We start from the raw sequence: 72,089 nt of genomic DNA, 5'->3' as shown, positions 1-72,089 counted from the left end.
AGCACACTTAGACTCCCATTTTCCCGCACGTGCGGCCCAACTACGCACGTGCGGCCCTAGGCCCCCGCACGTGCGGCCCTGGCCCAGCAGCCCAGAATCTCCGAATTTGACTCCCGGGCACTCCGAATCCAACCGCGCACCCTCCGGAACAAGTGATAGTCAACATCGAACATAACCAGAATAAGAACTTCCATTTCAAGAATTATTTCCGAACGTTTCAAATTCAACAAGAACAAAAGAGAATGAAGTCAATAAGGCGGAAAAGAAGGAGAGAAAGAAACCCTGTCATCACAATACTCATTTTCGATTGGCCCAGTTCCAACTATTGAAAAACCTGTGTGTAGCATTGATGATGCTATGATTTTAGCTCCATTAAGTAAGAGACCAGCTGGGAAGCCAAAGAAAAACAAAATTGCTTTTACTGGAGAGTTTAAAAGGGTGATGAAGTGTAGTCGATGTGAGAGTATTAGTCGTCATAATAAGAGAATATGCAAGGAACCTTTGTTAAATAGTTGAGAATAATACATTTTATTGATTGAATAATACATTTGATGATGAAATTAATCTAGAGAAATTTGCTAGTAGCAGAGAAATTTACTTTGTGTATTTTGTTTTTTGAAATGTACTTTTTGGATAGTGTGTATATAATACCAATCAAATTCATCTAATGAAATTTTCCAATAGCAGAGAAAATTACTTTTTGTATTGTGTTTTTAGAAACATACTTTGGAAGTGCCTTTATAATACTAGTGAAATTTCATCAAGTGAAATTTGCTAATAGCAGAGAAAATTACTATGTGCATTGTGCTTGTTGAAACATACTATAGGCAGTGTGTTTATAATACTAGTGAAATTCATCCAAAGAAATTTGCCACTAGCAGAGAGAATTACTCTGTGCATTGTATTTTGTGAGGTCAAATTCATCCAGACAAATTTGTCAATAGCAGAGAAAATCACTGTGTGCATTGTGTTTTTTGAATTTGATGATTGTTTTGTACCAACACAGTGCATTACAAATTACATGATTATATAGGCACCCTCTTGGCACGATACGAGTTAAATTTCTCTATGAAATTCTGGTAACTTCATACTAGAGAAATTTCTTCAAACAATTTTCTTTGTGTGGATTGTGTTGACAATTACCACTTAGCATGCATTATAAAAATATATATATTTAACCATTGATAACTATGAAATTTACATTAGTCAAAAAAAGATATATACATATATGCCAAACATCATCTTTCCTTCAATGTATGAAAACTAAAATTGAAGGGTTATTCCTAATTACATTGTGTGCATTGTCTCACTACAACAAAATGCATTTTTGGCGACCATTTTTGGCGACTAAAAAAAATTTAGTCACCAAAAGTTGTGGAATTGGTGACCAAAAATAATATTAGTCGGTAAAAGTCAAATATTTAGCTACTAATTTTATTTAGTAGGAGAATATTGATTATTGGCGACTAAAAAAAATTTAGTCGCTAAAAAATCACAATTGGTGACTAAAAAATTTTTTAGTAGCCGTATAGCTAGTTTTGGCAACTAAAATTGTTTAGTAGCCAAATGTTTAAAAAAAAAATTATATTTGGCAACCAAAAGTTTGGTCGTCAAAAGTATATTTTCAGCGACAAAAGAATAATTTAGTAGCCATATAGTTAATTTTAGCTACTAAAATTGTTTAGTAGCCAAATGAAAAGAAAAAAATTATTTTTCATTTTTGGCGACCAAACTTTGGTCGCCAAAAGTGTATTTTCAGCGACAAAATAATTTTTTAGTTGCCATAAAACTAAAATATTTGGGGGGAGATTTCAAATTTTGGAGGGATTAAAAAAAGAATTAGCGACTGAAATATTTTGTCGCCAATTGTTATTAATTATTCTACTACTCTGCCAGTCCTCTCCCATTTCACTCTCTCATCATCCCTCTTCTCTCTCTCTCTTTCTCAGTCCTGTCTCTCATCATCCCTCTTCTCTCTCTCTTTCTCTCAGGCGACCCTCCTACCGGCCACCGTCCACCACTGTCGCTCACGAGCACCCACCTCCTCACCGGCGACTACAACCCACCTCCCCACCAGCGACGGACAACAGTAGCTACTTTGATTTGTCTCTCCTCTAGCGCACACCAGGTATTTCCGGCCTCTTCCTCTCTCTCTCTCTCTCTCTATATATATATAATCTTCACCCAATTTCTAGGGTTTTATATTTTCTTTTTTGTTTCTTTAATTTCGAATAATGATTATCAATTCTAAGAATCATTATTCAATCCTGATAGAGTGGTCGTGTATGTGATGTTGATTCATAAAATTTCGAATAATTTGATCAATTTGCAGTTTAATTTGATGTTTTGATTGTGTTCTGAATATGAAATGATATTCAGAGTTCTGGTTTATTGGTTAATTGAACTTTAATTGATATGATTTGGAGGGTTTAAGGGCAAAATTAGGTTATTGATATATCAACTCTAAATTCAAATTGAAAGTTAATTTGTGAATTTGACTGACTGTTTAGGGGAAAAATTAGGTTATTGATATATCAACTCTGAATTCAAATTGAAAGTCAATGAGTGAATTTGATGAGTTGGTTGCTTTCAGATTTATTATTTCAGTAAGTTGGTTTTTCAATGTTCCGCGTCATTGCAGTAAACTTGTCCTTTTATTGTCAGTTTGTCATTATTATATTTCAGCAATTGGATATGTGTGAGTTATTGCCGTTGGTAACAAAATTACACATCCCTTGTTTGGGGTTTTATGGGGTTGGGTTTACACACCAGAACAGTTGATAAAAATGCAGTAGGTGGTTAAAGGATCACAATTTACTTAGAAAAAAGTTTACTGATGTGAGGCTCTCCCTAGATGAGAAAGGATATATAATGTAACGCCCTCATTATAGTACACAAAACCCAACCCTCTAGACATGCAATGAGATAAGAGAAATCAACACATTTCCATTCATCAGAGTAGTTCTTACAACAATATTACATGTTAGCAACAAAAGTAAATGCCCTAAGGGCTTATAACTTTCCAAGTCAACACTTGATTACAAAAAAAAATACTAACTCTATACAAGGAAAGCCCAAGGCTTGGTACACGTGTTTAATACAAACAAAAGAATCAGAAAGAGTCTTCAACTCTCATCTCCATCCAAGCTATGACCTTGGAGGTGGCATGCTACCTGTACCTGAAAATGATGTCCCATATAGGGTGAGCCAACGCCCAGTAGAGATATGCTAAACACAGTATGAGCAATAACTAAGACTTTAGCAATTGATAAATGTTTAACTCACACCAATCAATTCACACTCCACTTTCGTTACAAGACCACTGCATTCATGTCTCATTTCATTTTCCATTTCTTATCCAATTCACAATTCAACTACGGCTCAGAACCTAGCCCACAGCCTAGATGAGACAGTAACTCATGTCAAATATTTCCCATTTCCCATTAGATATGCATATGAGCAATACCAACAAATCAACAGATAAGCATATGAATTATATCAACAATTCAACAGATAAGCATATGAGCTATATCAACACTTCAATAGATAAGCATATAAGCTGTATCAACACTTCAATAGATAAGCATATGAGCTGTATCTACACTTCAATAGATAAGCATATGAGCTGTATCAAATTCCGGTTTAGAGGTCCAGCCCCTTTCTTCCAATAAACCGTTCGGTTTAGAGGTCCAGCCCCTTTCTTCCAATAAACCGTTTGGTTTAGAGGTCCAACCCCTTTCTTCCAATAAACCATTCACACAAAACAACATATATATATATACACATTGGTAGTATACATAATCAATCAATACATAAAGTTAATGTATTCATTCAACAGTCACACTCTATGACACGTCCATTCGATTAGTTTTAGTTTGCCTAATCCTCATGCATTGTCTACAACAATCGAAACTACTCTCCACCGATAGCCCAAGCAATTATTTCTAAACAGATAATAAAAGCTCCAACAGATAAAATTATGAACATTTTCACAAATGAGCGATGAATAAATCCAACTCCACTAGTCCATCTAATAATGAGCCAATTTCATTATATTCACTTCAATTTCACAAATCCATAACTTTCCCAAATTTACTTATATCAATTAATCAATACACAAATTAGGGCTTTCTCCCCCAACTCTCAATATTAACCATAAGTTTAAATATCAGTAACCAACACTCAAATCATCATTTTGAGACCCAAAACACATGTTTAAGAATCAAAATAACAAACCCTTGTTTATACCATTGTGAAACCCTAAGTTCCAAAATCCACCAACTTCAACACTTTATCAAAACTACCAATAATCTATGTTGAAGACCATAATAGTGAGTAGGAATCCCTACCTCAAATTCGGGGCTCAAGGGAAGAAGATGACGGAACTCAATGTGCTCCAAAACTTGAAATTTTTGGATCAAAGGAATGCCCTCGACGATCAACCCAACTTTTGTGAAGACCAAAGGTGAGGAAAACACCCTAGCTAGATCAATACTTAGAGAGAAGTTATGGTTTTAGAGAGAGGAGCTCTCAAATGGCTTTTTGGAAAAGTAAGAGAGAGAAACGGGTGTGAAAAAGTGATTCAAAAAGTGATTTCACGGACTGATATAATCGACTCCCCGCTCGAGCGTGGAAACCCCCGCTCGAGCCTCAGACACAGACTCACGCTCGAGCGCGGAAAGAGCCGCTCGGGCGTAGATTGCACACTTCCAGAAGTTTTGCAGACTAGGTCCCCGCTCGAGCGTCAAACTCCCCGCTCGAGCGGACGAACAAAATCAAAGGTTCACGCTCGAGCATCAAAACTCCCGCTCGAGCGCACGAAGACCTGCAGAGGAAGATACTGGGAGATAGGAATCCACGCTCAAGCGTCAAAACGCTAGCTTGAGCGGATAAGCAACAATGAAGGGCCCGCTCGAGCGTCAAAATCCCCGCTCGAGAGTGAAGGCCAAATTCTGGGCATCAACTCTAGGTTTCTAAGTTCAACCAACCTGTTTCAAACCTGCCCAACACAACCCAAGACTCAAATACGAAGAGTAAAGGCCTGCAATGAGAATAGGACAACAACAAATCTACGGAACCAAGTCCGGATTATAGTTAAACAACAACAAGGAAAATCGGGATCGCTATATATAACTTCATGTAATAGTTTACAAAATTCTCTTTATAGAACTCTCTCACCATAAGTTTTCCCATTATCAACTTTTTCTGTCCCTACTTTCTCTCTATGTTTTATTTTCTTAGTTTGGTTTTATCATTGTAAGATCAGATGAAATTTTCAATAATTGCAACCTTAGTTAGCAGTGAACTGCCAAAGCTGTCATTTAACTTAAAATATACTAGTAGAGAAGGGATTGGGTCTAGGGTTCAATTTTTACTATTTGGTATTTACTACTAAGAAATTTATGCCAAAGTCGGTAGTGGATTAATTGATAGAGCGTCGGGAAGAATTTTCATCTGCCTTACTCTCTGTTGTTTTTTATTTTTATTTTATATCAATTTCATATTATCATTTCATCAAAAACTAGTTGTCAAAAGAGTATGACACAAATAATGATATAGGAAATGATATAGATGATCTTATGCCAGCAAGTAAAAAAATGCATAATGAAGTAATTCAAAATTAAATGTATGAATTAGATTCCTTCTAGTTGTAGTTCACATCGCCTTAGATATAAATTTACACCATCACTTAATTTTTAAGGGTTTTTTTTTATTATTATTTGATTTGATCGCATTAGTTATAAATTTACACCATCACTTCATTTTTAAGGGGTTTTTTTTATTATTATTTGATTTGATTTGTAGGTTTTCTTAGGGCTAGTTGATCACGAGAAGGAATCAATTTAGTCTAGAGCAGGGAACACACCAATATAAGGTCATGTGAGATTAGAAAACAGTATGTTGTTCATATATATGCTTGAGCTTGACTTAGAAAATACTCAATGTATAGCCAAGAAATAAATTAAATGACCTAGTAGATACAAAGATGATATATAAACCTGTGGGCTTGAGGATGTCCAATGGCAACAACAATGCATGTGAACAAAATTTTATATACATGTCTATACTATTTAGATGCCTTTTACAAGAAATTTAAGTAGTGTGTGATCTCATAACTTTGAATCATGTGGGGGAAGAGTAATGATGAATAAATAAAAAAATTTACCCATTTTTTTTTAATATAATAACTTAGTTAAGTTTTGAGCCTATCACTTTAAAATAAACAGCAATTGAGATGTCTTAAATTCTGAAAATGATGATGATACATTATTTGGTACAAAATTTTGTATAAAAATTCAAGTAGAATAACATTTTCCTTTGGGTAAGAGAAATGATTTACAAATAAAAAATTCATACAAGAAAGTTTTATATAACGTCTTTTGTGGGTTTTAATCCTATTACTTCATAACAAAGAGCCGTTGCAATGTTTTTAATTACACAAATTACATTGTCATATCATTTCTTGACTGTCCTACACTACACAACCTCAATAAAAACCATGCACTAGAAGTGATACACAGAAATTTATTTAAAAAAATTATGTGATACAGACATCAAATTTAGCTCTTATTTCTGAATAGTTTCTATACTTGAATTATAGAGACGTATGAGACGCAGAAGTTGCTTGATTATTTTATCTTGGGTTGGACCATATTCTTCTTATATCTATTTTATCTTTTGATTATTTTTTACTCATTATGTACCTTAGAAGCATTCAGAAGTGCTTGCACTCAGCATTTTTTAATATTTTCTATTTGAGAAGAAGGAAGTTTTGATTTTTGTGCAGGAGAATAGTGATGGAACTTCTAGGGATAATTCTAGAGTGGTGGATGGTGAAACCAAGGACTCCTATACCAAACCAGAAATATCTAGTAAAAAATCAGGCATTGATCATTGTAGCAATGAGGAAAGTAATCCTATAAAAACTGATGCAATGAGTAAGTTTCTGCTTCGCGATCTGTAAATTTTCATGTATTTGAATAATTGGCTTTGCCCCACCCCATGCCACCAGCACCACGATGAACACATGTACCGTACACCCACAGAGTTGAGGCTGGGTGGGGGTGGGGGGGATTTACTGTCATATCTGACCACTTGTATTTCATTGCTATAAGCGTAGCCCCAGATGTTATCAATATGAGGATTGCTGTTTTGTGTATCTGTTTTAGACTCCTTCTCCTTATATCTATGGCATACACTTGACTATACTAGTTTCATATCCTTGTGTTGCTATTAAACCTTAAAATCCAATTATTCAAAGTTTTGGGATGCATTTGTAATGCTGCTTGGTTCATGATTTATGGAATGCCAATAGAGAGTAGCACATATGGCTTTGTGGTATGTTTTTTTTTTTTGAACTGATGTTTCAGTTATTATGGGTTCTTGAAGGACTAATATGTATATATTAATCTATGTTGTATGTACTCAGATTGAACATCAAATAAAGCAACTAGATTCAAGTGTTTGAATTTCCAGTAATAATTAGGATTACTTTTATAGCAACATCAATTTATTAGCAACATCAAATAGAGCAACTAGATTCATATGTTGTATGTACTCAGATTAAACATCAAAAATTTTGTTTCATATATATTCGAGTATGCAAAACTAATGATTAATTTGAAAAGATTACTTAAGTTCGAGTTTTATATGTTTTTTTTTTAATTTTAAATTGGCCAATATTTAGTCAATACTAATGATTAGTTTTTTTTTTTTTTTTTTTTTTTTTTTTTTTTTTTTTTTTTTTTTTTGCAGATGGTTTTTGACGTACAAATGTGGATATTATTTTTTTTGACAAGTACGGAAGGGTATTGTTTTTATATCTCCGTCCGTATATATAGTGGTTCATACAAATTAGTTTTTTGGCGTGGTAAATATCCAAAATTTGGCCTGATAGAAATTAGTATTGAATGTGGTACAAATTAGTTTTTGGGGCGGTATAGAATAAATTTTTGGTGTGGTATAGATTTCCTTTTGGATATTAAATTTGGTTAATCCTCTATTATGTATGGAATTAAATTATTAGGGTTAGATTATACTTGGTTCGTATGAAATTTGTATTACATTTAGAATTGAACGTTGAATACAAATTTTTTGAATGGTTGGAGGTGAAATGTGTGCACGTTGTTGAATGGTTGATAATATATTCAGTATTGATGGATTATATTGTTTATACAGGGTACAAGTTGCACTAATAATGGATACAGGTGGTTCAGAAATTAAAAAAAAAATTAATATAGTATTTGGTGACTAAATATGTTGGTAGCCAAAAATGTAAGCAAATGTTTTGGTGACCAATAATTTATTAGCAAAAAATAACCAAATGGCTTTTTGTGACCAAACCACATAGTAGCTAAAACAAATTAGAATGAGGGAAGTTTAATTGCCGACTAAATATTTCAGTCACTAAAAACATGACATCCTTTGGCAACTAAAGTGTTTGGTCGCTAAATGTACGTATTCTATTAGCGACTAAAATTTTAGTCTCTAATAGTTTAATTTAGTTTCATGTGAGATCTTTCGGCGACTAATATTTTAGTCGCCAAAAGACACCTTTGCCGACTAACCAAAGTTTAGTAGCCAAAAGTTCAATTTTGGTGACCAATAATTTAGTCACCAAAAGATCACCTTTCCCGACTACCCAAAGTTTAGTAGCCAAATGTTTAACTTTCGGCGACCAAAAATAGTTTAGTCGCCAATACTATTGCCGACACGGTATAGGCGATGAACTTGGTGACAAAAAAATTTAGTCGCTGTTTAGATTCGGCGACCAAAAATGGGACTTTTGGTGACCAATATTTTGGTCGCCAAAACTGTCGTTTCCTATAGTGTCTTCCTTTAACTAGTGTGCTTTCACTATTATACTTTTGGTTCTTCTTTTGGTGGTATTTGAATTGGTTCTGTCCATGGCTGGCCAACTTCGATCCCAAATCTCTCTATGATTTCTACCCTCATCAACCTTACGTCTTGTATCAACAATGTCCAGCTGATAGGTTCATGGTTGATATATTGTCTCATTATGTAGCATACAAAGAGGCCACTATCCACATTGCATACAAATTATAGGCATAGTTAGTGTTAAGAAACATTCAAATTAGATTGTCTTATTTATAGATATTGTATGAAACTTACGAATCACTATCTTGTTGTGGAGCATTGTTGACATATTGAAAGTCATAATTTATGTTTTGTGAGTCTATCAATTTAAAAAGGATTGTGATTGTGCCTCTCTTTCAAGGCAAGCTTTCAAAAAATTCTCCACATAATCTTACTGCAAAAAAAATAATTTTTAAATAACAGAGAAATTTACACACAAATTAATGGGATTCTATGAAAATTATCATCACATAAATATTATCATGGATCAGAGAAATTTGCCCTCGTTACCAATTGTTTTGCATCTTTGACGTATTTATCTTGTACATCATCCTTCCTTGGCCTTAGTGGGTTATAGTACCTCCATAAATTGTCTTGTTTGTCCAAAACGAGCTAGGTCTAGTGATTTCTATCTGTTGACTTCTCATTGCCCCTGATATTTATTGGGAAATGGAGGAACTTGTAGTTTCTCCATGCGGTTTCAAGATGCATGTCAAATAATGAGACTCGAAAAGTTTGATTTTTCGCCATCTTGATGAAGTTCTGCGGTCAAAGAAATTCAAAAAATGGTTATGAGAAAGTTCAAATGACAGGAATTTCAAAAATATATACACAGAGAAATTTTAAATGCAGACAACTAGCTAGAGAAAATTAGACCAGTGACACAACTGGCTTCAAGAAGTATCTTAACAAGAGAAAGTAATAAGTAAATTTCAAAGAAAATCAAATGAAAGAGTAGTAACATACCAAGCTCATACATGTGGAAAAAAAAAATGAAGTTGCTTTTTGTCCTTTTCTCCTTTGATCAGCAAATAGGATATCTCCATAACCATCAATGACTTGAAAAATATCATTTATAATTGTAACATTGGTTTATAAAGGCTGATGGAACATTGCAGAGAAATTTGATGAAAGACTTACATTGTTGACAATTTCTTTTTTCTTTATTAGATTTCCGATATCTTCAAAAGTAATTAGATTCAACTCACTTGTCCAGATTAAGCCCTACAAGATGACAAGGAAGGGATTTAATAGTTGTTAATGCAATTTAAGTTAGTAAATTGTTGTTTGTCATCTTCTATTTTATTTGTTGTACTTACTCTAGTCCAGACACATTTGATATGTGCTGCAAGACATCTTTGACATGTTCTTTTACCAATTTTGCAACCGGTAGAATTTGTGGAAATACCCAAGATTTTCTGACACTTGTTGGTTGAGACAAGACATAGTCATCGGCATCAAGTACTTCTTTGTCTTTGGTGGTATGCTCTATCGGCTTTGCAACTTGCTTTGAACCTCTAGTCATCTTCACAACTTTGGGATATTGAAAGTCTGGATCTTGCTTTTCTTTCCTTTCTTTTGCCTTTAAATTCTTTAGCATTAATGTAGGATCTTTTTTCACTGTAGACAGTGAAAATATCAGTAAAAGTTAAATTTCTTTGAAGTAACAGAACATATTTCAATATGTAAATTGATTTGATTTAATATTTTCCAGTTACCATAGACTTTTGTCTTTTGTTTTGATCGTTGTTTGTGTGCCACTTGTTCTTGTTGGGTTATTGGTTGTTGTTTCACTTTTATTCCAACTATACACAATGAAAATCAAACAAGCCCCAAAAATCAACACGGTTAGAGAGGTTACAAAATCTAGAGAAATTACACACGTATAGAATCAAATAGACAGAGAAAATCAAATAGGCAACAGAAATCAAACTGGCCAAACTAATTTGGTTAGAGAAATTTAACTTCCAAAGAAAATTACCATTGACAGAGAAAATTATAATAAAATTTTCTCTAAGTTATGTGTTTCAAGATTTTCACTGACCTTGGGGTTGAACTTGTGTTGGTGTTCGGTAAGGTTGTGTTGGTAGTTAGACGGCTAGTTCTTGAATTTGTTCATGTAATCTAGCATTTTTAGTTTCAAGTTCTGAGATTGAACATCTCAACTGTTGAATTATTTTTTTATCATCTTCCTTTTGAATCTCCAACATCCTTAGTTTTATTTAGTTTGTGCTGTCTCTTTCTTGAGGTTCCGAGTTATTTGATGTCAAGGTTCTTATTGCAATGTCCTTTTCTTGAAGTAATTCATTCCAATTTTTCTCTTCTTCTATTTTGGATTTAGAAAGTGCCTTTAGTCTTCGATGTAGATTGGCAATTTGAGCATCATTTGATTCCTCAGATTCTTGAGGCTGATGCATTGTTGAGCCACAAATGCTATCATGATGTTGGTCCATCGACTCATTATGTTCTTCTTTATCCCTTTCCTTACTGTTTTCGTCTTCCTCTTTCAATTCAGTGCCTTCATCTTCTTCTTCATTGCCTTCTTTTTCTATCTGTTCATTTTCTTCTTTGTCTTCTACTTCTTCATTTTCTTCTCTAGCTTCCTCTTCTACACTGCTTGCTTGATTTTCTTCTCCATTGCTTGCTTCTTGTTCTTCTGTGTTGCCTTCTTCTTCTTCATTCTGTCCTTCTTCTTCAGATGACTCTTCCAATATCTCCTTGAATTTGGCCAATGCCTTTTTTGATTCTTTCTTTTTCTTTTTACCAAGACAAAACTTCTCTGATGGGTTTTTAACTAGCTTCTTGTTATCTATCTGTAACAGAAGACTCTTTTATTAGAGAAATATTTAAAATTCACTGAGAGAAAAATTCAAATAAGCCAAATAAAATTCATCCAAATCATACTAATGGGAAACAAACTTCAGAGAAAATTGTATGGGCTAGAGAAAATTACACACAAGGAGACATAATTTTATGGGTCAAAGAAAATTATGAAACAAGCAACATAATTTAGATATTAGAAAAATCAAATAGGGCATATATGTTAATGTTAGTATAATTGTGGTCAGAGAAATTTGGATTCCAGAGAAAATTCATTACAAGGGCAAGAATAAACAATGTTAATCAAAGAAGCAACATAAATTCAAAATTCAAAGAAAATTGATCTCAATCAATTAAGGCACATAAGTTATGAGCCAGATAAAATCACACACAAGGAGAAATAATTTTATGAGCTAGAGAAAATTATGAAACAAGCAACATAATTTAGATATCAGATAAAATCAAGGAATATAAATTAATGTTACTATAATTGTGGTCAGAAAAATTTGGATTCCAGAGAGAATTCGTTACAAGGGTAGAAATAAACCAGTGATAATCAAAGAAGCAACATAAATTGAAATTTCAGAGAAAATTGATCTTAATCAGTCAAGACATAGAAATTATTCCGTATAAGATATTGCATCGTAGAGAAAATTGATCAAATCAAGTAAGGCACAAGGAGGGAAACAAACCAGTGGTCAGAGAAATTTTGAAATTTCACTGAGATTTTAGTGGCGATAGAAATTTAACATGTCGAGGTACAGGAGGGTGGACTGGTGTCTTTTGGAGTTGTTTGGTCAAGCTTTGCAGGTTCCACTTGGCACATCTTGGGAATTCAGTTGTGTTACAGTCTTCTTAGTCAATGATATTTGCATGTTCACATAGCCAATACTGTGATGAAAATTGAAGTAACTAAATTTTGCTAAACACACAAATTTGTAAGTATCATAACTGTAAATTTGAATGGAAATTCTACTTACCAGCAATGCAATGACATACCCCGTAACTTGTTCTGCAGTTTTGTGCAATGTTGTGATAAAATCGATCAATGTTGTTGTGATTGCTTCTGGCCAATCATATTGCTTCATTGATTCAAGAGGTTCCACGTACTTGATAAAAACCCACCCTATTGAATTCCTACTTGTGGAAAAAAATAAGGTGAGACACAAATACAAGGTAACAATGATTGCTACATCTTTGAAGTCAGTTGGTTGCTTGCTTTTTATAGCGACCCCGGTCTTTCTCCATTTGATTATTGAATCCGGACTTAGGTTCCGTATATTCTGCCAATGTATAATTGTTGTTGTCGTCTTTTGTTTTCTCATTTGGAGTTATAGGATGAGTTGGGCAGGTTTGTTTCAGGTTGGTTGGATTTGTAAACCAAGTGTTGCTGTCCAGTTTTTGGGTTGTTCGCTCGAGCCAGGGATTGGTCGCTCAAGCGAGGTTTGTATTTTGTGTATTCTGGCTCGATCCAGCTTTTCTTCGCTCGAGCGAGCGACTGCGTCTGGGTTAGACCTGAGAGCAGTGGTTTTTGGCTCGAGCGAGATTTTCTTCGCTAGAGCGAGCTAGTTCGTTCTTCGCTCGAGCGAGAGTTCCTTCGCTCGAGCGTGTGTCTGGTTACAGACCTGAGGGTTTGAGTTCTTCGATCGAGCGAGGTTTCCTTCGCTAGAGCGAGCTTCTGGGTTGTTGGCTCGAGCAAGGATTTCTTGGCTCGAGCGTAGCTTTTCTGTGTCTGGTCGCTCGAGCGACCAAGTCTTCGCTCGAGCGAGCCTGTCAGGTTTAAATAGGCAGCAGCGTGTTTCAGATCTGTTTTTCATACACTTTCATATTCTAATAACCCTAGTTACGAGTTTTCTCTCCCTCTACACACCTTCTCTCTTAGATTTGATCCACTTAGGGTGTGTTTCTACCCTAGATCCTTCATTAAAAAGAGTGTGTGAGTCGAGGGCTTCCATTTAATCTGAATAGTTGGCGACTTGGAGCACTTTGGTGTTTGGGTATCATCTTTGTCTTCTCCATTTGGGTTGTTTTCTTCGAGGTAGGGATTTCCTACTCCATTTTATAAGTTTTGTTCTAATTTTTGGTATTTTGATATGTTGGGGTTACTTTGATAATTTTGGGAAAAACCCTAGTTGTAATAATTAATTAATTTGTATAATTAATTTAAGGGAATTGAGGAATTTGGTTAAATTCATGAAATTGGGAAATTATTGATTGAATGGTGTAGTTGGATAATTTAAATCACTCGCCTATTGAATTGTTGTTATAGTTATTTCCAAGTCTATAAATAACTGTTTTGGGCTATCGGTGGAGGATAGTCGTGATTGTTGTAGACAATGCATGTGGATTAGGTATAACTGAAATTAATCACATTAGTTGAGTCATTAATTTTGACTGTTGGATTAATACAGACATTATGTGTATTGATGGTGTGATGTATATGTTATGTGTTTACATACTTTGTTTTGTGTGGGAGGAGATAGGGGATGTACTCCACGGTTTAGGGGAAGATAGGGGATGGACCTCTAAACCAGATTTTGTTTGGGAGGAGATAGGGGATGGACTCCATTAGCATCACTTTTATGTGTGCTTATTTATATTGAAGTGTTTTGTTGATACAACACTAAAATGTGTATCAAATTGGAAGTATGAAGTGTTTTGGTTTGAGCCTGAGTCTCAATTGTTTGTTGATATTGGAAGATTGTGAATTGGTTATATATACAGTACTCTGTTGTAAGTTTGGCCAGGTTCTGAGCCATATCGAATTAATATATTGGAAAGTAAAACGAGTCTTAGACATTAATGTCATGAAACTGTATAAAGATATAACTGATTATCTTGGTTAACCAATTATTGAATGCTGTTGCTTTATTCAATGCTTATAATTGGTTTAGTATATTTCTGCTGGGCTGTGGCTCACCCTTTATGGGAACATCATTTTCAGGTTCAGGTGATAAGCTACCTCCAAGGACTTAGCTTGGGAGGGTTTGGTTTCTGGATTTTGAAGAAGACTTTCTTTAGTTAATTGTCTTTATTCATTAGTACATGTAAACATTCAAGCCCAGGGCTTTTCTTGTATTGAGTTAGAACTCATATTTTTGTATCCAAGTGTTGGCTTGGAAAGATGTAAGCCTGTAGGGCATTTTGTTCGATGTTACATGTAATGCTTTTATTTAGTAATACTCTGATGAATGAATTAATAAATTGTTTCCTTTGAATAATGCATGTCAATGATATATATAATGGGTTAATTTTGAGGGCGTTACACTTTTCATTGCTTTGACCAAGGCATTCTTAAGAACAGGACTAGTGAGCCTTGTCTCCTTTGGGAATCTTTGGCTTAGGAACGCAGTGTTTGGCTTTTTTGAGTTAATGACATGGCTCCTTTACCACCTTACAAACCAAAAATTAAGGTCATGTCATTGGTTGTAAATGTCAAGTTTTTTTTACCAACTGTGAATGCTTTCATTTTTTTCATTGTAACGTTGGATTATTCCAACTACATCATCATTAGATTTCCTAGACTTCCTTAGATCCATCCTTCCAGTGGTTAGAGCTTGGATTAAATACCAGAATAAAGTCTTTTGAAGCTCTTCAAGTTGGTTTGAATTGAATTTAAGTATTTGAAAAAAGGAGACAATACATGAGAGGTTGGGTCGGTATTGAATGCTGTAATGAGCTCTCTTTCTTTGGAGTTTAACAAGTTTTTTCCCCCCTTGAGCTTGAGTCTTTTGAAGTTGGGGTATTCATCTTGATGCTTGTTATTTCATCACCTTGGACTTGTGTTTTTTGGTGAGGAGTTTATGGTGTTTTGCTACTTTTTGATCTAAGATCATAAGAAGACTCAAAAAGTTTTTGTTTCTTATGTGGTGTTTCTGGTGTTTTGCTGCTTTTGCGTTTCACCATTTCTAGACAATGAAAACATAAAGATGTCAACATTTAATCCCAGAGAAAATTAAACATGCTATAGAAAATTGAACTTGTTAGAGAAAATTACACATAAGGGAGAAAACTAAGGTGGTTAGAGAAAATTATAAATGTCAGAGAAAATTATACACAGAAAATTAAATGTCATAATGCTAATTGTTTTCTTGTGGAATACATCTAGCCATAGAAAATTTCCATTCCCAGAGAAAATCAACAAAGCAACATAAACATGCCAGAGAAATCAACAAAGGAAAAAAGTAATGAGGCCAGAGAAAATTATAGATTGCAGAGAAACTTAGACATAGACAAGAGAATACTTAGTATTTTCGTGTGGAATACATATTGCCACAACTAATTTCCATTCCCAGATAAAATAAACAAATCAACATAAACATGATAGATAAATTTTCAAAAATTGCTAAAAATTACATATAGATGTAAAATATAACCAAAGAAAATTCAAGAAAGAAACATAAATCGAGAAATCACAGAAAATGAAAATGCTAGGGAAAATTACACATTCCATAATATATTACCATTCCATAATATTAAAATGCCGGAGAAATTTACATATACAACCAGAGAAATTTAAACATGACAAAGACATACAAGGGAGAAAACTGATGTGGCCAAAGAAAATTATAAATGCCAGAGAAACTTAGACACAGACAAGAGAGTAAACCACATGATCCCCACATAGTTAAAACCATAAAAAAGTTCAGAGACCGCAATATCACATACAGAGCTTTGAGGTGCTTCACTAGTTATGCCAACTGACCCAGATAGATGCTAGTTTGAGTATGAGAGGGAGCTCTTTATTAGTGTCACTCCTCTTGAGCTCAAGATGGTCACCTCCGCTTTGACCTTGGGATACCATACCCTTTCTATATAAGATGTGGAGGCCTTTGGCCTTTAAGAGCATTGTCTTTGAGGATGTCACCCTCAAGGGACTATGGCACTTTACCTTGTGTGGCCTACAAGCTTCAATTTGAAGGCCATGTAATTTACGCTAACAGGGTCTTTTTTTTGGGTGAATAATGATAACATGGTCAATCTTGCTAAAATGTAGATTTTAGCTAATTTAACACCTTCAAAGTCTTTCTTGGTAGTATAACTCCTTAAACCAATGTATAACTATGAGAATTAGAAACATGTGATGATGAGCAATAGGTGCTTATATTTTGACATATACTCTTTTTGAAGTGATAATTTTCTTTTGCTTGAGAATGTTGTCCTTTAATTTTCTTATAGTTTTTTTTTTTTTTTACCTGTTTTTGTTCAAAATATTTGATGTTTATTGCAAAGCCAGTTGAGCTAAGATTTTGAGTGTTATTTGTTCTTTGAGTCTTGCAATTTTAGATGAATTTCCATTTATGCTTTAGCTGAGTAACAAAGCTTCTGACTTGTTTTTGTAATTCTCAATAGCCAAAAAAATAATAATAATTGATGCACTCTTTCTGTATAGTAATTGCATCATGTTTAAGGTTAGGAATAACCATTCGGTTATTTCAATTTGAAGTCTAAGGAGAGAAAAATGGTTTTTGACATTACTAAAATAGTTTCTGGTGGTTTTTTGAGTAGGCATTACCTTCTTCTAAACAGGAGATCTTTTTTTGATAAGTTTCTCAAGGGTGGAAATAAAAAATTTGAAAATATGTTTTTAAACAAATATTGTATGTACCAGAATAATATGTTGCTCTGTTTGGGTTTAGTGATGCTGTTGTATGGAAGTACAGAGGATTATAACCATCAAGATGAAAAAGAAATTTATAAATTTGTAGGAATAGATGGTTCTCCATTTTAAAAAAAAATATATTCCTAAAAACAACCCATTTGGGGGAAACAATTTTAATGTATTTTTGAGTTTTCAAAACTTTGTAATATGTATTTGTAATTTATAAAATTTGAAAAAATACAAGTCCCTAATTGTCTAAAAGAAAATGCCACCTGTGTCAATGGTTTAAGAAGCATGGACACGGATACACGATACAATACGAACATGTGACACAACATAGACATGCCAACAGTCAATTTTTAAAAAATGTATGACATGACACATGAGGGATACACACAATATACGATTTTATATATTTATTCTATGTCATATACATGAATATTTCATAAAATATAATGCAAAATGTAACATAACACTAATTCCTAAAGCTTAGAGGAGGGATTCATAGGTATAGTTCTATGTTGTTTTTCTTTGATCATTGTATCTTACAAGTTATTTTGTTTAAACTTATAATTATCATGTTTGGTTCCAAAAAATTAAGTCCAATTTTCAGAAAATTGAGTTTTTTTTTTTCTATTTTTTTTAATGATTTTTTTAATATTACTCAAATTTTTATATTATTTAGATATACCTAATCTAAATATGCTTAAAAAGTATAATATTTGTGAATTTTTTTTTAAAAAAAAAATTCATCAAATACAGAAAATACCAAAAAAAAAAAAATGGAAGTTCAATACATTTTTATATTTTGTTGTATTAAATGAATTTTTAAAAGATTTTTATATAATTGTTTTTATTTTTGAAGTATATTAAGATTAAGTGGATCTTAAAAAAAATTATTAAAATATTTTAAAAAATCATTAAAAATACAGAAATAAAAATTAAAAACTAAAAAACTATTTTTGAAAACACAAAATCAAACAGGGTGAATGTGTTTTATGTCTGTCTCTAAATGATTGATGTGTGTCCAAAGCATAATAGTTGGATTCGGACGTGTGTCAGACACATGTTGAGCGTTGGTGTCAGACACGTACATGGAAACGCACTTTTTTAGTAGTGTTGATGCTTCTTAATTGGTGGTACATGGAGAGAAGGTTCTTAGTTTTGGGTCTTGAATCCTTCAGTTATAGCGATCCCGGGTTTACCCTTGTTGTACAGTGATCCGGACATGTGTCCGTGAATGTTGGTAGTTGTTTCTTTCCTAGTTTGCATCCTCTTTACTTTGTATTTTGAGTTATGGGATGTGTTGGGCAGGTTTGTTACAGGTTAGTTGTGCTTGGGAGCCTATTGTTGCTGCCTAGATTTTTGGTCCTTCGCTCGAGCGAGGAGTTTGTCGCTCGAGCGAGAGTAGTGTTGCCCCGGTTCTGGACCTGAGAGTTGTAGTTTCTGGCTCGAGCGAGCTTTTCGTGGCTCGAGCGGTCTGGGTTTTTCTTCGCTCGATCGAGAACTTCTTGGCTCGAGCGAGAGTTTTCTGTGTCTGGTCGCTCGAGCGACCAATCCTTCGCTCGAGCGAGGGTGTTTTATATCAGCGGACAGCAGCGTCTAAAACATCACTTTTTCACCCCTTTTCTTTGAGCAAAACCTAAATCCGAGCCTCTCTCACTCTAAACTTACACTCTCTCTAAGATTTCATCTCCCTAGAGTGTGAATCTAGCCTAGGGCCTTTGTTAAAAAGATAGAGGGTGTTGAGAGCTTCGATTTAATCTGAAAAAGTTTGGATTTGGAGCAAGTTGATCTTGGAGTCTTCATCTCCTTTGTGGCTTAAACTTCGAGGTAGGGATAACCTACTCCTCTCTATGGGTTTTGTCTTTAAATTTTGGTATTTTGAGATGTTGGGCTTGGTTTGGTAATTTTGTGAAAGTTTGGGGCTTTTGTGCAATTATACAAAAGTTGGGGTTTTATTCATAATAAACCTAGATGCATGTTTAGCATGAAAAAAATGGAATGATTGCTGAATCATTGAAGAAAATGGGACCTAAGGGTTGAAATGGTAATTATGGAAAATGGCCTAATTACATTGTTTAATTAATTGGGATAATTAATTGGTGAGAAATGAGGAAATGAAATGTTGATTGAATATCCATTTGTGCATTTATTTTCTGTTTAGAAATAACTGCTTTGGGCTATCGGTGGAGGATAGTCGTGATTGTTGTAGACAATGTATGTTGATTAGGCAAACTGAAACTAATCAATGGAATGTGTTATGGAACTTGACAGTTGCTGGAATACATTAATTGTTTGTATTGTGTGATTGTATATAGAACCAATGTGTTTATATACGTTATGTGTAGAGGAGGAGATAGGGGATGTACTCCGCGGTTTAGGGGAAGATAGGGGATGGACCTCTAAACCGGATAGGTATTTGGAGGAGATAGGGGATGTACTCCGTAGACAGAGCTCATATGCTTGTCTAGAGAAGTGAAGATAGAGCTCATATGCTTATCTTTGTGAAGTGTGGATACAGCTTGTATGCTTATCTGTGGATATTGTTGATATACATATCTGTTGTAGAATGTGGATACAGCTTGTATGCTTATCTGTGGATATTGTTGATATACATATCTGTTGAGATTGTGGATATAGCTTTTATGCTTATCTGAATGTGAGATATAGTTTTTATACATATCTGTGGAAATGATGATAGAGCTAGCATGCTTATCTGTTGAAAAAGGGAAAATGAAAAGTAAATGGGACTTGTAAGTCGTTGACATAAATATGTAATTTATGTGATTGTATCAGTGTTGACCAACTATCAATTGCTAATGTTTTAGTCATTGTCCATGGTTGGTTTAGTGTATTTCTACTGGGCTGTGGCTCACCCTATATAGGAACATCATTTTCAGGTGCAGGAAGCATGCCACCTCCAAGGACATAGCTGGGAGGCTAGTGGCGGGCATAGTTTTGTCGTTTTACTTTTGATGTATTACATGTAATTTCAAGCCAAGGGCTTAATGTGTAAACAAGTTAGAACTCTTTGTTGTAACCAAGTGTTAACTTGGAAAGCTGTAAGCCCGTAGGGCATTTTGTTATGAGATTAACATGTAATACTTATGTAATGGAATTCTAATGAATGATAGAAGGTGGTTAGTTTATCTATCAACGCTTGTCTTATTTGTTGGGTTTAATGTTATTATTTTGAGGGCGTTACATCAATTATCAAGAGTTGTCTCCTCCCTCTAGAACTTCTGCTACATTTGTTGGGAAAATGCTATGCTTACAGGATTTTTATACAAAACAAAATTCAAAATTCATGACGTGTCAGTGACATTTTTTAAAATATAAGTCATTTTGATTTGATTTGAAACAAAAATCAAAACTTGTCATATCATTCTATATTACTTTTATGTATAATTTGTGTGTTTGTATGGCACTGATCTATTCGTTTAGGTACCCATATATATATATATATGATGTGTGTGTATAGCATCCAATGAGTTTAGCCCCCTGTGGATGATTGCTGGGTGCACCACTCACTTGCATGCATGAGCAATCACCTTCACTACAGGAAATTACACTTTTGGTGACCAAATTTGGCGACTAAAACAAATTTAGTGGCCAAATGTTGTGGAATTGGCGACCAAACATTATACTAGTCGGCAAAAGTACAAGATTTAACTACAATTTTTTTTTAGTGGGGGTATATTGATTATTGGCAACTAAAAAAAATGTAGTCGCTAAAAATGTCACAATTGGCGACGAAAACAATTTTTAGTCTCTAAATATGACACAATTGGCGACAAAACAAAAAATTTAGTCGTTGTATAGTTACTTTTGGCCACTAAAATTATTTAGTCGCCGAATGAAAAACAAAAATTTACTTTTTAGCTTTGGCGACTAAAGGGTTGGTAGGCAACAATTTATTTTCAGCGACCAAGTAATATTTTAGTCACTTTATAGCTAGTTTTGACTACTAAAATTATTTACTCGCCAAATGAAAAATAAAAAAGTAATTTCTATCTTTGGCAACCAACAGTTTGGTCGCCAAAAATGTATCTTCAGCGACTAAAAGAAATTTAGTCACTGAATGAAAAACAGAAAATTAATTTTTATCTTTGGCGACAAAGATTTGGGTCGCCAAAAATGCATTTTCAGTGACGAAAAAAAATTTAGTCGTTGTATAGTTAGTTTTGGCTACTAAAATTATTTAGTTGCCGAATGAAAAATAAAAATTAATTTTTATCTTTGGTGACCAAACAAAAAATGTATTTTCAGGGAGTAAAAAAAATTGTAGCCGCTGTATAGTTAGTTTTGGCTACTAAAATTATTTAGTCGCCGAATGAAAAACAAAAATTTAATTTTTATCTTTGGCACCAAACGTTTATTTTCAGTGACTAAAAATATATTTAGTCGCCAAAGAACTAAAATATTTGGAGGGACACATTTCAAATTTTAAATGGATTTATAAAATTAATTAGCGACTAAAATGTTTAGTCTCGAATTGGAGGGATTTATATATTTTGTTTCCAAACCAAACCCTAAACAAACTAGCACCTCTCTCTCTCTCATCAACGTCTCTCTCCCTCACCCTCTCCCTCTCCTTCTCCCTTTCCATTTCCCTTTCCCTCTCCACTGCTCGTCTCCCCTCCCTCTCACACCGCCGCTCCACTAGCCACGGAACAACTCTCCTCCGCCGAATAACTACCATAATTTTACTAAAAAACTTTGGTGACTACCTAATTTAGTAGCCAAATATTGATTTTCATTGACCAAAAAACATTTAGTCGTTGTATACTAATTTTTGCCGACTAAAGAAATTTTGTCGCCAAAAAAGTAACATAAATATTACTTTTAATCTTTGGCGACCAAAAAATTAGCCGCTAAAGATATATTTTCAGTGACTAAAAATATTTAATTGCCAAAGATACATGCTTTAGCTACTAAAAGAAATCTAGTCACCAAAGATAGCCACTTTAGCTACGAAATAAAATTGGTCGGCAAAGGTCCAATCATTAGCTACTAAATAAAGTTTAGTCGATATTTCTCTTACTTTTGGCGACTAACTGAGTTTTAGTCGTTGATCCTTCGATTTTGGGCGACTAACTTTTTTTGGTCCCCAAATGTACAATTTTTAGCTAGTTATAATAATTTTGTCGGTATTTTTATTTTACTTTTGGCATCTAATTGAATTTTAGTCTTCAAAGCTAGGATTTTGGGCGACTAAAATTAAATTTAGTCCCTAAAATTATTAATCTATGGGCATGTTTAATTGATATGATTAGAGCTTGGGATTATGATTATTAATTCGTGGGCCCAGTAATCCTGTGTTTGTTTTGAAATTTTGTTTTAGAATTATTAATCCTATGGATAATTAATCCAACAAATTTGTAGGATTATTAGTAATAGGGTAGAGGTGAGATTATATATCCCGAGCTGGAGAATAAAATAAAAAGACTCTTTTACCTTTGACTAAAAATTAAAACACTTATTATTTTTATATAATCTTATATTTTAGAAGGCTAAAAATAATTTTTAAAAATTTTAAAATATTTTTTGATATTTATTTTATCAAATTAGTTTATATATTTTTTCAAAAAAAAAATTAAAAAACAAACCGAACATGGCCTTTGTATTTTGTATTTTATTTTGTTTTTATTTATTTATTTATAACTTTTTTAAAAACCACGTTTATGAAGAAATTTTGATAAAGTAAAGATTGTGAATAAACATTGATGGAGAGTGAGATTAGAAAATAAAATAAATATAGTTGTAATCCTACATTCATATGTTTTCTTATTCAATGCAAATCAAACAGTGGATAAATGAATAATTTATTCTACTAATCTAATTGGATAGTGAATACCAAACTAATTTGATGGGATTATTAATGCTTTCACTATTAATCTTGTGAACAATTTTTTGAAACCCGGACCGGCCCAGCTAGTCTATAGCGACCCCGGCTTTTTCCCATTCGGTTGTTGTATCCGGACTTATGTTCCGTAGACCCCGTTGTTATATAATTGTTGTTGTTGTCCTTTAATTTCTTATTTTTGAGTTATAGGATATGTTGGGCAGGTTTGAAACAGGTTGGTTGTGTTTGGAAACCAAGGGTTGATGTCCATTTAATTCCAGCTAGTGTCTATTAAATTTTCATGATGGTTCATTCAATTCCAATTAGTGATCCATTCATATTCCATTAGTGGGATTTTATGACAAACTTGTCCATTCATATTTCTAACTAGTGTTCATTTAATGCTAGTTAGTGTTCATTTAATTTCAATTAGTGTTCATTTAATTTTAACTTGTCTTTTCATTTTCCAATTAATGGGCTTTAATAACAACCTTTCAATATCACTTTTTCATCTCCCTTTTGATTTCAAAACCCTAGAACCATCTTCTCTCTCCCTACACACCTTCTCTCTAGGTTTTCATCTCCCTCTAGTGTAAATCTATACTAAGTCCTTTGTAAGAAAGGTAGAGTGGGTTGAGGGCTTCATTTTAATCTGAAAGCTTGGCGATTTGGAGCACTTTGGTTTTTGGCCTTCATCTTCTCCATTCGGGTTATTTACTTCGAGGTAGGGATTTCCTACTCCATATTATAGGTTTTGTCCTAAGTTTTGGTATTTTGATATGTTGGGGGTTGTTTGGTAATTTTGGGAAAAACTCTAATTGTTGTAATAAATTAATTTGTATAATTAATTTAGGGAAAATTGGGGAATTTAGTTGAGTTCATGAAATTGAGAAATTTATTAATTAAATGGTGTAGTTGATTTGTTTAATCACTCACCTATGAAAATGTTGGAATTATATTAGTTGATTCATTTATTTCCTGTTTAGAAATAACTGTTTTGGGCTATCGGTGGAGGATAGTCGTGATTGTTGTAGACATTGCATGTGGATTAGGAAAAACTGAAACTAATCACATTGGTTAAGTCGTTGATTTTGACTGTTGAATTAATACAGAAAATATGTGTATTGATTGTGTGTTGTATATGCCAAGTGTTTAATACATTGTATATGCATTTTGTTTGGGAGGAGATAGGGGATGTACTCCACGGTTTGGGGGAAGATAGGGGATGGACCTCTAAACCGGATTTTGTTTGGGAGGAGATAGGGGATGGACTCCATTAGCACCACTATATGTGTGCTTATTGATTTATGGAAGTGTTTTTGAATGTTGTTGATACAGCACTAAAATGTGTATCAATCGGGAAGTATGGAAGTGTTTTGGTATGAGCCTTAGTCTCATTTGTTTTGTTGATATTGGAAGAAATGTTAATGTGATATTTAGTTCACTGTTATAGTTTGGCCAGGTTCTGAGCCATATTGATATAAATGGAAAGTTGAACAAATAATGGAAAATGAAACGTGTCATCGACATTAATGTCATGGAACTGTATGTTGGGAAAGTGAATAGTTGTGTTAACCATCTATTGAATACTATTGCTTTATTCAATGCTTATATTTGGTTTAGTATGTTTCTCCTGGGCTGTGGCTCACCCTATACGGGAACATCATTTTCAGGTTCAGGTAATATGCTACCACCAAGGACTTAGCTTGGAAGGAGTTGGAGTTGAAGACTCTGTTTAGTTTAGTTGTTATTTATTTTATTTGATATTACATGTAAACAATCAAGCCAAGGGCTTAATTTGTAGTTGAGTTTGTACTCACATTTTGTGTCCAAGTGTTGGCTTGGAAAGATGTAAGCCCGCAGGGCATTTACTTTTGATGTTAAATGTAATGCTTTTCAATAAGAATACTCTAATGAATGGTAAAATGGTTGGTTTTCTTTTATTAATGCATGTCAATGTTATATATTATGGGTTTATTTTGAGGGCGTTACATGGTCGAACCAGGAACCGGGCCTTGTAAAGGTCCGGAAAACCCTCTAAACCCGAACTAGGCCAAAAACTGACTTTATTTGCAAAAACCAATGGTTCAATCAATAAAATCGGCGAACTGGTGCCGGTTCTTGACCAACCCAGGTTATTTTTTAATTTTTTTCTTCTCTTTCTTATATATTTATATATACATCAAAATTTTGACTAAAAACTCCTTCTTCAAGTTTCCTCTCATGAGGAGGAGTCTCATTGGAAATTTGTAGAAATTATGAAAGTCTATTCCTATTTATAGGGGAAAAAATTGTTCAAAAAGAAGCTAAAAATTCAATGTGGGATTCAATCAAATTGTTTGAATCATATTTGATTTGAGGGAGAGTTAAAAATTTTATTTCCCTCCAAAATTAAATCTAGCATTCAATCAATTTATTTGGAGGCAATGTTAAATTTTTTTAATTTCTTTAAAACTAGTGTCTTCTTTTGTTTTATCAATTATGAATTTATTAAATATTATTAGTAAATATTATGCAACATTTTTTTTATTATTTCAGTAATTATATATATTTTTATTTATTAATAATTTATAATTATATTTTTAATTATGATAGCAAGATTCGACCGCTTTGACCCGACGGTTGAACCAGTAACTCGTCCACTCGATCTTTTTTCCAGTTCGCTCAACAGTTCAGTTTTCAAAACATTATTTGTGAATCAAACATGGCCTATAGCTACTAAAAGTAATTCAGTCAGTATTTTTCTTACTTTTAACCACTAAAATTTGACAGCAATTGTATGAAATTTTTTGGAGGTAAGATTTTAAAATTTGGAGGGATTCCTAAATGAATTAGTGACTAAATTTTCAGTTGGTCGGAAATGGAAGCATAATCCATTGATTAAACAAACCCACTATTCTGGGTCTCTTCTCTCTCACGCCTCACGCCTCACGCCTCACACCTCTGCCCTCTCTGTTACTGGAGCACCACCGCAAGGGTTACACGATCACACCGCGAGACGCCTCTGCCCTCCTCTCTGTTACTGGAACACCACAGCAAGGGTTACACGATCACACCGCGAAGGTTACACGAGCACTACTGCAAGGGTTAGCACCACCGTCGCTTTGTCTCGGGTAGGTATGTCCTGTGTGTGTGTGTGTGTCTGTCTGTCTGTCTCCCTCTCTATGTCTTCTTCCATTCGCATATATCTTCACACCCAACCCCAAATTCGACCCATCTTGCTGGAGTGGTGATTGGACTGCTCTTTGGATTTCACTGCTTGTACACTATTAGTCTGATTAGAAGCAATACAATAGCCTAATATATGATGTTTATGATGCCAACATCTCAATCCCTTAAATTGAATAAATGTGCTTCAATGCAAATGTTCCAAATCATTGTCCATAACCGATCAACTAACTCATCATATATTCTCATAGGTCAGTTTTTGTAGAAATCCAGGAAAGTATATAACTATATGATATTCAAAGACCAATTGTTCAAATCCTGTTTCTAGGGTCTTTGATAGAGGGATAAGTGAAAGTATCAAGATTTGGTCGAAATAGTTGAAATGGCATGAACAATATATATATATATATATTAATGCTATTTATCAATTAGTCAGTATAAACAAAATACTCAAAGTAGCCAACAATGGAAAGAAAGAGGAAGTGGAACGAAATCTCAATCTCTGACAAAGTTCTATGTATTTAAATGGTTTATTGCTATTTTTCAATAATTTTTGGTGGTGTTAATATACTAATCGGGAAACTTTGAAACTGGGAGCTATGAATTAACCACATAGATTAATTACACAGATGGGATGTAAAAAATTTTGTGTGTACTGAAAATTCTTCCCTGGGAGTGGAAGAATTTCTCTATGACGCCAACTAGATGCTACTACATTTCTTGTTTTTAATTTTTTTGTTGGTTCTTTATGTTTTTTTTTAAAGATCTGTGCATCTCCAACTCTTGACTTAAACTTGTATCAAATTTAAATTTGCATGAACTTACTCAACAACCTCTTCCATTGCTTAAAATTTTAACGGCAATTTTGAAGCTTTCAAAATTTTAACATTACCATCACTGAAATTTATGCTTAAATTTGAGTGTGTCCATTGGTGTGAGCTTTCACTCAAATTTGAGTAAAATCTGAGTAAGGGCTGGACATAGCCTAATTAATATATGATTACTCATGTTTACAACCAAGCTGCTGTTGAGTGCAATTTTGTGACCAGTGGATGGCGTTGAGTCCTAATATATGACTACTTTATTACTTTAACCTCTTTTGAAAGAACCAAGAGGTGGTAAACTTTTGATTTTGATTTATGCTTTATTTTGTTTTTGCCTTTGCATTCTTTTCAAATTTTAGCCTTTTTTTTTTTTTTGTTGACGGATAGAAATCATGTAGTTGTATTTGTGTGTGTTTGTCTTGTTGAGTGTTTGCCTTTGCATTCTACATGATTTCTATCTGTGAACATAAAAAAGAATTTAGCAGAAAATTCTGAAACTCTAAATTAAAGAACACATAATTCCTTTTTTGTGATGAAGTCAGTTTCAAAGATTCTGAAAACATCAACTCTTAAAAGCAGAGCCTCACCACCCACCCTCACAGATTATAAAATGGTTGTAAGCCAACAGATAGCACACCGAGGGCTTACCTTCTATGCAATCAAATTCTTTTATGAGTCTTGCAGTTGGCCTGTCTAGATCCTCTCGTTCAGCAACATTAAATACATTAACACCATTTAAATCCTGCAAATTCTTCTTCTCTCTCTGCAGATCATGATGGAAATAGGGAAAGAGATTATGTAAGATGGAAACGTAGACTATGTTGCGATGTCTTTACTCTCAATGCCTAAAAATCCAACTCTAGGAAATTATCCTGAGCATATGTATTACCATGCTATTTACAAGTAGCAACCATACATAAATGAATAGCCAGGAATAGGCATCGCAATTGGGAATCCCACAATAGACGCATTCACATATAAATATATAAATCATAACTAATCAAAAAACTTAAAAGGTTCTACGCGATGCCCAACACTATGCAATTCAATAATTAGAACAAAAACCATCCGATGTCCACGAAGAAGAAATGCAAACAAACACTACAGCATACGTGAATAAAAGAGCCATAAAAGGGGTAACATCACATTTTGATAATTTAAAATGATCTAGGCCTAGGTATACGTAGTTTAACACAGTCAATATCTTACCGTGTTGAAGAAGCATATTGCAACTTCATCATAACACCTATTAATGATTTGAGTTTTCAGTGCCTGGGCAATACAAATGACAGCAACGTGAAAGTGAGTTTCCTCCTCTCGATTTTCCTGCATGTATTAACAAATTGAAGAAGTCAAATAGTTTTAAATTAATGTATAGAGATCAACAAAGTTTAAATTTGGCTATTCTTACAGCAAGGGAAGATTACCTGTATGAAGTTGCAAACAAGACAACAATTCCATTTTGTACTCTTTCATATGTACTGATTTGATCCGTCTAATAGTGTAGGAATGTTGGCTCAAATATTCTCTCTTTAAAACAATAGTCATAGCTTAACTTGCGCCAGACAGTACAGTGAAAATGAGCAAGACATTTACATAAGGATTGCTTCCTCTGAGTTAGGTAAGAATTCATTCCAAACATCTAGTAGTAGTGGTTTTACCAAGCACACCATCCCAGTAGCTTCCCCTGTTCAATCACTTCTTTATCATAATGTTGTAGCAATCTCCATCAAAAATACCAGATCTGTCCTTCTCCAATCAAACATGTGTACTCAATTGTAGAACATTACTGCACTGCTCAAGGAAGCTTCCACTTTTTAAGATATTTCGGTTTCAATTTCTGCACCCACTCATCAATGGTAAAACTAACACCATCAAAGTTTGTTGTGACCAAAAATGCCGCTTAGACCTTGATTACATCAATTACCTCACTTCAATAAATTTCCTAATGATTAAATAAATATATAGCATCGTTCCTTGTTAACCATAAGCTACACAAAATAGCAGAAAATAAGGAAGCCCAGATTCATCCTCTGATGGTTGGATTGGGCAAGTCACTTGTTATTTTGTGCATTTTGTGACATCATGAAGCAGATGGTTTACTTTGATTATCTGTTTGTTTACACGATCCCATTCATATTACTTCTATTATTTGCACTTGAGATATCATCAAGCAAATGGGTGTGACTCATTTTTCTGTCTGTTGTTATGAAGATGTGTATTACTTGTATTTTCTACTGTGATATTACTCATTTTTCTATTCTATGCAGTAATTTGATCGCTTGCATTTTGCATTGGTCAGTGATTAGATTCATGGACTTGTACTCCCTAACTTTGAAAGGGATATTTTCAGTTATTGATATGTTGGTACTAGTGGTGGATTTGGTTTTTAATGAAAAAAGCATGTTTTGATTGTATTTCTTTTTTTCATGTTTGAAATGCTTGCCCAGATAATTGTGTCAAACTCAATTCTGATGTCATCTAGTTAAATGAAGAGGTCAAACACTTGAACGAGCAGAATGCATCCATGTGAAAGGATGACAAATATCTGTCTCTACAATGACCCAACTGGATGTTTCACGCTATTTGTGTGCATCCTAAGGATATAAAGCCCCCCCCCCCCCCCCAATATAAATATTTTTTAATCAAATATAAAAATATTAGAAAAATTAAAGAATTTCAAACTAAGGATTTAAGTATTTGTGACTTTATTTTTTTGGATAAAATAAATATTTTCTAAATGTGAAAGGTTTAACAAAGAGAAGGGTTTCAAATATTATTTGGTTTTTAATGTTCATTAGTTTTCATGCAGCCATTTGTTTCAATTGTTTATATTTGCTGGAAAAAAAATTAAAAATTCCATGTAGCTTAAAAAATTAGAAATGAAACTGACAACTAAACATTTACAAAAACAGACAACTAAAAATTCCTCCAAGAAATGCCAGATTCAGGACAGGGCAATTAACTATGTAGCTTAAAAAAGTCAAAAATAAAACATAAAATCCTTGCATGCTTTTTTTTTGTTTTGTTTTGTTTTGGTTTGGTTTTTTGTGTTTACAATAGGACCCCTTACATGCTTTGAACACCCAAACAGTGAACTCCATTCTCATCTGCCTCAACCTTGAGGTGGTAGCACTTCCTATGACATGCCAAAATTTGAACAAATTCAGAACATAGTATACCAATGAAATAGAAGGGGATTAGCACTATGCTGCTTACCATATATTCAGGCAAAAATACATTGAAGTTTTTTTTATAAAATTCCAACTTCAAATCTTCTTATATATATTTTTTTTATAAAATTCCAACTAATCTTGTTATGTTTTTTTTATAAAATTTCAACTTCAAATCCCTTCATTTTATACCAAGCTAGGCTATATGTAGTTTTTGATTGTTTTACTATGAAGTTTTGGGGTTGGACTGTTAACCATTTTCCTAAGGTAGAGAGAGAGAGAGAGGCTATTTCCGTGGTTGTAATGTGAGAACTAAAAAGTTTGATAATTTGCTTGGTAGTTGATCTGTTTACTAAGTAAGTTGTTCTTACCCATTCCTGATTCTGAGTTTTTCATTGACAATCTATTTATGATTTAATTTTTATGGCTGTTGAGAGAACAAAGTGTTCCTAGAAGTTTGAATTTGCACATGACACTGATATCTGAACTAATAATCCATGTCTTATGAATTTCTAATTATTTGTTTCTTTCCACTGCCTTTGAGAACTAGATGAAATAACCTTACATTTTCTAAAAGCTAGATATTGGGTTTTCAGATTTGGAAACTTTGTTGGGGTAGTAGAGGTCAACAGAGTTTCATCCACTAATTAATCTAGATATGGGTTATGAATTACACCGTGCCTTCATGCACAGACATGCGCTAGTATTAATTATATTCAAGTTTTATTGTCATATGTTTTAATAATTTTAAATATGCCAAAATGTAGTCAATATTAATGATTAATTTTATTTGTACATATGGTTTTTGGCGTGGAATTGCAGTGTACGACTTTTTTTGATAAGTAAGAAAGACATTGTTTTTAGTCTACAAATCAGTATTGTTCGTACATATTAGTTTTATGGCGTGGTACAGCAGACTGAATTTGACGTGGTACAAATTAATTTTTTATGTGGTACAGATTACCTTTTGATGTGGTACAGATTACTTTTTTGGCATGGTATAGATTACCTTTTTGTGTGGTACACATTAGTTTTTGGTGGTACAGATTAACAATTGGATATTAATTTTGTTTAATCCTATGTTATGTATGGAATTATATTTTTGAGATTGGATTATACTTGGTTTGTATGGAATTTCTATTGGAAATATTAATTTGATGTTAAATATGAATTATTTTTTTTATGGTTGAAAGTAAAATGTGTGCATGTTGTGGAATAGTTGCTAATTTTATCACTATATGGATAATTTTATTTATATACAGGGTACAAATTGTATTGATAATGGAATAAATACAGGTGGTTGAGAAATTAATTTAAAAAAAATTACAAATTTTTTGGCGACAAAATATTTTGGTAGCCAAAAATGCAAGCAAAGGTTTTTCATGACTAACTATTAGTAGTAAAAAGAAACAAAAGACTTTTGGCGACCAAATAGATAGTAGCAAAAATAAATCAAGATGAGGGAAGAAACTTTTGCCGACTAAAGATTTTAGTCACGAAAGAACATGGCATCCTTTGGCGACTAAAATGTTTGGTTGTAAATTATCATGAAATAAAAATATCTAATCTTTTGGGGACTAAAATGTTTTGTCGTGAAAACTAACAGCGACTAAATATTTTAGTCTCTAAATGTATTACTATTATTAGTGACTAAAATTGTTAGTCGGTAAATGTATTATTATTAGCGACTAAAATGTTTTAGCGACTAAATATTTTAGTTGTTGAAAGAGAATTTCATTTTGATTTAATTACTTTTGACGATTAAATAATTGGTCGCCAAAACGTTATGTTTGGCGTCTAAGTCCATTTTAGTAGCCAAAAATCTCAGCACTTATTAGCGACTAAATATTTTAGTCGCTGAAAGAGAATTCCATTTTGATTTAATTACTTTTGACGACTAAATAATTGGTCGTCAAAATGTTATGTTTGGCGACTAAGTTCGTTTTTGTAGCCAAAGATAAGATTATTAGCGACTAAAATGTTTTAGCAATTAAATATTTTAGTCGCTGAAAGAGAATTTCATTCTGATTTAATTACTTTTGACAACTAAATATTTGGTCGCCAAAACGTCATGTTTGGCGACTAAGTCTGTTTTAGTAGCTAAAGATAAGATAATTAGCAACCAACGTAAATTTAGTCGCCGTTGACTATTGTCGACTAGGCTGTGGCGACCAATGTGGCGACAAATAACTTTAGTCGCTTTTGCCGACTAAAAAACAAACTTTGGCGACTAAAAATTTGGTCGCTAAAAGTGTAATTTCTTGTAGTACTTGCAGTGTTATGTAGTGGAAGTTGTGTTATGAATTGAATTAGCATGATCAGAAAAGCAAATTACAAATACAGACCAAGGCAAGAAAATGAAAATCCTTGAACTTTTATTTAAGACCCAAGGCTATGGTCCCTTGTAGTTTATCAGTATTTACAAGAACTGAAGGTTCCCATGAAATACTGAGGTACTGTGAATCACCTAGTAAATCCTACTGGAATTGAAAACAAAATACGATTTTTGATCCGATACCTGACTCTGATCATTTGTTTTATGTCACAGAAGATCTATGTGTGGGAAGGTTGAGAAACTGTTTACTTGAAACTGGAATGAACTTGACAAGCCAACCTATTGGCCAAGACATTGCAGCAATCACAATGCACGCGACCCATTGCCCCCAATTCAGCCTCTCAGTATCAGCAAATTTCTTTAGAAACTCCACCATGACCACTTGAAGGACTACTGTCATCCCGATAATGCCTAGAAAAAGTTTGTTCTTAACTATCCCCTTAAATATATTCTTCTCCTCCATCTTCCTTGCATTGAACTCGTTAAAAACTTGGCACAGGACGAAACTATTGAACACGAGTGTGTCCTTGACATTCTTGTTCACGCCAAAGATTGTGCTTCCCTTGAACTCTAGGATCAGCAAAACAGTTATTTGATACAAGGCCTGAGCAATGAGGTTCCTCCACATGATCTTTGTTATAAGCGGTTCAGTTCGACCCACGGGTTGCATTGTCATTAGATCATTAGTCGGTTGCTCGGTGGCTAGTGCTAAGGCCCCCAAAGTATCCATTATGAGGTTCACCCATAGTAGCTGGACTGCTGTTAGCGGAACTTCACCAGATGATATTGCTGCAACGAAGTTGACGACAAGGGCAGCCACGTTGACAGTGAGTTGAAATTGGATGAACTTTTGAATGTTGTTGTATACGCACCGACCCCACTTCAAAACTGTCACCACCGAGGTAAAATTGTCGTCTAAGATTACTATATCCGAGCTCTCTTTTGCCACTTCTGTGCCTTGAATTCCCATTGACAGTCCGACATCTGCTTCTTTCAGTGCAGGTGCATCGTTTGTTCCATCCCCTGTGACCGCTACCACATGTCCTTTCCACTTCAAGCACTTTACCATCAGAAGCTTGTCAAACGGGGATGATCTAGCCATTACGCGGATTGTGTTTATCTTTTCCATTCTCTCTTCGTCTGAGTAATTTCTGAATGTCACTCCTTCGATCACTGCATTGTTTGAATCCTCATTGGGTTTGACAATCCCAGATTCGATAGCTATAGCTTTTGCAGTGAAGATGTTGTCTCCCGTAATCATTTTAACATCAACTCCAGCATCTCTGCAAGCTTGTACTGCTGCCCTGACACCTGGTCGACTAGGGTCCTTTAAACCGACAAGCCCTAACAAGGTAAGTCCAGTTTCTTCAATCTTTCTGCTGACCTTTACACTTTCATCTGTAACTTCTTTGTAACCAAAGGCGATGCATCGCAAGCTTTTAGCTGCCATATCTTTAATAATCATTTCAAACTGCATTCTTTCTTCATCATGCATGGGTATAATATTCCCATTTTTGGTGTAATAATTTGAGCACATTGACAGAATCATCTCCGCAGCCCCTTTCCAATGCGCGTGAATTTTTTTTCCATTCATCCTCGTCAAAACCCCACTTCGTTTCTTCTCTGAGTTGAAAGCTTCTACTTGAAGAATTTCGTGACCTTGTTTCAGCTCATCAATATCCATAGCCAAATCAAACACGACCCAGGAGAGGATTGCTGACTCAGTAGGGCTTCCAGAAATTTCAGGTATTGATGTGGATAACTGTCTATAGACTTCGCCAGTTGTATTTAAACCGACACCTTCATGTAGCATTTCAAGAACATTAGGGGCTATTTTCAATGATGCTTTGTCTGTCATTACCTCTTTTCCAAGCCAAAATTCTGTTACCTTCATCTGGTTTAATGTAAGTGTGCCGGTTTTGTCTGTGCAGATAGTCGTGGCCGAACCCATTGTCTCGCAAGCAGAGAGTTTCCGAACCATGGAATTCTCAACCATCATCCTCTTCATTGAATAAGCCAAAGTTAGAGTCACAGCCAAAGGCAAACCTTCTGGGATCGCCACCACAACAATCGTAACTGCCGCAGCAACAATACGCACAACGGCATTCATGACATCATTCGCTTTAGTCTTGCCGTAGTTGAATTCTCGGTTCCCGTGCTTATCTTCAGTGTTTCCTGTGAAGTACCGGATGAGCAAAACTACGAGAACAAGGAAAGCCACCAGTAAACCGACCTTCCCGATATAAGATGTCAGTTTGTTAAGCCGAGCTTGTAATGGTGTTTGCTCGTCTGAGTCACGGCTTATCGAGCTCATCATTACACCCCATGCTGTATTCATGCCTACCGAAGTAACAAGCATGTGACCGTACCCATCCGTCACCTTGGTACCGGAGAGCAAGAATGGATTATCGGTTTCATTTACTTCGACATAATCACTTTCCCCTGTCATGCTTGATTCATCCACTTTCAATGAATGTCCGTCAAAGAACAACCCGTCTGCCGGAACTTGATCACCAATCTTTAGACACACAATGTCACCCACTACGACTTCAAGAATCGATATGGGTTGTCTGTGGCCTTTTCTCACCACTTCCACTGTCATCAGGTTACTGCTCTCATCAGAAAGCTTGTCAAACTGTCTGCTCTGCTTGAAGTTACTGATGGCAGAAACCACAACGACTAGAATGACAGCAACGATAATGCTCCCCCCATCGTACCACCCTTCTGTGGGACCGTGCTGTTTGATTCCGAACCCGAGAGAGAACACCGCACATACCAGAAGTATAATGATGGTGGTGTCTTTGAATGCTTCAAAGACAAAACTGAGAAAGCTCTTTGCTGGTGGTTTCTCGTACGTGTTCGAACCAAACACATCGATTCTGTGCTTAATATCACTCTCCTTGGCAGTGATACCAACATTCATGTCGGTTTCAAGAATTGCCGCAACCTCTTTTACCCCTCCATATTGACAGAGACTGTTAAAGTTCTTCTCTCTCACCATCTCGGTGAGTGCTTTCTGATCAATATCAAATAAGCATACGTGATCGTGATTGTCATCAACATCAACAATGGCTTGAATATCAATTGCAACGTAAGATGGGCCGGGTGAGAACCTACGGAGGAATTGGGTGTTCTTTCCATTGGCGATGACTTTCTTGGCCAAAGAAACAACAAAATAGATGACTCTGAAGGTCTTTCGCAATCGCTTGTTGGGTTTTCGAACTGAGTGAGCTTTGTCGAGAAACATGATGGTATCGCTGGATTTTCGAGATTGTAGAGGCATGGTTGATGAAGAAGAAGAAGAAGAAGAAGGAGCTAATGAAACTATAATCTAAGCTGAACAGATGATTTTATAGTATAGTAACGGAAACTTGGGACTGAGGTAGCTTGCTGTGATTGACCTGGAACGCGGAGCGTTTGTTTTCTGAGAAAGTTCACTGTAATTTCCTTTCCTTGGCATAATTAAAGATTTGTTGGCAGTGAAATTGTGTGGAAACAGCTCAAGAATGAGGCGGCAATGTCAGTTTTGTAAATAAAATTATCTTTATAAAATTTTGTTTTACATTAAAATGATCCTATTGAGTCATATCGTTGTGAATAAAAATTTTATAGAGTGATACTATAGATTCTAAATAATTTATTAAATTTTTTTTTATCAAATTTTTTATATGGGTGTGAGATTTATATACATGTAGATTTGTGTAGATCTTATGCCTATGTAAGAAGTTTGGTAAAAAATTTACTAAATTATTTAAGATCCATAGCATTTTTCAATTTTATATGAACACATACCGGAGAAGTTAATTAGTACATGTGAAGCAAATACACGTGATGCTTCCACTTAGATAGTTATTGACTTGGACCGTAGGGTCAATTTCTTTAATGTTGGTATTTTGGCAAGGGTGATTCTACTTACACCATTATTTAATTTCTTTACATATCTTATCTCATTACATCGCTAAAAAAAATATAATTCTCATTACACTCCTAATATATTATCAAAATTAATCCTAAATTAATTATTTCATCTCTTTACATCACTAATTTTGGTAACACGGTGCTAAACAATTTACATTATTTCAGTGTTATGTTGTCGGAAAAAATAGATCTCTCTAGCATTTTGTTACTATACATTTACAGAGTCACTTTTTTCCAAACAATGATTTTTAAATTTGTGGTGGACCTGTTCAGTAATACAACGCTAATTAACTTGAATTACTCTAGTGTCATGTTACCGGACAATATTTTTTTTCCAGCATTATGTTGCCGTCCAATTAGATGATAACAAGAAATTAATTTGGGCTACTTGTGAAATGCCTGTTCAGTGATACATTGTTATACAAATATGATTACTCTAGCGTCATGTTGCCAAACTACAATAGAGTTGTCTAGGCTCCCGTCGCTATACATTGAAAGATTTACTTTTTCCTTGAAGTATCCATAAAAAATTCATAAATCAAACATGCATATATAGAATCATATATATAAAGTATTCTTAAAATTATTCATAAAAACATCAAGTGTATGAATATCTATCAAATATCCATAAAATTTGTCATTGTTTGCATTCATCAATCAAACATGTTATCATAATTCGTCTTGGTAATTTGTAAGTAATTTTTCCTCCTTAGTAGAATTAGATATCCTCACTTTTTAGAGCCTGTCAATCTCAATTGTTCGCCCTTGATCTTCCTGTTATCTTTATAGTAACCACTTTTTTTACAAGTATAAGTCTTGGCTTTTTGCCATTGTCTGCTGCATCTGATGTCTTTATAACAATGACAAATCCAGTCTTCTTCCCAACGTCAGAAGCCCATTTAATTAACGCTTCATGACTATTAAAAATCTAAAGATAATAAATACATTTATACGTCAAATTATTAATAAAACTCAATACAAATTAAAAATCATATTCATAAAAAAAAAATCTTAACAAATCTTGTCTGTAATGAATTTGTGATTAATCCACTAATATTGCAGTACTTGCGTTGTTGCAATGAGTATAAGTATAATCCTTCCAGGCAAAAAAATAAAAATAAAAAAAATATTTAAAAAAATTAAACTAAATATACATGGTAATGAGAAGTCGAACAAATTAAAAAAATTCAGTTTGGGGTTTCCGAAAATATATCTTTTATTCGGTAGTTGGTTACCAGACTTATATTTTTTGTTCGGCAATGTGATGCCGGACTATTTTATTTTGTTCGATTTCGAACCACCGAACGAAAGCCGAACACCAGTCTAGTAAAATGAAACAAAAACCTACCAAATAAATAAAAAAAACTCACAATTTCATTTTTTTATGGTTCTTCACTAACGTTTCTTTGGGGGTGTTTGGTGGGGTTTTTTTGAGCCAGCTTATGGCTTCTGATTTTTAAAAAGTTATTTGGACTGTTTGGTTAAACTTATTTCAAACAGCTTTTGATTCTAACAACTTGTTTTAAGTCAAAAAAGCTGATTCTGAGAAGCTGTTCACCCTTTGCTTCTGATTATCAACTTCTGTTGTGGACATGTTAATTCACGGTTACACTCTTAGATTTTTTTATTTTTTATTTTTTTAAAAATAGAAAAAGATCCAAATGGACTATAAAATAATATTATTATTATTTATGAAAAATGTAGACAAATAGTGAATAATAAAAAATAAAAATTAATTGAAAAGCTACTTCACAACTTATTTAACAAACACTACACAGCAACTTAAATTTGTAATCCAACAGCTATACCAAACAGATTAACAGCTTCTGATTAAAGTCATAATTTATAATTTGTTAAGTTATAATCTATAATCTGTTTTAACAGCTACACCAAACAACACCTTTATCCATTGCTTTCTTTAATGATTAAAATATTATGATTCTCACTTTTTGAAAGAGTTGTGTAAGAGAGAAAAAAAAATTAAGAAAGGAAAAAGAGGAGAAGGGATTGAAAACTAAGGGGTGTAAGGAGATAATAAAATATATTTAATTTTAGTGTTTTGTCTTTAAAGGTAATTTCAAACATGGATAAAAAAAAAATTTGGGGGGGGGGGGGGGGATGGGGGGAACTCACATGGAGGATGTAAAGAGATAAAGTAGTGATGTAAGTAGAATCACCCTTTGGCAAGATGTGTCAATTGATAATGGGTGATTCTACTTATAGCACTATTTTATCTCTTTATATCTTTTATATGAGTCCCCCCCCCCTCAATTTTATTCATGTGTGAAATTACCTTTAAAGACAAAATACTAAAATTAAATATGTTTTGTTATCTTCTTACACTCATTGGTCTTCAATTCCTACTCCTTTTTTTCCTTTCTTAATTTTTCTTTTTTCTTACACATTTCTTTTCAAAAAGTGAGAATCATAGTATTTTGATTATTAAAGAAAGCAATGGATGAAGAAACGGTGGTAAATCAAAAAAGTGAAATTATGAGTTTTTTTTTATTATTTATTTGGTAGGTTTTTATTTCGTTTTTCTGGACTGGTGTTCGACTTTTGTTCGGTAGTTCGAAATCAAACAAAATAAAATAGTCCGGCATCATACTGTCGAACAAAAAATATAAATCTGATAACCAACTATCGAATAAAAGATACATTTCTGGTAACCCCAAACCAGATTTTTTTAATTTGTTCGGCTTCTTACCATGTATTTTTAGTTTCATTTTTTATATTTTTATATTTTTTTGTCTAGAAGGATTATACTTGCAACAACGCAAGTACTGCAATATTAGTGGACTCTAGTCATGAATTCATTACAGATGAAGTTTGTTAAGTTTTTTTTTTTATGAATACGATTTTTTTTCTTATTTTTAATTTGTATTGAGTTTTATTAATAATTTGACATATAAATGTATTTATTATCTTTAGATTTTTAGTAGTCGTGAAACATTAATTAAATGGGCTTCTGACGTTGGGAAGAAGACTGCATTTGTCATTGTTATAAATACATCAGATGCGGGAGGAAATGGCAAAAAATCAAGACTTATACTTGCTTGTGAAAGAAGTGGTTACTATAGAGACAATAGAAAGATCAAGGGGGAACGATTTAGGTTGACAAGTTCTAAAAAATGTGAATGTCTATTTCTATTAAGGGGGGAAAAATTACTTACAAATTACCAAGACGAATTGTGATAACATGTTTGATTGATGGATGCAAACAATGACAGATTTTATAGATACTTTATGGATTTTCGTACATTTGATGTTTTTATGAATAATTTTTGGATACTTTTTATGTATGATTTTATAAATGCGTGTTTGATTTATGAATTTTTTTATGGATGCTTCAAGGAAAAAGTAAATATTTCAATGTACAGCAACGGGGGTCTAGACAACTCTATTGTAGTTTGGCAACATGACACTAGAGTAATACCATTTGTACAACAATGTATCACTGAATAGGCAATTCACAAGTGGCCCAAATTAATTTCTTGTTATCATTTAATTGGATGGCAACATAATTCTAGGAAAAAAAATATTGTCCAGTAATGTGGCACTGGAATAATTCAAATTAATTAGTATTGTATTATTGAACAGGCCCATCACAAATTAAAAAATCATTATTTGGAAGAAAGTGGCTCTGTAAATGTATAGTAACAAAATGCTTGAAAGCTCTATTTTTTCCTGTAGCATAACACCAGAATAATGTAAATTATTTAGCACCTTGCTACCAAAATTAGTGGTGTAAAGAGATGCAATAGTTAATTTAGGATTAATTTTGGTAATATATTAGGAGTGTAATGAGAATTACATTTTTTTTAGTGATGTAATGAGATGGAGGGTATAAAGAGGTTAAATAGTAGTGTAAGTAGAATCACCTATTGATAATTGGCATGGAATATTGCTCCGAAAACTAGTAATTATTTGTATTTTGTCGAGTGTTGTTTGGAAAGGATGCTAAACTTATTCGTAATGTAATTAATCAAATCAAATCAAATTATACTTTATGTTTTAATGGTCGGTTACATAAATTATTTTTTGTCATTTCATTCGGTCAAGGATTATATTATCAATGAAATTAAATAATTTTATCATATTTTTTTTATTGTTGCATTCTAATTTAGTTTAGATTTTTCCTTTTATCTAACATTTTTATTTATGGTGATCATATCACTTTTTATTAGTGGTGCACTACAGATTTTTGTTATACATGATCAAACCATGATTAATTTATTTATTTGTTTGTCTCTCTCCCTCTCTCTCTCTCTCTTTTTTTTTTTTTTTTTTTTTCAATTTAGCTTTAATTGGTGCTATTACTACCATTTCACGTAAACATTAATTTATTCCTAACTCAATTGATTTGCAAAAATGCTAGTAATATATTTGCTCTAGTGTAAGGATATTTACACTTTGTTCTATAGTGTGAAAAGTCTAAAGTTTAGAATAAACTGAATTGCAAATTGAGAAAAGAAAATGAAAAGTAAATTCTTTCCTGCTCCTCTCAATTTTTATTCAATTCAAATCAATTTAATGGAATATACCACTTAATAACATATTTTTTTTAAAATTTTTTAGCTTATCTTATCCAAAAGAGAAGAAAAGTTGTATGTGTTATAAAAATGCAATGGCATTCACATACATTCCATTTTTATTTCTAGAGTGTGTATATCATTTATTTTTAAAATGTTTAGAATTTGAATTGTGAATTTATATAATTTGAACAAATTACATTTTATCCCTTTTATTATCACTCTACTTCATCAATTACAAATTGTTATATTTTACTTCACTAATCTTTTAATTTGTTTCAATTTTAACATTGTGTTAACATTCTATTATGAAAATAGGATGGAAAAGTGGCATGTGAACAATACATGCCAATTTTATGATTAAAATGGTCATTCAAGAATTGATTTATATATATATATATATATGTGTGAAAAGAATAATACTAGGGATCATAAAATGTTTCATGAAAATTTTTCTTCCTTTGATTAGTATGTGATGTTTTCTTGTATGTGTAATCTACCGGTGAAAAATCTTTCATGATCATTTTCATGATACCTACTATTCCTCATGTGAAAGATATGTATATATCTTCTCCTCTCCTGTGAAGAAATATGTTAAAGAAAATATATGTACATGCCGCTTTTATTATTAGAGAACAAAATATATATACATATATATCTTCACATACATATACATATAAATAGCTTTTGAATTAACATTTTAGTCATAAAATTGGCATGCACAATATATACACGAAATTTTTTCATCATGTTTTATGATAGAATGTTGAAATTGAAACAAATAAGAAGATTAAAAGAGAGAATGTAATAATTTTTAGTTGAGGGCGTATAGTTTAATTTTCCCTATATGAACAAAGAGATAAAGTGAATTTTCAATTTTTCATAGTGTTCCATAATAAAGCAGTGCCGTGCACTTTCTTTTCTGTACATTCAACTAAACAATTGAAATTTTGTTCAAATGAAAATAAGAAACAAAAACAGAAAACAAAAACCTCTCTCTCTCTCTCTCCCATATGAAATGCATGTTGTGTTAGTTGAACTGAAATTTCCAAAACATATACTAGATGACTTGGGTTGGGAGAAGTTCTTCATTTCATTTATGATAAACACATGGGAAGACCCCCCATGCATGGGTGATGACTCTCCCACCCACCTCAGTCTTCAAGTTAGAATATGGAATTCTGTGGCTTTTCTCTCCTTAAAGTCTTTCTATTTATATTTATCAGATCAAGAGGTTTGACAGCACATAGTTTGATGACATAGAATTGATGTTGTAATGTTATTGCATGGGGTTGATGATGTATTTCACTTTGTGTCATATGTCTTCAATCTTGTTTAGATTATTATTAGCCATTTGCTTACCTGACATATATTGGAATTTTAATAAAAATAAAATTAATTATTTCATTTTAATTTGTTTGACCGTTATTAATATTAATATTGGTTTTAAATATTTCAATTACAAAGATATTATTAGGTTTCATTATTATAATTATGTAATGATTAAATGTTATGTATTAATTCTTATAAGATTTTCACTTATATATATTCTTATGTTTTTCTAAAGATGAAGAACACATAAAAAGAGACACAACAGTACATATAAGTATGACATATATTGAGATTCTATTGAAGAGTATAATTTGATATATCTTTTGTATTTTTGGACAACTATGGTTCGTGACTCGTTCATATCTTCTTGGCGGACGTGAACATCGGATGAGGAAGGCTATGAGCGCTTGGGTTGTATCTTGGAGCCATTACACTCCGGTTGTACCTTCACATGGAGAGGAACAACGGTTTTAAAACAGTGACTACATGCTTCTCAATCTCACAGGCCAACTCTTTCTTACTCTATATAAATTTACTTACTTTCATATTTTATTTATCGTAAATCTCTTAATTATTTCATTAATTAAATTATATTAGTAAATAATATTTTTCTAACAAATTTCTAGGTTTTTGTTTGATAATTTTTTATAGGATCTTGTTTTTGTTTAAATATTCTTATGCTTATTCTTTCTAAAAATAAAAGCAAAAAATGTTTGGTACACATTTTTTAAAATAAACAAAACACATGCAAAAAAACATGTTTAATGAATGGTTAGAAATGAGGGTTGGAAGGATGGGAGTGGGCCCATGGGGAGGGAGGGTTGCCAGAAGTGGTGGCTTATGGGTGGGAGAGGGAGGAGAGAATGGATGACCAGAGAAAGGTGGTGGGTTCGCTAGGATTGGAGGACGCAATGGTGGAGTTAGGATTTTAGCTTAGGGAGGATAGTATTGAGTTGAAATCTTAATAAGAACCACAATCCAATTGAATTCAATTTTCATTTGATGTCACAATTAAAAATCAATTGATACAAAAGTTATATTAGAGATATACTTAAGTTAGGATCATTTTATTTTTGTTATTAATTTTATTTTTTATGAATCATAGTTTAAAAAGCAATCATATGCTTCCATAAAAATATATCCACGCACGCAAAAGAGATATAGAGAGAGGGCAGAGAAAGGATGAGAGAAACTATGGAGAGAAAATAAAATTTATAATAAGAAAATATTTTGGCATAATTAAACATTTTAAGTGACAAATTACAACAACAAATAATAATATAAAAGGAAAAGTAGAGAAAAGAGAGATATAAAAGTTTACAAAAATACTTGAAACTTCAAAATAATAATTTTTTTATTAGAAGCAATAGTGCAATTTTCTAAAAATTGAGAAGATCACATGTCTCCCTGGCTTCAAGTGGCTTGGCCCTTCGTTGGAAGTGGTGATTGATGGGTGAAGGTGGCGAGGCAAGGTAAGGAGAAAGAAGAGAATGAAAACTTGTTTTTAGAATATGTGAATATATATATATATATATTAGGACAAATTACAGTGGTAGTCCCTATAGTTTATCCATTTTATCATTTTGGCCCCTGTTGTTTCAATTTCATCAATTTTGCCCTTGAATTTTATGGATTGTGTCATATTAGTCCAATAAATAACGGCAATTAAGTTTGATGGATGGAAATCAAATAATGTGTCAATTTGATTCCTGTAATTTATAGGATGTGTCAATTTGATCGATGTTGTTCTGTCTTTCCTATAAACTACAGGAACCATATTAACACATCCCATAAACTATAGGCACCAAATTGATACATCATTTGATTTTCCGTTCATCAAACTTAACCGCTATTACTTCTTGGACTCATATGACACAATCCATAAAATTCAGTGGCAAAATTGATCAAATTGAAACAATAGGGACCAAAATGATAAAACGGGTAAATTACAGGGACCAGTTGCATATTTTGTCCTATATTTTACTTTTATAAATTTGTAAAACAAAAAATTGTCAAACATCTTTTGGTTTATTCTTTGCATATATGATATGTTGGAAATTATGGTTTTTCTTAAGTTTATTTTGAGCCAACTTTGAGCTCAAATTTGAGTAGCTCCCACACGTCTTTTGGGATGGGTTCAAAGAGGTGACGTGTTTCTTGCCGCATAGCAAGTCACACAGTGCAAACGGTTCGTCAAAACCAATCATGAGTAAATGGGAAGTTAACGTCGTTTTCGGGTTCGTGGAATGGACAATTAAAGAGTAAAATGTGGGTTTCATTGAAATGATTGTCCCACATTGAAACTTTAAAAAAGCTTGTATGTGTTTATAAACTCTAGGTGGACAAACTTGGGTTAGGCCCCAAGGGGGACCCCAAGTTTGTAAAAGGGAGGAGCTATGAACAAAGTAAGCCTTGGATCAAGCCACCACACACGCGCGCGCTCGTTGCCACCGCCGTCTGTACAAGCCGAACCGAGTCCAGGTTATGGGTTGGGTCTTTACATTAATTTTTTGGACAATTTATCTGAATTTTTTCTAAAAATTCTTGCGAGAGAATTATTTTTTCTGAATAAAATAAATTCAAATTTTACACCAAATTTGAATTCAATTTTCTGTCCAAACAATGCCTCCTCCGGTCCAATTTCCAGCAGGTTCAAACAGGTTTTTGAACCTGTTTTAATAGATTGCACCGGACAAATTCAGTTTCTTCCAAACAGATTCAAATATATTTGAATTTTTGCACCTGGTCATTTCAAATCTACACCTGTTCGGCTCTACAGATTTTAATCTGTATCTGTTTAATTCAAATTGTACCTATTCGGCTCTGCCCAATAGTCACCTTCTATGCCTATAAATTCAGAATCATTCCAGCAAATTTTGACATCCAGAAAATTAAATTCTCTTCTCGTTTTTACTCTCTTTGCATTGTTCTTAGGGGTGAGCATGGTCCGGATTGGTTCGAATTGAGAGAAAATCAGGACCAATCCGTTATCTACGATTCCTGAAAAATTAGAACCAATCCAATCCGTTTAAATCATAGAACCAATCCGAACCAATTCGTTAAATACAGATTGAATCGGTTTAGAATCACGGATTCACATAATTAAATAACAATAAAAAAATATAGAACATTTAAAGCAAACAACATTCTTTGTGTGGGTCTATTTGTGTGTTACTGTTAAGTAATAACTGAACTGAACCACTATTCTGATGTTAGGAATTGATAAGATCATGCATAATTCTTTGGCGATGTATTTGTTTTCTACCAAATTAACTAATATTGCTGATAAATCAATTTGCTACCAAATAAGCTAGATGGCTCATCAATATATGGTTTTAGTGTGATGAATGTTTTTGTCAATATAAAATACATATATACATAGTATATGGATAACTTATTACAATATAGTTATATTTATTTTTCTTAGGTTACTTCAGGAATGAGCCTAGCTTTCAATCTTCATGGATGCACCTTAATTGGTAACATGCAAACTAAGTCTTCTGTCTTTTGTCTTACTTCCTTAACACAATGAATAACACTATACCAGAAATCAAAGAAAAAACATAAACTGTATATGGTATAAATATAGATTATTTCTAAACGGTCCGGATCAATTTCAATCCAAAACCGTAGAGTTCAATCCGGAACCAATCCGTGGCCTACGGATTTTGAAATTTCTAATCCAGAACCGAACCACGAATTCAAAAAACCAATCCAAACCTATTGGATTGGACTGGATCAGATTGGATTACAGATTTTACGGATTCCTTGCTCAGCCCTATTGTTCTTCATACTAGTTTTTTAGAGAAAATTCGAAGAGGATAGAACACAAATTTTAGTTCGCCGTAGAGATTGTTTGGAGTGCTACTACAATCTGTGTAAAGATCATTGTATCCTGGGAGATGCCATTTATCGGTAAGCACGGGAGCGGAGCGAATATGTCTTAAGGACAAAGTGTCACACACTCGACTTGATCATTTTTGTAGTAATTCACTTCGATAAATAAATTATGTAAGTAGTTTATTTTTATTTATTTGACTTGGTTTCAAGTTATTTATTTTGTTTTATACAGAAGATTGTTCCAACAATCTTAAAACATATTCGAATTATTCTGTTTATACAGAATTTTTTCGTTTGTTTCCTTTTCCTTTCTTCTTATATACAGAAATTATTTTTTGTGTTTATACAAAATAATATTTTAGTTAAAAAATACAAATAATAGTAATATATTGTTTAACAAATAGTAATAATATACTATTTATTTTCTTTGACAACTAATAGTAATATACTAGTTATCATTAACAATATTAGAATATCATTTATGAAGTTGGTCAAAAATTAATTTTGGTTTTCAGAAATAATTTCTGAGTTTTTATTAATTAAAATTCTATTTTCAATATATTAATTTTTGAAGTGTTACAAAAATATTTTTTATGTGGAATTAATTTGTTTAAATAAAGTTTTATTTTCAAATTAATTAGAAATAAAAGTTACAATTTTTATTTCTTTTATTTTTACAGAATTAAAATCATGTATTTATGTTTTAAATTTTCAATGTAGTATAAAATTCTAATTCTAATTTTATTTTATAATTTAGAATTCACGACTATTAAAACTAGTCAAACTAATGTTCAAACCAGTACTAGTATGATGACTGCAATTGTTCCGACCCCTCCTATTGTGATTGTGCCAATCAATCATGGTGAAAAGCCAGAGAAGTTCTTATGAACTGATTTTAAAAGATGGCAGCAGAAAATGTTGTTCTATCTTACTACTCTCAACCTGGCACATTTTCTCCGTGACAATGCTCCTACTCTGAAAGAGGATGAAACCAACCGACAAGTAGTTGTTGTAGTCAATGCCTCAAAACATGCTGATTTCCTTTGCCGGAACTACATCTTGAACAGACTTGATAACACATTGTACGTCTACAGCCCTATCAAGACTGCAAATGAACTTTGGGAGTCTTTAGAGAAAAAGTACCAAACAGAAGATGCTGGCTCAAAGAAATTTGTGGTTGGTAGATTTCTGGAGTTTGTGATGGTTGATTCTAAAACTATGATCAGTCAAGTTCAAAATCTACAATTCATTCTACATGACATTCATGCAGAAGGCATGCCTCTCAATGAATCCTTCCAAATTGCTGTCGTAAGTGAAAAATTACCACAAGGCTGGAAGGAATTCAAGAACTACCTCAAACACAAGCGCAAAGAAATAACTTCAGAGGAATTTATTGTGCGTTTAAGAATTGAGGAGGACAACCGCAATTCCCAGAAACGGGTTGGTAACCATCCAATGGAGTCTAAGGCAAATGTGGTGGAATATGCTCTAAAAGTAAAGAAACAAAAATATTTTGGATAGAGTTCCGCACAAGGCTCTAAATGAGAGGAAACTAAGAAGTACAAGTTCAATGGCAAATGTTATATCTGTGACAAAGAGTGACATTCGGCCAAAGATTGTTGTAGCAAGCGCAAAAGTAAAGGAAGATCAAACAAGAAGCCTGCTCAAGCCAATATGACCGAAGTGGATAAAATTTCCAATGATGTAGATGACCGAAGTGGAAATCTAAAAGAATAGTGGATGGACACTAGTGCTACTCGCCACATCTGTGCCGGCAAAAAGATGTTCACATCTTATTCTGTAGTGGTCAAACGCAAACAACTTTTCATGAGCAACTCCTCGACTTCTAAAGTTGAAAAACAATGAAAGATTATTCTGAAAATGACATTTGGAAAAAAAACTCTCAACAATATGCTGCATATACCAGATATTAGCAAGAATCTTGTTTCCGGATCACTGTTGAGTAAAAATGGGTTTAGGCTAATGTTTGAGAGTGGTAATTTGTACTCTAAAAATGAGATGTATGTAGGGAAATATTACATGTCTGATGGCATTTTCAAAATAAATATAATGATTGTTATACCCTCAATTATTAATAAAAATATATATTATTCTTACTTGCTTGAGTCTTCAAATTTGTAGCATGGTAGATTAGGACATGTTAATTATGGATCTTTGCATAGATTAATTAATATGGAATGTTTACCTAATTTGACATTGATTTAAATCATAAATGTAAAATTTGTGTTGAGGCAAAATTAACAAACTCATTTTTATTCATTTGAACAAAGTATGGAGCCACTTGAATTAATTCATAGTGACATTTATAATTTTAAATCAATTCAAACTAGATGTAGAAAAAAATATTTTATCACTTTTATAGATGACTATACTAAATATAATTATGTTTATTTAATTCGATCCAAGGATGAAGCTTTGGAAACTTTCATTCAATTTAAGAATGAAGTTCAAAATCAAGTTGGTAAGAAAATTAAAAAATTAAGTGATAGAGGTGGTGAATATGAATCACCTTTTGGTGAGTTTTGTAAAGAACATGGAATAATTCATCAAACCACCGCTTCTTACTCACCTCAGCAAAATGAAATTGCTGAAAGGAAAAATAGGACTTTAAAAAAAATGATGAATGTCATGTTAATAAGTTCTGGATTATCTCAAAACTTGTGGGGGGAAGCAATACTTTCTGCTAATTATATACTTAATAAAGTACCCCGAAAGAAAATGAATCAAACACCTTATGAAATATGGCATGGTAAAGTATCATCCTACAAATACTTAAAAGTGAGGGGGTGTTTGACTAAAGTGACTATTCCTAGTCCTAAAAAGACTAAAATAGGTCTTAAAACTGTTGATTGCATATTCATTAGTAATGCCAAGAATAGTAGTACATATCGTTTTTTGATTCATAAGTCAGAACATTTCGAAATGCATGTAAATACTATTATTGAATCTCGAAATGCATCGTTCTTTGAAAATATATTTTCAAATAAAACTGGACAAGAGACTAGTACTCATAAAAGATCTTATAATACTATTACTAGTCATAAACAAAAACAAGATCAAGAACAAGAGCAAGAGCTAGATCAAAATGAGGAAGAGGAACTTAGGCATAGTAAACGTGCTAGAACCTCAAAATCTTTTGGTATACATTCTCTAACATTTGTGATAAATGTTAAAAAATGAGCCTTTAACTTTTAAATAAGCTATGTCCAGTCCTGAGGCTCTTTTATGAAAAGAGGTTGTAAATAGTGAAGTTGAATCCATCTTGCAAAATCACACTTGAGAATTGGTGGATCTGCCACCAGGTTGTAAACCTCTTAGGTACAAGTGGATTTTCAAGAGAAAAATGAAAACAGATGGATCAATTGACAAATACAAAACAAGTTTTGTGGTTAAAGGAATGTCTTGATTACTTTGACACATACTCACCAGTTACTAGAATAATATCCATTAGAATGCTAATTGACATTGCATCTTTGAACAATTTAAAAATTCATCAAATGGATGAAAAAACAGCTTTCTTAAATGGTGAGTTAAATGCATAAATTTACATGAAACAACCAAAAGGATTTTTCATTCCAAGGAAAGGAAAGAAAGTATGTAAATTGGTTAAATTGTTATATAGTTTAAAACAAGCGTCAAAGCAATGGCATGAGAAATTTGACAAGATAATGATGTCAAATGATTTTAGAATTAATGAATGTAAAAAATGTATTTATATTAAAAACACAAACAAAGGTTATGTTATAGTATGTTTTTATGTGGATGATATACTCATCATAGATAGTAATAATGACATGATTAAAACTACCAAGAAAATGTTGAATAAACATTTTGACATGAAATATATGGGGATTGCTGATGTAATACTTGGTATGAAAATTACCAAAACATTATAAGGATATACTTTGTCACAATCACATTACATTGTCAAAATATTTAACAAATTCAGCAAAGATGATGATCATCTTGCTAGAACACCTATAGATGTTAATTTGTTTATTTCTAAGAATGTACATGAAAGTATTTCTCAATTAGAGTATGCCCAAATTATTGTAAGCTTAATGTACTTGATGAACTGCACTCGCTCAGATATAGCCTATGCAGTAAGTAAATTAAATAGATATACGGGTAATCCAAGAGTAGAATACTGGAAAGCTATTATAAGGGTTCAAAGATACCTCAGATTTATTCTTAATATTGTGCTAAATTATACTAGATATCCAGCAGTACTTGAAAGCTACTGTGATGCAAACTGAATATCGGATACTAGAGACTCAAAATCCACCAATGGATATGTCTTTACTCTTGGTAGGGTAGCTGTATTTTGAAAATCTTCCAAACAGACTTGTATTGCTAGGTTTACCATAGAATCAGAATTTATACCTTTAGATAAAGCTGGGGAAGAAGTAGAATGACTTCGTCACTTCTTTAAAGATATTCCAATATGACCAAAATCGGTGTCTGCGATATGCATACATTGTGATAGTCAATCAGCAATTGGTAAAGCACAACGTCATAGGCATAACGGTAAGTCACGATACATTCATCGTCGACATAACCCCGTAAGACAACTACTCTCTAATGGAATTATTTCCATTGAATATGTGAAGTCTAAAGACAACATAGCGGATCCACTAACCAAAGGGTTAACAAGAGAGTTAGTTGAGAATTCATCGAGGGGAATGGAACCTATTAAATAATAGTTACCACAACGGCAACCCAACCTAGTTGACTAGAGATCCCAAGTTCTAAGTTCAAAGGGGCAACCGAGTTGTGTATAACTCATAAGATCACTACGGAGTTAAACTCCTACCCATTTCTATGATGAAATAGTGATATCTGAAACGTTTTAGGTTAAGTAATATTTTTAATGATTCTTATTTTTAGGAATACCTAAGAGTATGGCAGGATATTCCTCGTAAGAATCACCTATATGAATGTGAACTAGGCCAATTCTATGAGATTTGTGAAGGGCTATAATTCTCTAGAGCACTCGTAAAAGGCCAGGTTGTTCAAGGTCAAAATGAACATTATAGTGAGAACTAAACTGTGTTTGATAAAAATACTATGTGAGTTCTATTGTCATGGTTTATACAAATGGCTGAACAGTTCAAGATATTATATTCATTGGTTAACTAGTAAATCCGATAGTCTCTCACAAGGAAAGGTTCAAAGCCAAAGACTACATATCCTTTACAGAATATTTCCAATTTCTGTACTCTCTGTAATCAGATCATGTTGTTGCATTTTTCTTTCCCATCAAATTCCATTCATGTAAGGGATTGTTGGAAATTATGTTTTTTTATAGGCTTATTTTAGGCCAACTTTGACCCCAAATTTGAGTGGGTCCCACACGTCTTTTGGAATGGGTCCAAAGAAGTGACGTGTTCTTTACCACATGGCAAGTCACACGGTGCAAACGGTTCATCAAAACCATCTATGAGTTAATGGGAAGTTAATGTCATTTTTGAGTTCGTGGAATAGACAATTAAAGAGTAAAATATGGGTTTCATTGAAATGATTGTTCCACATTGAAACTTTAAGAAAGCTTGTATGTGTTTATAAGCTCTAGGTGGACAAACTTTGGTTGGGCCCCAAGGGGCACCTCAAGTTTGTAAAAGGGAGGAGTTATGGACAAAGTGAGCCTTGGCTCAAACCATCACACATGCGCACACACGTGCCGGCGGCATCGGCAGTCCGAGCCGAGCCGGGTCCGGGTTATGGATTGGCTCCTTACATTAATTTTTTAGACAATTTATTTGAATTTTTTTCAAAAATTCTTACAAGAAAATTATTTTTTCTAAATGAAATTAATTCAAATTTTGCGCCAAATTTGAATTCAATTTTCTGTCCAAACAGTGCCTCCCCCGATCCAATTTCCAACAAGTTCAAATAGATTTTTCAACCCTGTTTTAATAGATTGCACCGGACAGATTCAATTTCTTCCAAATAGATTCGAACAAAATTGAATTTCTGCACCTGTTCATTTCAAATCTGCACCTGTTCGGCTCTACAAATTTGAATATGTATTTGTTTACTTCAAATTGTACCTGTTCGGCTCTTCCCAACAATCACCTTCTATGCCTATAAATTCAAAATCATTCCAGCATATTTTGACATCCAGAAAATTAATTCTCTTCCCCTTTTTGCTCTCTTTTCATTATTCTTCGTACCAAGTTTTTAGAGAAAATTCTGAGTATATAACACAAGTTCTAGTTCGCCGTACAGATTGTTTGGAGTACTACTACAATCTGTGTAAAGATCTTTGTATCCTGGGAGAAGCCATTTATCCGTAAGCACCAAAGCGGGAGCGAATGTCTTAAATACAGAGTGTTACACACTCGACTTGATCATTTTTGTAGTAATTCACTTCGGTAAATAAATTTTGTAAGTAGTTTATTTTTATTTGTTTGATTTGGTTTCAAGTTATTTATTTTATTTTACACAGAAAATTATTCCAACATGATAAACATGGGAGATGACCCATGCATGCAGTCTCCAAACTTGTCATGTAAGTTATAAATATTGGAATTGTATGGATATTGAACTTCAGTCAAAATTTAAAAATGCCATGTTGATGCCTTTTGCACTTAGTTTTTGGCGTCATACTCTTTTCAAATAATATCTATTCAGGTTTGTGACATTTTTAGCATTCGTATAATGTGTGTTCTACCTATAGCTTCTTATACCTAGCAAGTTCACGAAAGACTACTTTTCTCTCTCTCTAGAAGTTCAATATAACATTTGTGTGGAAGGCTTTGTCCATACTTTTTATAACATCTCTAGGTCTAACCTAAAGAAACAGTTCAAGAAGCATAACTGGTGGCCGATTTAGGTTTCTCTTTTTTCCCTGGCAATACAAGCTTAAAAAATTATAATACAAAGACTTAAGTCCAAATTCTCAAGAGGCATCAACCACACTTGGCTTTTTATCACTATGTTACATATATTAGTCATAATAATAAAGACATTCAAATTTTTTAAACATTAACTATCATGTTCACAGTAAATATGTAGAAGCTAAGGAGCAAAATTTCTCAAGCCAAAAGGTTAAATTTATCATGATGTATGCCAATATCTGAAACATAGAGTAGAGGGAAAAAATTTCAAGCATCGAGAAACATTATAGTACTTATTAAGTAATCCACATTCAAATTAGAAATTCCTAATGCAATGAGTCTAAGAATGATCTGGACAATGATCCGACTGCACCTATCCAGCAAGGGACATCGGACAAAAACTGGCTAGCTCCATAATAACCTCATGAAATTTGAAATGAAGCTTGAGGTTAAGAATAATATCCAATGCCATATTGAAATGAACTCATGATGAAATAATGCAAGCCACCGAATGCTAAAAAGCTGACCTGATTCAGGGAGTTCTTTGGAGTTTCATACTCTGCAGCTAAAAATACAAAAACCTGCAATTAGAAAATGAGATGCAAATAAAACACTAAACAAGCTTCAACACTACAGAATTTGAATCAATGTTTCCATGGAATTTAAATCAGTGTTTTCTTCTGCTTCCCTTTTGGATCAGAATAGTATTTTATTTTTACCTTGAGTTGCTACACTTTTATGTAAACAAGAGGCAGAACATCTCAAAGCAACAATTTGGCAACCGCAGGTTAACCGTTGCACAAAACAGAGACGAATAAAAAATATGCACAGCAAGATTTTCAAAACTAAATTGGTCAACCAAGAGCAAAGTGATTTTCAAAATAAAAAATTACAACACAAAATATATATATATACATATATGTTCACATTCAACATACTAATTTGTGTGCCACATGGAGTCACTTCTTCTCAGAGTGCCTTGTCTTGAATTTGTTCTAGAGGTTCCAAGGGGAACAAAGACAAGACTCGGATCCTACAGAACAAAGAAGATGAATCAAGAGATTTCAACAATTAAGAGCACCACGATCAGTCACAACCCTATCCCATTCCAATCAAGAGATTTCCGAATTCGCTTTCCTCTGAACAACTAAATTATGCACTTTGGAGTAAACAATATAGAGGTAATGGCATGAATTTTCTTAACAATTTTTTTTTTCTTCTAAGAACAGAACACCATAGAAGGAAGAAAAGGGTAAATCTGAAATTCCACATGGATTCCAACAAAACAGAGAATTACATGGAGCATATGTAGGGAACCTTCTAGTGGAGTTTAGGGTTAAGTTGAGTCTTCATTTTATGAAATTTATAGGTTAGTAAGCAGCTAGATAGCTTCCTTTTGTTATTAGGTTTTAGTAAAGTAATCGAAGGCAAATATGTTTTGAAAAAAAGAATTTGGATAACGGCTCTAGATGAAGCCTATGGATCTCATGTGTCAAGAATGTTATTGAATCATTGCATGCGATTTTATTTAGGTCCAAAATGTTTGAATGGTCAAAATTTTATAGTTTTCATGTATTAATCCTAGAAAAATTAGAAAAAGTTCAGCAACCTATAAGTATCTATGTAATAATTCTAGTCAATAGATGATTTGGATTCAGAGAATTTGTGTTTAAAACTGTGCGATGAATTACAGAGACTGGAGTAATTTCCAAGGAATTCTAGACCGTATATACAAATGGTTCTTCTTCCTGCCACTAAACCAACAGGTTCCTTTTCTCAGGGCACTATTTGCAGCCCCTAAACAGCACCTCTTAATTCCGAGACCTTAGCCTATTGAGTGCCAATTAACCCTAATAACTTTCGGCGTCTGATTTTACACTTTAAAGCGACAAATTAGCTATTATCCATTTCCATTTAAAAAGACTAGAATCTTTCTCCTACGGTCCTAATATAGCCCTAACCCTAAAATCCCCACCTTTCGTTGTTGAGAAAACAGAGGAAAAAGGAAAAAAAGAGAACCAAATAGTTTAAAAGACACAAACACACTCAGCCAAATAGTTGTATTAGTTTAATTTAGCTATGAATTCTTTGATTTCTTCGCAGCCAAACAGAGTACTGTGTTAACTCTTTTTAGTTCACTTCTTTTTTTTTTTCTCTTTCTTTTTCCTACAGTTTCTCGGCAACCAAACAGGGGTGAAACTAACCGGATTGTGCGCATTGGAGGACGTAATCGGCGCTGAGAAGTTCAAGATCAGAGTCGGAGACAGAGGAGGTGGCACCAGTAGGGGACCGGAGCTCCTTTATCAAACCTGATGAGAGTATGAAACTCAGGAGCTGACGACGATCGCTGTGATTGCGTTGGAGCAGAGATTGAGAAGCCTCCATGTTCGATCTTCAATAGTAGAGAAGAGAGAGAGAGAGAGATCGTGCGACGGTGTGATGACGTTGCGAAAGAGATCGTGGAAGGAGGGCAAAGGCGTGGGGAAGAAAGAGGCAGAGAGTCAAGTCTACACACCAGCTTTCCAAGTATAGGTAAGTTGGCCTCTAAAAGGTGGAATCAAGATCCCCTCGTTGAGTTCTCGCATTCACTTCCTACTTGCAGAGTTATTGAGTTCATTTTGGATCCAATTTTAATGATATGAATCGTTTATATTTTAAGATTTATTGAATATATTATATTTATAAAAAATTAAGTTGATCGGATATCAAAAAGTACATGTTCGGATCATTAAACTAAAAATTATTTTTTTTTAAATTTAATAAACAGTTTTTCGAACACATACTTTCTAATATCCGATCAACTTGATTTTTTACAGGTATGACATACTCAATAAATCTTAAAATATGGACGGTTCGAATCATTGAAATTAGGCCAAAAAATGAACCCAATAACCTTATAAATAGGAAGTGAAAGAGAGAACTCAAGTAGAGGATCTTGATTCTAAAACGTTAGTGGGGAAACCTAACCTTCTTTTTTTTTTTAGTGGGGGAGGGGGGGAGTTTTAAAAACCTAGCCTTTTTTTTGGGGGGGGTGGGGGTTTTAACTGTTTTCGACCCATAAAATAAGGAGAAAATATCATTTTATTTCCTAAATTATCACTTGTTTTTCACGTTAACTCCCATAATTCAATTTATTTTAATTTAATATTTAAACTTTTTACAAATTGATCAATTAGACTCCTATCGTCACCTTCCGTCTATAATTAAGAATGTGTAGACCCATTGAACCCAAAAATCACCACACACGCGCGCGCGAGCCGCTGCCGCCGTCCGTCCGGTCGGGCGGGCTGGGCTGGGCCTGGGCTTGGGCACGGGTGCGTGGTGTGAGGTTGGATTGGGCTTGTTCGGCCCAATACTAATCTTTTTGGGCCAAAAACATTTGAATTTAATTTTATTTTTTTTGGTAAAATAAAATCCATAATTCAAAATTAAACTGGTTTAGTTTTACTGTACATCCAAACAGGGCCCTTCCCGAAATAAACCTCTCTGGTATTATTGCACACCCAAACAGGGCCCTTTCCGTTTTCTTATTTGTTTGAAATATAACCCAACAGATTCAAATCTGTTTGAATTCAAAACCAACAGGTTTCATACCTGTTCAATTCAAAACCAATAGCCACCTTTACATCTATGAATAGACTAGCCTCCCATTTGGATTTTATTCTAATTTTCGTACTCCATCCTCTGCTATAAATCTCTGCATTTTGCTGCATTTATTTTCTGAAAGAAAGAGTGTAGACACTTAGTGTGTTCGTAAGGCAAACAATTTGTAGTGCTACTATTGTTTGTAGTAGATCATTTCATCCTGGGAGATAGATGTCCAATTTCTGAAAGCACCATGGAGAGAACGAATCTGTCTTAAGGACACAGTGTCAAACACTAGACTTGATCAGATTATAATTTGAAGAAATTAAATCAAGTAAATTATTTAATTTATTTTTAGTATTTTATTATTTATTTAAATCAGATTTTAATTTTATTTTTGTAACAAAATAAAATCTGTTTTTATTTTTTATTTTTTATTTCGAGTTTGATTTTTGTAATCAAACAAATTCTCTCATTTCCTTTATTTCTTTATATTCTGGTTGTTGTTTAGTACACAACAGAATTTAATTAATTTAAATACAGTGAAGATTGTCCAATAAGATCGTGCGACAGTGTGATGACGTTGCGAAAGAGATCGTGGAAGGAGGGCAAGGGCGTAGGGAAGAAAGAGGCAGAGAGTCAAGTCTACACACCAGCTTTCCAAGTATAGGTAAGTTGGCCTCTAAAAGGTGGAATCAAGATCCCCTCGTTGAGTTCTCTCATTCACTTCCTACTTGCATTCACTTCCTCATTGCAGAGTTATTGGGTTCACTTTTGGATCCAATTTTAATGATCTGAACCGTTATATTTTAAGATTTATTGAATATATCATATCTGTAAAAAATTAAGTTGATCGGATATCAAAAAGTACATGTTCGGATCATTAAACTAAAAACTATTTTTTAAAAAAATTTAATAAACAGTTTTTCGAACACATGCTTGCTAATATCCGATCAACTTGATTTTTTACAGGTATGATATACTCAATAAATCTTAAAATATGGACGGTTCGAATCATTGAAATTGGGCCAAAAAATGAACCCAATAACCTTGTAAATAGGAAGTGAGGAGAGAACTCAAGTAGATGATCTTGATTCTAAAACGTGAGTGGGGAAACCTAACCTTTTTTTTTTTTTTAGTGGGGGAGGGGGGGAGTTTTGAAAACCTAGCCCTTTTTCTTTTTTTTGGGTGGGGGTTTTAACTGTTTTCGTCCCATAAAATACGGAGAAAATATCATTTTACTTCCTAAATTATCACGTTCACGTTAACTCCCATAATTCAATTTATTTTAATTTAATATTTGAACTTTTTACAAATTGATCAATTAGACCCCTATCGTCACCTTCCATCTATAATTAAACGGAATGTGCTGACGTGGCATTTAAAATTTCATTTTACCCCTCAAACTATACCTTAAAAATTAATTTACCCCTCAAATTAAAAATTAATTTGTCCCCCAAACTATACAATCAATTTGCGCCCCACATCAATACATTCCGTCCAATTGTGGACGAAAGGTGACGGCAGGGGTCTAATTGATCAATTTGTGAAAAGTTCAGGTACTAAATTAAAATAAATCGAAGTATGGGGGTCAACATAAAAAACACATGATTGCTTGGGGGAAAAATGATATTTACTCTAAAATAAAAGAGTTGTAAATTTTTTCCAACTAAAGGATACTTTTGTCGCCAATTAATTTAGGAATCCCTCCAAAAATTTGAAGTCCTCCCTGCAAAATTTTAATTACAATTGAAGGACTAAAATTTAGTCACTAAAAGTCAACTAAAGGGCTACTAAATTTTTTTTTAGTAGCTAAATATTATACTTTTTGCTGACTAAATTTTGTTTAGTTGCCCAAAACCCTACCTTCAACGACTAAATTTAATTAGTCGCCAAAAGTAAAATACCGACTAAATTAATTTTTGTAGCTATAGATTGAACATTTAGGGACCAAATGTTTTTTTTGGTCGATGAAAACCCTATTTTCAAGGACTAAAATCCAATTAATCGCCAAACATAAAGCAAATACCAACTACATTATTTTTTGTAGGCAAAGATTGCACCTTTCACGACTAAATTTTTTTTAGTAGCTAAAATGTGTATCTTTGCCGTCTAAGTTTTTTTTAGTAGCTAAAGCATGTATCTTTGGCGACCAAATTTTTTTTAGTCGCCATTTTTAATCGCTAAAGGTGTAATTTCCTGTACTGATAGTAGTGTATCAAAAAATTATTTAATTATTTATAAGTAAATTTGTTCACATTTTAAATATATAAATAAATATTAATTTTGATCTTTATATTTTTAATTAGATCAATTTTAATTTTTAATTTTTTGTCAATTTGGTCCAATTAATAATACCATTAGTATTTTTGACAAAAATGATCACTGAATTTGTTGAGATTACTTACTGAGTTGAGAAAATTTATTATTTTACCTCTAAAAGAATAACATATGCCACTTATATGCATATTTGTCATTAAAAAATGCTAACAATTAAGCCAAATTACACTATTAATCCCTCTATTTTGGCTATTGTGTCATTGTAGTTTTTGTAATTTCAATTGAATCGATTTTAACCTTAAATTTTTGATTTTGTCTCAAATTGGTCCAATTGATAGCATGTTATATTGAGTTCAACTTATTTTTTTATATTTATTTTGTGCACTTTAAAATTTTTTGGAAGTATATTGATATTTTTTGTTTTTTTTTTCAAAAATGGCATTAGATAGCTTGGAAATTTTTTGATCTAGTGACATTTCTCAAAATGCCATAAAATATTTGTTTATGACACTTTTCACTTAATGCCATAAAAAGTAACTTACATCTATCTAGTTTAGTGACATTTTAAAAAAATGCCATTACTATTAAAGTTTAGTGGCATCTTTTGATAAATGTCATTAAAATAATTTCTTGTGTCATTCTTTTATAAAATGTTATAAAATTGATGCTATTAAATCACATTTTTTGTGGCTCTGTGACATTTTTCTAAAACATGCCACCAAATATTCTTTTTGTGACATTTTTTAAAAAAAATGCCGCTAGTATAGTGCTACTAAAGTGTGTTTTTGTTGTAGTGGGTGCAGTCTTTTTCTATTAATTTTCTTCTCTCTCTTTTTATTTATTTATTTATTGGGTGCAGTCTTTTTAGAAAAAAATTCATTTTTACCTCTATATTTTAATTTCGATTTTCAATTACACTCCTAGACTTTGAATAATTTCAATTTTACCCTTAAACTTTTTGAAATCGTATCAATTTTGCCCCTTCAGTCAAATCTAAAATGGTAAAAGTAAAAAAAATTATATTTTGGTCGCAAATTTCAAAAGAAAAATGTAAACGCACCCTCTCCTACCCAAACTCACACTTTCTAATTTTTCTCCAGTTCTTCCCTTTACCCTCTCCTACCCAAACTCACGCTTTCTCATTTTTCTCCAATTCTTCCCTTTATCCTCTGCCCTTGCAAGTGCTCCCACCACTACCAACCACCATCGCAATCACTCAATTCTTCAACCCCACTTCTCTCAAACCTAAATTCACTCACTGACTCCAAATTCTCAAACCCAAATTCACTTACTCCAAAATTTTTAGTTCATCTTGTTGCAAAAGAGGGGCTGAGGTGGGAAGAGCAAGAAACACAACTTGGTTTCAATATCACAAAACTTCCCTCAATATCTCAACTTGATTTTGCATAGATTCTTTGATAATCCAATGATAATTTACAAAACAAAAAATTCAGAGTTGCATATTGTTCATCACCACTCATCGAGAACCCTTGACTATGGGATTCATTAATTCTTTTATATAACTTTCTACTTTCTTTTGGAGAGAAGTGAAAGGCAAACGCTCAATCATTTCAGCGCCAATGAGAAGATGAGAGCTTTTCTGTCTATTTCTAAGCCAACCCCCCGTGCTTGAAAGTAGTAGTGACTGCGCCGATCATTGAAGCACCCATGAATGCGCAGACGAATTCGACGCAGTTTTGAAGGAGAAGCATGATGACATCGCCTTTTTTTATGCCGATGAGTGATAATCTGGCAGTGACTTTCGGGGAAACGATGTAGGTTTCGGAGAAAGAGTAGGATTTACCAGTGGAACTGATGATGATGGTATGTCTGGGAATTGAAAGAGGTTTTGGAAGCAGTAAGTATGGAGAGGTAGGTGGTTGGAGATGGGTATGTCAGGAAGCTTTGATCGAAAAACATGGGTTTCGGAAGATAAAGGCAATGGGTTCTGCGGTAGAGGAGAAGAGAGCTTTGGTTTTTGGGTTTCAACAGAAGCCACAAAACAACATTGTTGCCCTGTCTCTTTCAAGCTCTTCTTACAAATATATATATATATATATATTTTTGGTATATGGATCAATGGAGGAGAGAGAGAGAGGAAAAAAAAAGAGAAAGAGGGGTTAGGAAGAGAGGGAAGGGAAAGAATTTGGGGAGAAGAGGGTGATTTTACATCTTTCTTTTAAAATTTAGGTCAAAATGTAAATTTTTTTTTTAACTTTTTTCGTTTTAGATTTGACAGCAAAGGCAAAATTGATATAATTTCAAAAAAATTGGGGGTAAAATTAAAATTATTCAAAGTCTGAGAGTGTAATTGAAAATTGAGGTAAAATATAGGGGTAAAAATGAAATTTTCTCATCTTTTTATATAAATTTTCTTCTCTCTCTCCTTTTTAATTTGTTATTATTATTCTATGGGAGTCTTTTTTTATAACTTTTTTGAGATAAATTACATTAACCTCCTTGATATTTGGAAAAAAATACAGTAAGTTTTACAGCTTTGACGGAATTACATTAAACTTCTTTAAATTTTTAATTCACATAACACTGAGCTCCATTTTCATTAATAATTTATTAGTTATATGGATAAAAAAATGATATTGTCAATGTCATCTATTTTACATGAAAAATGTATATTTTACATTGTTCATTTTTATATTTTCACACTATTTGCATTAGTAAAGTAAAATAAGATCATAGAACAAAGGGGCAACTATACTTTACAATAACAAATTGGTGCCAAATTTGAGGACTGAATGATGCAGCTCCAATTTGCCTATCTTCAAATTGATAAGCCATTCGGAGTCACCTTCAAGAAACACATTGTCATATACCCAACTCCTTCGAAAAAACTAGACCCGCTTCACATTCAAAATTAACAAATGTTATTTCACAACTTTTAAAGATCCATTCTTGCATAAATTCAAAGGAATTATGAGTTCCGTACGTTAAGCTTTGAAAGGTCAGTTCCACTAAACTTTTTCTGGCTTTTCACCATGATTGACCGACACCATCGGAGTAACCATCGACATTACGAGCGACACAGATGTATCGGCACCACCAGAGTAACCGTCGACATTACCAGCAACACAGATGTGGAGAATGGGTTAGAGGTTGCATTAGTAGTCTTAGTACTATCATTTTCAATTGTCATTATTTTCTGAAAATAAGTAACACGATTGATTTAAGAAAATATACCATCAAATTGTACACTCACAAAAATTACATAATATAATTTTTGTAAAAACCAATGATAAAAATAATATTATTTCTATTTATCAAAATTAAATTTCACACAAAATATTACTTCTATTTTTTTTTTTTTTGAACTGAATATTATTTCTGTATTAAAAAAGAAAATATAAAAACATGCTTTAAGATTGTTAGAACTAACGACTCTCTGTGTAAATGTATACGCAAATAATTGTATAAAAGAAATAAACAAATTCAGAGAAGAATTTTATAAATTAAAATCTGAAAATAAAATCTTACAGCACTTTTGCTACAAAATCTAGAAATCAATGGTCGAGACTTGTGTTGAATACAATCTCCTTAAAATAGATTTCACCCTTGCTCTAGTGTTTCAAGTTTGACCTACGTCTACTTCTCAGGATGTAACGACTACACTTAAAGTTGTAGCACTACAACCCTAAGCCTAACGAACCAACCAGTATTGTTACTTTCTCTCTAACTTTCTAATGTGCAGAAAATGCAGAAGTAGAATAGAGAGAAAGTATTGTAACTTTCTCTCTAACTTTTTAATTCGAGTAATGCTAGAGATCATGAAAAAAATATCATGAAGATGATCATGAAAGATTCTCCACCTTTAGATTATACATACAATAAAACACCACACACTAATCAAAGGATAAAAAATCTTCATGATGCATTTCATAATATTTCTTTCATGAACCCTAATATTATTCTATTCATAGAGCACCACGCGTCTGTATTCTTTCATTAATTATCATTTATCATATTTTCTCATATTTCTCAATTACTCAATACAAAATTATAAGCCACACTTTCTCTACCAATCATACTTTGAAATACCACGTGATCGTACTGTAGTAGTACCCAATAACTTTCCAATGCAAAGTATGTTTCAAAAGGATATTTTCGAATATTTTATTTGTGATTTTCTTATTTGAATGGTCACACTTACTATTGAAGGTAGGGTTGAACTTGTCAGTTCAATGCTGAAGAGAAAATTATTGGGTATTCTTAAAGTATCATGTGTGTATTCTTTTATTAATTATCATTTATTATATTTCTTCATATTTCTTAATTATTCAATCCAAAATTATAAGTCACATCTTTTCTATCAATCATATATTTTGAAGCACCACATAACCGTACTGCAGAAGTATTCAATAACTTCTCAATGTGAAGTATGTTTCAACAGGATAATCTCGAGTATTTTATTTGTAATTTTCTTATGAGCAATGATTCATAATTCTAAATTTAGAACTCTAACAATGGCACTAATGATGTGGCAGGGAGCCAAAAATAAATAAATAAATAACAAGATACATACATCAAATCATTCATGAGTGGGGCCCACTACCACATAAGTAGAGCTCTAATAGTGCTCTTAAACATTTTTGTTTTCTTATTTGAATGTTCACACTTACTATCTTTTTCTCTCCTTTTTTAAATTATTATAAAAAAGCATCATAATATTACAAATGTAGAAGGGGGGAGGACTTAAACCTCCAACCTCTCCTAGGAGAGAGTTGGAGTGACATTTTAATAAAGAGTAAATTATAAATATATCATTTGAGATTTATTTAAAATATAGATTATTTTTAAGGAATTTATTTTAGAGTCCCTGATATTAAAATTTTATAACATAAAGGACATCCAATATTTTCATTATGTCTAAGGTCCCTTAACACAATCTAGAGAAAATTCAATCCAGAGAATTTCTCTGGCCTTCCTAGAAGGCTAGAGAGATTACTTGGATTCCAGTCTAGAGATTCTCTGGATTTCCAAAGATTTTCTCTAGTTTTCATAAGAATTTCTCTAGGTTCAAACTAGAAAATTTCTCTGCATTCCCAATCACGATGTGCAATACACAAATCGATCACCCAAATAAGCAATAACAACAACCAATATACATATATCCAGAGAATTTCTCTAGGAAGTCCTGAAAAATTCTCTGGATTCCAATCTAGAGATTTTTTCTGGCTTTCTAGAGAATTTCTCTGGATTTGAAGAAATAGTAATGAAGAGTTCAAGGAACAGAGCATCTGGCTTCACTATGATTTGCATTTGTCCATGGGAAGGCCAGAGAAATTCTCTGGACTCCAGTTTAGAGATTTTCTCTGGATTTTCTCTAAATTTCAAAAAACAGTAATGAAGAGTTCAAGAAACACTAGAAAATTTCTCTGTCTTTCCAATCACGATGTGCAATACACAAATCGATCACCCAAATAAGCAACAACAACAACCAATATACATATATCAAGAGAATTTCTCTGTCTAAGAAGGCCAGAGAAATTCTCTGGATTCCAGTCTAGGGAATTTCTCTAGATTTTCTCTGAATTTGAAGAAACAGTAATGAAGAATTCAAAGAACAAAGCATCTGGCTTCACCGTGTTTTGCATTTGTCCATGGAAAGGCCAGAGAAATTCTCTAGATTTGAGTCTAGAGATTTTCTCTAGATTTTCAGAGAATTTCTCTGGATTTTCTCTAGATTTCAAGAAATAATAATGAAGAGTTCAATAAACAGAGCATTTGGTTTCACTATGATTTGCATTTGTCCATGGGAAGGCCAGAGAAATTCTCTAGATTCCAGTCTAGAGATTTTCTCTCGATTTCTAGAGAATATCTCTGGATTTTCTCTGGATTTGAAGAAACAGTAATGAAAAGTTCAAGGAACAGAGTATCTGGCTTCACTGTGATTTGCATTTGTCCATATACATAATACATATACAACTCCTTAAACGCTAAAACTTTAAATCCGAAATTCAAGAACTTAACATCCCCAAATCCTTTAAGACCCATCAACACCATTCAAAATTGTCAAACAAACCGTAATCACATTGTTCATGAGACAGATTTTGAAGAAACGCATATTTGCATCAACTATATTGCAGACAATAACGAAAACAAAACAGCGGAAAAACATAAAGAGAGAAAGATAGAATATATAACAAAAAAACAAAACCCTAATCTTCAATAAACTCATATTACATGTGTATGGTTTGTATACTTTATACATATACACGCACATACACAGAGAAAGATCAAAAATTCTAGATGAACAAACCCTGATCAAACCTACCATGAAAGATTTCTTGGACTTGTGTTCAATAATCACATATTCATACCATAAGGACAAAACAAAGCAGAGGTTTGTAAATCTATCAATGTGTGTGTGTGTGTGTATATAGAGAGAGAGAGAAAGAGGAGCTGATAGAGTAGATGCGACCGCGAGAGGACATGTGGGAAAAAATGGTGGCGGTGGGAGGAGATGCGGCAATAGGAAAGAGCTTTCGACGGTGGCAATAGAGATGTAGTTCATTGGGGAGAGAAGAGCAAAGGGAGAGTAAGAGAGGGAGAGACCGGTTAGATTTGAGAGAATCAAATATCTCTGTGATATATGGGTGTCAGGGTTGAAAGACCTTAGACATCACAAAATAATATTGTAGATCTCTTCCATTACTAAAAATGGAATAGGGACCTTAGACTAATTTTCTCTTATTTTTAATAATCTATATATTATATAAAGAAAATGGTCTTTTTAGTGAGAAACTTTCTAGGAGCTCCAAACTCTCATTCTAAAATTATTGAATTTTCAATTTACAAAATTATCGACTAATATATTTAATTAATTATTAATTATTTTAGAAATAACAATTATTTCTTAATTTATGGATTTCAAATGGAAAGATAACAAATTATTCTATAATCTGCCCCATCATAATATCTCTCACCAATTTTCAAAAAATTAAAGCATTTCTTCCTACTCTTTCTCTTCTTTTCCCAAACCATCTCTCTGTTAAAAAACCAACCTACCTTACACAGTTCCAATGTTTTTTTAAATTTCATATGTAACTTGCTTATCCTTAAAGAGATTATATCATGCAAGATACTATCACACCATTTTTATTATTTTTTTCTAAGGTTGTTAAAGGTTAGTTACTATTTAATTTTTTTTCTTACTCATTACATTTTTATTTTTCAACAATACTATTTCTCCATTCTTTTACACCACATCACTTTCAATCTCTTTTTTACTTGAAGATCTATACTATGTATATAAGCACATGTAGTGGGTGTACGCTTAGGCATCCAAATCTCTATTCTTAGAATTCTTATAAAATCTATTAAAATTTTAAAAATTATGTGGCACTTAAGTTTCAAACTCACTCCTCTCCCATCACTTCCATTTAAAATAAAATTATTTTTTTAATAATTTAATAATATATGCTCTTATAATAATAGTTATCCGAATATAAACTCATCAACAAGAAGAAAGATAAAAAAATAAATAAATAAGAAAAAAAAAAGTAGAAGAAGAAGAGAGAAAAAGCTACCACAAAATTCAAAAATATTTGAATTGAAAATCTATATAAAGATAATCTATATATATCAAAAAAATTCAAAATAAAGATAATTTAAATTTGAATTTGAATTTACAACAAAGATAATCTATATTTATCTATCCAATTTCACATCTCTCTCCTCCTATATATGTATATATATATATATATATATTCAATTGATTATAAGCACATATAAAATTATTATGTTGCTCTTTCTCTTTCTCCCTCTCTATTTCTCTCTATATATAATTTTATATTGTTATAGGTATATTTGAAAGGTTTCACACATTTGTATTCCCCCTCTCTATATATATAATTTTATATTGTTATAAATATAGCTGAAATGCTCGACACATTTACATTTTTTGTCTAAATTTTAATTTTACCAAACTTGCCGACTAGAGAGTTTTTTGAATTTCTTTTTATTGCATCAATATTGAATATTATGTACCAAAATTACAAAAATAAAATATAAAAATAAAAAATGTGTACGAAAATTATTTGTGTATCATTCTCATAATGAATTTCCCACCAAACTAAAAAACTCTTTCCTATTTGAGAATTTCAGAGTAATTTAACTTGGTCATTGAATATCCATTATATTCTTTTGTTTAAAATTTTATCTTTCGATGATATTTTGGTGATGAGTTCACATAGTTTATATGTTTTTATGTAATATTAAATTTTACTCTTTTACGTTTGATATCAAAAAAAAATTAAAATTAATAAGAAACTTGAATAATTTGCCTTTTATTTTGTTTTGTTTATGGGTTGGCAGTAGAATATTATTTTTATCATAGCAAAACATAGTTCTCAATTATATAATACTTATTGATGTTTCATTGCAGTTGTTTTTTATTTATTTATTTGTTTAATTAAATTACTCTTTATATTTTTGGTTATTAAAATCTCATCGAAAATAAATAATAAAAGACAATTAGTGCAAATGATATTAAACCTAAAACCATAACACATCATATGTTTTCAATCTTATTTTAAGTTATTAATTTTAAATTATACACACCCATGCATCGCACGGGTTACTACTAGTTTAAAAAATTACAAATACTCTTTTACCAAAAAAATTTATTTAAGAGAATTAATTTAAAAAATAAAATTCATAACTACTCTTATATATAATAATAAAAGTACTTGAATTATTAATTGAAAATAAATTTCTGATATCATTAAAAACTATTAAAAATTGATGATTTATTAATAAAATTGATTATTTGTTATGAAATTAAATTTTTCAAGAGACGAAATGTAATTTTTAAAATCATTAAAAATAATTTATATTAAATTTATTCATTTAATAAATAAGTCGTTGAAACGAATTTTAAATTAGTCGAATTTAAATTATTTAGTTATCAAGCACATTGACACATTTATTATCTTAGGGGTTGTTTGGAAACTCACCAAAAAAGCCTAAAAGTTGAAGTCACCAAAAAATTCAAAAAACCAACAAATATTAAAAAGTCAAATATATCTTTCTATTCATTTTACTTTTTTACATATATTTTTATAAAAATTTAAAAATTTATTCTAAAAATATTAGTTTTTTTCATCTTATATTTTAATTAAAACACTAAAAAAAAAAAAAAAAAAACTTGTTTCCAGACCAACCCTTGATATGATAAGGTATTTCATTATATGGAAAGTGACAAGAATGACTAATCCGCTTAGGAGAAGGATCTTCTCTTGTTTAGATTTTAGGTTGGAGGGCTCTATTTGGGTCCATGAGATTTATTACGGGTCCCGTTTCAATAATCCAAACCGTTCATTTTGTTGGATATTTCTTGTATTTCATCCATACATTTTTTTAGGAGATTTTTATTGATAAATCCCATTTAGAAGTGTTTTAACCCAAGAAGTTCATGAAGGAATTTTTTAACTCACTTAGTCCCATGTTTTATAGTTTTATTCCGTAAAGTTTTTTTTTTTATTTACACTATTTCGTTAGACTCTTATGCCCTTATATTTAATGTTGGAGAGGAGAGAGACGGGAAAGGACCAAGGCATGGGAAATTTCATGCACAAATTAAATAACATTGATGTTATTATTTTATATTATTATATAATGTGAATATATTTTGAATTGACAACACATTAAAAATAATGTGAATATTCTTTCTCATCTAATGTGAATATATTTTTAATTGACAATACATTAAAAATAATGTGAACATTATCTCTCATCTGATGTAAACATTCGCAACACCTTTCTGAAAAATTTTCTCTCATCTAATGTAGTGATGTGAACGTTCACAACATGCGAATCTTCATATTTTTAATTGACAACACATTAAAAATAACGTTCATTATATTTTTAATTGACAACACATTCTTATTCACAACATGTAGTGATGTGAATGTTCACCACATGTGAATATTCACTCTTATCTAATGTAGTAATGTGAACATTCTCATTCGTATGTTTTAGTATGAATATTCACATAATGTAATTGACAACACAATGACAAAAATTCATTTCAAGTTCGGGCTTGTGTTTGTGTAATTTGATGCAATGCTGATGTGAACCTTAACATCACCTTTATCACAACATCATCTGATGTGAACATTCACATTCACGTCATCAATAAAGAACCATGTTTAATTTTTTGTATGTAATAAATATCAACATTAAATAATGGTGTGTGGTTAATGCATTTTTTCGGAGTGAATATACAATGACAATAAACACTAAATATCAACATTAATGGGGGCAGGAGAGATTTAGGGTGTTTTGGTCTTCTTACCTCAAATAGGACCTAATGGAATAGTAAAAAAGAATATGGATTTGATGAAATAAAACTCTTAGAAAGAGGAATTATCAAAAAAGCTCCCTTTTTTTAGTCACAAACTCAATAAATTGAATTAGTTACAATTATCATATCGATATAATTTTTTTTGAGAACGAAATATACGAAGTGCCCGACAAAATGAACGGTTCGAATCATCAAAATAGAATTCATAATGAACCCTACAAACCCAATCAACGTCCTCCAATTTAAAATCTAAATTGATAGATATCCTCCATTTATATACTTAAGGGAATTGCATAGTAATTTTTGAATCAAGGTTCACATTATGATAGGGCCCTACTCGAGATTATTTATTTATTTATTTATTTTTTATCTAGCCTTACTCGAGACTTTGATTGCTCTTGTTGTGAAGGTCATGGTCTAGTTTGGATTGCAATAAATATCATTTTCCCCCCCAAACTATCACTCGTTTTTTACGCGCACCCCCATACTTATGTTTATTTCAATTTAGTACATGAACTTTCCACAAATTGATCAATTAGACCCTTGCCGTCACCTTCCGTCCACAATTGGACAGAATGTGATGAGTTGTCCCCCTGAACTATCTTTTGGACGAAATATAAGTCAGTTTCCTGCCATATACAACCTCTCCCTTCTACTATATAACAGAGGCAAGCTCCCAACCAAAAAAAAAAAGAGCATCTTTGTGGTGGTGAGAGAGAATGAGGAATACAGGGTCAAGAAATTTGGGAAGATCGAGCTCAACTGAAGGAAGATGGAGTGCAAGTGACATGAAAGACCTGAGATACATTTGTTGTGGAAGACAAAGGGTGATACAAACATTATGGACTGATGCAAATCCTGGTAGGAGGTTCCTCAGCTGTCCCACGAATGGTTGTAATCAGTTCACTTGAGTAGACCCACCTATGTGCTCACGAGCGGTGCAAATCATCCTTGGGCTGTTGAAGAAGGTCAATAAGCTAGAAGCAAGATTGCAGACAAGGAATAGAAGAGAGAGAAAGCTATGGATATGCTTGGCTGCGTCATGGTGCATCATTTTATCAATGTGGTTTGTAATGTAGTGTAAGAAAGAATGTAATAGGGGGGACTATTATGAATGAATGAATGTAATGGGGGGAAATATTATGAATGAAATGTAATGGGGGAAATATTATGAATGAAATGTAATGAGGAAAGTATTTTGAATGAAAATTTCAGATTTTGTGTTATGGTTTTACTCTAAAAAAAACAGAGCATCACAACCTTTGTTTGTCCCTTAAAAAACAATTTGTAAACAATTTGGGTTCATCCTTAGAAAAAGAGGGCATTATCATTTAATTAAAAAAAAAATAGAAGTGGCATTGTGTGTTACTTTAACTATTTGAGAGGGTAATTTATACTTATAAATTGGGCCGAGCTGGGTAATGGGCCGTTATGGGCCACGTTGCAAAAGACTGAGTAAAAAGGCCATGAAGTTACTCCGGTCCAAGAGAGGTGTAAAGTTACTCCGGCCCAAGAGAGGTATAAAGTTACTCCGGTCTGAAAGCATCTTGAGGTTACTCTGGTCTAAAGGAAGCTTTGAACATAGCCCGGTTGCCGTACTTAAAGTTAGCCCGGTTATAGCGATCCCAGGTTTACCCTTGTTATACCGTGATCCGGACATGTGTCCGTGGCTGTTGGTAGTTGTTTATTATTTTGTTTACATCCTTTTACTTCGTATTTGAGTTATAGGATGTGTTGGGCGGATTTGTTTCAGGTTGGTTGAGTTTAGAAACCAAAACTAGTTGCCCAGATTTTTGGCCTGTACGCTCGAGGTGTTGGCGCTCGAGCGGGTAATACACCCATCCAGTATTTGTTGTGCAGTGTTGTACGCTCGAGCGTGGAGTTGGCCGCTCGAGCGGATCTGTGTGAGTGGCCGCTCGAGCGTATGGTTGGGAGCTCGAGCGGAGTCCTGGTTCTGCAAAAGTGCTGGGCGAGTGCATTCTGCGCTCGAGCGGGCGGTTGGCCGCTCGAGCGGAAGTCTGTGAGTGGACGCTCGAGCGGGGTGTTTTACGCTCGAGCGGAGACCTGGGTTAAAGTCCCGAAATTGTGACTTTTCAAATCACTTTTTCACTTTCTCTTCTCTCTCTTACTTTTCCAAAATCACCATTGTTGAGCCTCTCACTCTAGACTCTACCTTCTCTCTAGGTTTTGATCTAGTAGGAGTGATTTACTCACCTTTGGCCTTTACAAAAAAGTTGTTGATCGTCGAGGGCTTCATTTTAATCTGAAAATCTCGGGTTTTGGAGCACGTTGGGTTTTGTCGTCTTCTCCTTTGGGACTCCGAATTTGAGGTAGGGATATCCTACTCCTCTCTATGGGTTTTGTCTTTAAATTTTGGTATTTTGAGATGTTGGGCTTGGTTTGGTAATTTTGTGAAAGTTTGGGACTTTTGTGTAATTTTACAAAAGTTGGGGTTTTATTCATAATAAACCTAGATGCATGTTTGGCATGAAAAGAATGGAATGATTGTTGAATCATTGATGAAAATGGGACCTAAGGGTTGAAATGTTAATTATGGGAATTGCCCTAACTACATTGTTTAATTAATTGGGATAATTAATTGAGAAGAATGAAGAAATGAAATGTTGATTGAATATCCATTTGTGCATTTATTTTCTGTTTTAGAAATAACTGCTTTGGGCTATCGGTGGAGGATAGTCGTGATTGTTGTAGACAATGCATGATGATTAGGTAAACTGAAACTAATCAATGAAATGTGTCATGGAACTTGACGGTTG

At 32.9% G+C, this 72,089-nt stretch overlaps 1 long non-coding RNA gene and 1 pseudogene across 2 annotated transcripts; both read right to left on the bottom strand.

The window, feature by feature from the left end:
• Positions 1 to 32,666: 32,666 nt before the first annotated feature.
• LOC114309768 (calcium-transporting ATPase 12, plasma membrane-type pseudogene) lies at positions 32,667 to 36,045 on the bottom strand (annotated as a pseudogene). Its single transcript, XR_014342583.1, has one exon. The product of XR_014342583.1 is annotated as a calcium-transporting ATPase 12, plasma membrane-type pseudogene (transcript).
• Positions 36,046 to 53,304: 17,259 nt separating this feature from the next.
• On the bottom strand, positions 53,305 to 53,925 carry LOC114304861 (uncharacterized). The gene is made up of 2 exons (XR_014342600.1): positions 53,849 to 53,925; positions 53,305 to 53,710 (listed from the first exon to the last, which is right to left on the bottom strand). It is a non-coding gene; the product is annotated as an uncharacterized LOC114304861 (long non-coding RNA).
• Between the last annotated feature and the right edge of the window lie 18,164 nt (positions 53,926 to 72,089).

Source organism: Camellia sinensis, chromosome 10, assembly GCF_055761805.1.
Source record: "Camellia sinensis isolate YWXY chromosome 10, ASM5576180v1, whole genome shotgun sequence".
NCBI classification, from domain to species: Eukaryota; Viridiplantae; Streptophyta; class Magnoliopsida; order Ericales; family Theaceae; genus Camellia; species Camellia sinensis.
This window is presented reverse-complemented; position numbering and strand designations above follow the sequence as displayed.